Source organism: Coenobita brevimanus, chromosome 42 (assembly GCF_032717465.1).
Source record: "Coenobita brevimanus isolate Jiangsu-jjx chromosome 42, ASM3271746v2, whole genome shotgun sequence".
Taxonomy (NCBI): Eukaryota; Metazoa; Arthropoda; class Malacostraca; order Decapoda; family Coenobitidae; genus Coenobita; species Coenobita brevimanus.
Window position 1 is genome coordinate 956,981 of NC_136995.1, and position 70,520 is coordinate 1,027,500.

At 41.3% G+C, this 70,520-nt stretch overlaps 2 protein-coding genes across 3 annotated transcripts in view; one reads left to right on the plus strand and one right to left on the minus strand.

Annotated features, from left to right (window-relative positions):
* Window positions 1-7,857: 7,857 nt before the first annotated feature.
* Window positions 7,858-60,609, minus strand: LOC145397653 (uncharacterized). Its single transcript, XM_080270692.1, has 16 exons — window positions 60,498-60,609; window positions 56,034-56,140; window positions 55,022-55,171; window positions 51,019-51,204; window positions 50,170-50,367; window positions 47,758-47,962; window positions 46,883-47,034; window positions 46,224-46,348; window positions 37,325-37,467; window positions 35,699-36,564; window positions 34,127-34,174; window positions 32,619-32,996; window positions 23,359-23,469; window positions 22,094-22,146; window positions 21,865-22,030; window positions 7,858-7,963 (listed from the first exon to the last, which is right to left on the minus strand). Exons 1-16 carry the CDS (start codon window positions 60,607-60,609, stop codon window positions 7,916-7,918), a joined length of 3,048 nt encoding a protein of 1,015 aa, XP_080126818.1. The 3' UTR covers window positions 7,858-7,915.
* Window positions 60,610-69,443: 8,834 nt separating this feature from the next.
* The window catches only part of LOC145397683 (CYFIP-related Rac1 interactor B), a 55,100-nt gene continuing 54,023 nt past the window's right edge, over window positions 69,444-70,520 (plus strand). For both annotated transcript variants that reach the window (XM_080270722.1, XM_080270723.1), the window contains exon 1: window positions 69,444-69,574. The gene's annotated coding sequence lies outside the window, so the exon portion shown is untranslated. The remainder of the gene's footprint in view (window positions 69,575-70,520) is intronic.

Genomic DNA, 70,520 nt, shown 5'->3' on the forward strand with positions numbered 1-70,520 from the left:
TACTCAACCGTTGTCTTGTATGTTATTTAGAGGCCAGCCGTTTTAAAATCGATACAATCTACTTCAGTAACAGTCAAGATAATGAGGCGTAAGCCGCGTAGCGTGCAGGATAAAACTGCTAACGAAGTGGTGCTACGGTATCCATTATCACTTAAACACGATTGACAGCTGTAAACTGATGCATATCGTTATATTCCCTGACGCAAGACTGTGGTATCTGAAATGTATTACTTTAGCCCACTGACTCACCTGATAAAGATCCCTAACCACTTGTTGGCTTAGTTAATGGATGTCGGACTGAAGGCTTGATTTGTCTAGTAACCAAAGGGAATAGTCCTAGCTCATAACTACGGTTCGTTGAATATCACAGAATCATAAAGTAGTGGTAAAGTTGCGCAAGTGATCAAATTCCCTCAAATGAAAATAAACCAGCTATGGCTGTGTTATAACCACAGACAAACCTACAGTCACGTCACGAAAGGAGCACGTACTTGATTACATTACAGCCCGCGCCAACAATCTTTGATGGCTGAAAAAAAATTCAACCGAAGCCGGGTGTTTCTATACTTGTACAAACTAAAATATATAAATATAAAACCTTCGTTATTATATTTCAAGCCACCAGTATTTAGTGAAGTTCTCCTTAAAGGCTGTTCAGGAGAATTTCACTGAGAACGAATGCATCGCTGGAGAGTAAACAAACAATCGTCAAATCGGTGCCAGAAATCAAATACCCTGAACAGGCGTTGGAGTATATAGTTTTAATTACGCATTATGATGTTTAATCGTAAAGTACTCTATTTCACGACTATGCCACCATGCATTGACGCAGGTGGCAACTCTATCAGCGCACCTTTCATGTCAATGCCTTTGTTTATTGTAGGAAGCTGTGATGTAATTGTTACATCTACCCCTTTTCAGCGTCAGTAAATGCCCATAAGTGGTCAGACTGCTGAGATGATCTAATACCCAACCTCATTCTTACTTTACAATTAAGGCTTATGGAATTCTTGCAACCACAACTATACCCTATCTAAACAAGCGGGGGGGGGGGGGATTGTCAAGTAGAAACAAGCAAATCAGCCATCAAATTACATATAACAATCTGCATCCAGTGACAACAGTGTACAGTCACAATAGTAACCAAAAATTCAGTCAGCCTGTAACGAAAAGGTCTGCCACCAGATTTCATAGGTATTAACTGCAGTTATGGATAGTCACATCCTTTAGTTCAACTATTTAGTTATGTTGCTTAGATTGGGTTTGGATAATTGGGTTAGATCAGTTTGATTAGTTACACTGTTAAGTTGGGAAAAGCCATCAGAAGAAACTTGCTTGTCCAAAACTGCAAATTTACCCCTATTCCTTTTGGATAGGTTAGGTTTGGGAGGGAGAGGGAGGGGTACACCGAGGATGAGGTGGAGGGATGGAGTTGAGAGGTATATGAGGGAGGGGGGGGGTGAGTTGGGGGGAGGGTAGTCAAATGGTGGGTGACAGAGTGACTTGGAGGCGTTTTGTTTGCGGCCACCCTTTGCGGGATTATGGCGTCCGGCTATAGATAGATAGATAGATAGGTTTGGGATGATGTATATGGGGGGGGGTGAGTCTGAGGGAGAGCTGCTTAATGGTGAAGGACAGGGTGATATGGAGTGATTTGTCAAGGGCCACCCCTAACAATATTAAGGCATCTTAAAATAGATACCAACACATGTTTATATTAACAAAAATTGTCCTGTGTACTACCAGAACCAACTCTTCAACCTGTGAGTGGCTTAAGCCTATTGCAACACTAAAATTCAGTAAACATTATTCCCAAGTTTAGTCATTTAACCCCATGTTGTGTACTTGGTTCACATCTCAAGAAATGTTATCTGTTCATCACAGAAAGTATGTAATTCTTGCAGCACCATTCTCTTAACTTTCTCATCCAATATTGATCGAGGAACTAAAATGCTGGTAGCTACCTACGTTCTGTATAGCACAAAGTATAACAATAAATACATGAATAAATCACTGCACAATTTTTTTTTTATTTTTCCAACAGACTTCCCAACCTTAGCACCTCCTGTTTCACAAAAATAAAATATGAATAATGGCACTGCTGTACTGCACTGTAGTATTAATTACCAAACCAGTATGAACCATTCACTGGCATCACAAAATACAGTATCACATCAATGAAATGAAGTACCTGGTAAGTACCGGATCTCTCTCTTCCCATGTATCTACTGATCATAATGTGATTAAATAACTAGTCTGCTCTTCAAAATGGCAAGTTCATCCCCAGGTTGGATCAAGGAACAGTTTATTATCTATATTTTGTTCAAGTACAGAAGGATCTATTGTAATGATGGAGTTAATTACGGCAATATCTAACTGTTCTTACGACAAGCTGACTAAAAGCCTGTGAAAATTGCAAGACTATAATGAGGAATACATACTGATCTGCATGACCCAACGACCAATACCGTTCTTGTACCGGTATCTCTCACAGACAGTAGCACATGGAGGGAGTACGTGGTCACTGCGGCGTGAGGTGCGCATGAGGAGGTACAGACAGCTAATGCTCCTCAACACCCAGCTGCATGACCCCATGGACCCTCTCACTAAGTACTCCCATCATGAGTTCCAACAAATATTCAGGTCAGTCATACTTCTGTATTTAGCTAGACATGCTGTTGATAATTTTCTCTCTCCTCTGTTTAACTGGGCATGCTGTTCATGGCTTTCCCTCTCACTCCTCTGTGTAACTGGGCATGATGTTGATGGCTTCCCTTTCACTCCTGTTCATTGGACATGCTGTTGATGGCTTTCCCTCTCACTCCTGTTCACTGGGCGTCTTACGGTTTTCCTTCCCACTCCTCCATTTAATTGGGCATGTTGTTGATTTGGCTTTCCATCACACTCAAAAGTAATTAAATAAATTCACCTGGTGTAGGCTGTCCAAGGCATCCTTCCGAGAGCTGCTGAGCATGATTCAGGGGGACTTGGAGCGCTCAGACAACCGTGGCCGGCCTCTCCCCGCAGCATTCCAGCTTCTTATCGCCCTACATTTCTACTGCAGTGGCTCCTACCAGGTACTGGCCTACTGTTCATTCACTGTAATCCCTTCATTTTGATGACATTTTTTTGATTCTGTCCATGCTATATTATGATTGTTTTATTCTGCTTGGAAGAGGCTTTTTGACATACATGAGTTAGATAAAACTTTCATCAGTCCCTTCACTACAAGAAGTTACCTCCAAGTTTCGAAAGTCACCAGGGGATATCAAGATAAAACACGGACAAATTTATCAGTTTCATTTAATCCGCTGCACCTAGGGTCCTTTAAAAAGCATGGAATTAGGCATTTTCAAAAGTTGATAAAAGAGGGAACCCCAGAGAATGGATGTATAAGCTTAGTACCTTTCCAGCAAAATCTCCAACACTGGAACCCGGGACAACAATGGGTGAAAATAGAATAATGCATCACTGGACTACAGGGGTTAACTTGCCAGAGATTTTTGTTTGCAGCTTATTCCTCTTAGCTTGACAGCAGAATCAGATAAAACTGTGACTCTACATTCATGCCAAAGCACTTCATTGAGACAGTACTGTGTTCGTGTTTATTTTTTTAATAGCTCGGCAATGAGATGGAGAGATGGTAATTTTAGGCCAAGTTATGGTGAAAATAGTATCACTAGTGTTCAGTGTTTATATTATCACATAGAGCAAGTCTCTTTAAAACATCTGTAGACTTCAGTGCATGAATGTAGTGGAGGATCAGTTGGATTTTATTTCAAGTTCTATAAAATCCTTCTATATAGTCAGATATCCTGTAATACTTATGTAGATTGTCAGTGACTTTCCAAAGTTGTGATTGTGCCAGGAATATAGAATGACAGATATGTAGAATAAAAACATTACACACTGCATACTTTTCACAACTTTTTATACAGATTATCTTTATGTGATATGCTTACAGAAAGTGGTAGGGGCTCACCAGGGTTTACAAGTGAGTCAACCAACGGTTTGCCGCACCATCCATCGGGTGTCGGAGGCGCTGGCTACTCGCTACACTCACTTCATTACCTTCCCCACCCTTACACAAGCTCCTAGCATCCACGCAAAGTGAGGATTTTTTTTTTTTTTTTTTTTTTTTTTTTTTTTGGGGGGGGGGGGGGTTGGGGGGTCGGGGCTTTTGATATGGGGAAATGAATTCCCCAAGCTAGACCTCAATAGATCACATAGTCTCGCTAGGTGATGGGAGAGTGCTACCTTTCTCAGCAGGGCAGCTACCCAGGTGGGGTGCAAACTCTCAACCCTTTGGTCATGATTCAGGTGCTCCACCACTGAGCCATCCTACCCCCTGCCAAGTGAGGAGAAAAGAGTTCACAAAACTTGTAACTGAAATAATTACACAATACCAGCATGTAATTACATAAAGAGAATTTGATGTGCATTTTGTCTTTAACAACAAGAACAGTACAGTCGACCCTCAATTCTATGGACCCCAAATCAATGGATTTCGAGGCTGAAATTGTGGCAGCAGTGGTAAACGAGGAGGAAGCTGAGAGCAGTGAAGAAGAGGAATAACCTGCCCTAAAGTGAAGCTTATCAACACTGCGAATGTATGCGGATGCACTGCCTGCCTACCCACCTACAGCCGGCTGCCTGATGGTGTCCCACCACTATAACAACCTCCTGATGATGCGAGAACTGATAATTAAAGAACAGCATATGGGTAGTCATCAGCTAAAGATTAGCAGCTTTTTTGTCCCCCGGCATCCCACAGCTGCCCCAGCCAACCAAGCCACCTCAGACAGCCCAGACGACCCGGCACCAGGCCCAAGCGGTGTTAAGCCCACACCAATGGAGCTGGACACCACCTCGGACTCTGAATAAATACGATTCTGAGTCCTGTACATAGTGTACATAAATACATCTGTAAATCCTTTAAGGTATATACATAATAAAAGCAACTACTGTACTGTAATTCTGTTGTTCTAATTACAGTCTTTTATTTTGCTGCACGTATACCTTTTTTCATTTCTAACTACATACAGTATTTCTCTCCACAGGTACAAAAATAAATGATACTGTAGTAGAACATAAAAAATTACTGTAACACAGTACCCCATGAAGCAAGTCATAATATAATGGGTCCATATAAAACGGGGTATTGTGAGGTAACCTAGTCCGCGATAGTGTCACTGCACCTCATCTTTGGTACCATCATATTTCTTTCGCTATTTTTCAAGTTTTAGGCTATTTTTCCCTTCATTTTCAAGCAGCGGACTTTTTAAAGAAACAGACACTCGTCCCCCCCTATTAGTCCGTTGAATCGAGGGTCGACTGTAGTTTAACCCCCATCCGCTGGGTAACATCTATACACGTCACAATCAGACTGCTGCGGGGCTGCCGGGTGACATCTATACACACAAGTGTCTTCCCACCACCGTCTGAACTGGCCACCACTTCGTCTCGCCACCTAAGCATAGAGAGGGAGTCCCTCCATACAAACAGGCGAGAGTCAGTCTGTCCCGTGTTTTTGCCAGGTGTACAAAAATGTCCTCAGGCTCCTATTTGTTTGATTCCATCCACACCGCCTGCAGCCAATTGGATCATCCACCCCTGCCAAGCTTCTTTCCAAGTGTACTAGAAGAGGGCTTAGTGATAGTGCCATAAGGCATGCCTTGGATGCAACAGTGTCTAGTTTATCTGGCAGTGGAGAAGTTACCATGTTGAGAGTAAGGCCATAGTCAGTGCTGTGGGCAGACGCACGAACATGTCCTGCTGTCGTGGCGAAAATTTGTTCTCTTTCTCATGTCATTACTCATCAATGCAGTGACCTAGAGACCTGGTGATACTTTCTTTGCAAGAGGAAGAGTTGTTGATTAAAATGGTCATTAATTTGTTTCCCTAAGTGTTATAGTTTCCAAGATTAATAAGGTTTGAAAACAAGCAGTTTTCAGCGGGTTTCTGAGAAACTGCCTGTAGTGAGGTGACGACTGCATTAGAAATAGCCCGGCGTTTAGGGGTTAATTACCTGTACTATAGTGATTTTCACTTGCTTATTTTTCTGCAAATTATTTACCTTATAATGATCTTCAGCTCTGTTAAAGCAAATGCCAGTAAAATGTAACAGAAACTGCTACATTGCAGGTTCTATGAAGTGGCCAGCTTCCCCAATGTGATTGGTGCCATTGACTGCATCCATATGAGGATTTCCAACCCTGGTGGCACGATGGCTGAGCAGTGTCGCAACAGTCGTGGTTGGTACTCAGTAAACTGCCAGGTGGTAGCCGGGCCAGATTTACGCATTCTAACAGCCACAGTACGATGGGGTGGCAGTGTACCTGACTGGCAGATCTACGAGAGCTCTAGAGTGAAAAGGGTGATGGAGCAAGGAGAGTATGGGCATCTGGTAGGGGATGCGGGGTACCAGTGCCAACGGTACCTATTAACACCTGTCACCAACCCCACATCTGAGGCTGAGAGATGCTACAACACTGCCCACTCTGCCACTCACAGGTGCATCAAACAAACCTTTGCCTTGATGAAACGACGCTTCCAGTGCACAGCAAAGGAGCTGAGATCCAACCCAAAAACCTCTTGTGCCATAATCCTCAGCTGCTTAGCACTGCACAATTTTATCCTAGAACGACAAGGCCCTCCCAACAAGTCCGAAACCAACTACACTCTTGACGATGGTCCACAGGATAACTACATGGGGGATTATGACCCTGAGGGGGAGTCGTACCGGCAGCACATCATTTATGAGTGGTTCAGTGATGATGGTTCTGAGGCATCATACCATGGTGGTGTTGGGTTGGGTAGTGGGCAGGGGTGTGACCAGCAACTGAATGAGGGTCAAGAGTATGAGAGACAAGGACGTACTGGACAGATATGGTAAGGTCATGTGTGTTAGAAATGACTGAAGACTATAGTTGTTTTCATCTGATGGAACTGGGCCACTCCCACAATTTAAATACAGTATACAGTTATGGTTCTGTGAGATTCAGTGACTTTATTATGAAGTAGGAATGAGTTTACTTGGTTACCAGTCAAACTGACTCTCCACTCTGACGACACCTGACCATCAAATTGTGTCAGAGTAAATGCGCTATAATTATTTCACCTTCTGTAGGTATATTGTCATTCTGTTCAGACAACAAGGACAGTTTTGTTCTGTCGAGAGGAATCAGTATGTGAACCCATGTGGAATACAGTAGGACTGCTGGGGGAATGACCTAGAGGTGGCCACACAAGAAAACATAAAATAGTAATGACTACTTGTACCAAGATCAAAATCATATTGTACTTTCTGTTACATGATGAAGTCAGTTAAATGAAGCCTTGGCAAGTACTGTCTTATATCTATATCCAGGTGCTTTAATCCCAGAAGGGGCATCCACAAACAAATAGCCTCCATGCCACCCTTTCCATGCCATCACGTCAAGGCATCTGTCTCCAGCACCACACATACACATAACAAGTATCTATCTACACATATCCTGACTCACATCAACCCCTACATCAACACGGTACTGGGTGGTTAGTGTAAAGCACTCCACTCCAACCTCATCTGGTGATATCTTTATGTTGCAGGAGTGGCTTAATCTGTTCAACAGGGTGTGGTTGTGGGAGTAGGAAATTAATAAATGATGCAAGTTAGACACTAATACCACAGTGAGCAGTCCCTACATCATGAGAAATCCCCCAGTGGAGTGTAAGTGGAGCATTATACGGGGACCACCTGTATATGCTACACTTTTTTTCTTTTTTTTTCATTCCCTCTGACAGCAACAAAGCTACAATCTCTTCCTTCCTACCTTTATGCTCTTCCTTGACCTAACCATCTTTGTAACTATAGCTGGTTTTTCTCCTGATGAAACTGGTAGCAGTGAAAGGTAAGACTGAATCTCCTTGGTTACTAATGAAACTCATCCTCCCATCTGACTAAAACTGGCCACCAACTGAACTGAAAGGGGTTTAGGAACTTTTAAAATAACATAAATGCATTTCACACACATATTATCTAATGTTCCATTTCACCATTCATTAAAAAAAGTAATAATAATAATAATACTATCTTGCATCTTGCCAGTCATAAAAAAAATACATACCTCCCATCCTATTAAAAAAAAAAAAAAATGCCATTCATTCACAAACCCATCGCTCTCGGCTTTGTTGGGGAAAACAAACACAACACTGAACTCATTCAATGTTCTTTCTTTATATTACAGCAACTCTAGTAAAGCTAAGCACTTTGGTAACAGGACCACAGTGAAAACAAAGGTCAAAACTTTACAGTAAAGGAGGACCTGTATATTGTTCGGGGAGATTTGTGAGTGGACCTGCCCAGCTATGCGATTAGCAGAAGGCACAAAGTATCCCTTAGTATTAATAAGAGAAAACAGAGTACATGTATTGCTGAATAAAAGTTTAATCCATTCCAAATTATATTATACAGTACTTAGCCATGTCTCACACCCTTCCACACCTTCCCACACTCCCTTGCTCTTACTTTATCACCTTTAACTATAATTCTAATTTTTAATGGACTACACTGACAGATCATTGGTACACTATATTATGATTATGATTATTATTATAGTGACAGGTGTTGGAATTTGTGAAGAAATACAGGTAGGTGTGGAAGGGAGCGAGTTTTGGTCGTGTAATTCTAATCTGAAGTCTGACAAGTAGCAGTTATTCCTTTAACACGATGATCTACCTTAATTCTCTTCCCCAGCAATTTATTTGGACTAGCAGTATTTCTATTGAGTAATTTGTGCACTGTTTTATCAACCAATTTAAAGCTTCTGTAACATAATCAGTACAAAACTTGTAATAAAGTACCTTAGCGGAGTACACTGTATGCTGTTCTAATACTGTACCTTTGAGGGGGTACAAGAGTATTACAGTACAGTACAACTTCCCCAGTCCGAACATCTTAAAACCTCCACTTGCCATCCCCCCCCCCCTTTTTTTTTCATGCAATGGGGAGGGGGGGGGGTTGCTTGCATCATTTTGTCCTCAGTCTCCTCACAGAATCAATGCACATTTGAAGACAAAGTTTATTTGTCGACAAGTATTACAACATATAATATATTACTAATACAAGATACTTCATTGCATTTACTGTTCATTGTGCAACAGACTATTTTTTACTTGATTTTCCTCATAGGAACCATTATAATTCTACTTTCTAAAATACAGGTATTCCACTTTCTGTAATGCCTTTCAACCCAAGCATTTCAGATTTAAGAGTGTGTACTGTACTACACTCATAAAGGGATGTCTTACTATGGTTCGTATTGTGATTGGCATGGGTATCTTCCTATCACTTCTTCCTTGGTGATTTAGTAGGCATAATACACCTTAACATTCTCTTGTATATTGTTTATACAAAATTTACACTGACCTCATGTGCATCAATAACACAGCAGTAGTAGTTATGGCTCCAGGTTCATTATTAACCCAGTGAACTGCAAGCTGAAGCTGCCGTCAGCCTGCAGACACCATCCTCCTTCTGGAGCATGGGGAGGGAGTTACGGAGCATTTATATAACCAGGCAGTGGAGCCACCTAGTTACAGAATATATCGGTCCCACCACGTGAAGGTATCCCTCCCCAGCACCATTTAACTGACGTGATACATCTTAACATTCTCTTATATGCTGTTTAAATAATTTTCACATCAACATCACTTACATCCATAACATACAAAAGGACACTGATGTATAATATGCAGAATAAATTTCAAAGGAAGAGATATTAGGAAACAACCAAAGCCACATCAAATATGAACCTGAGAGAGAGACTAACATGCCAGGTTATGAGTCCAGCACAACACAGTATTAGCACAGCACACAGCGTGATGACACAACCTTCAAAACAACAACTTCACTGAGAACAATATGATTTAAATATATCCTTAACATGAGCACCTGAAAGCAAAAACTTATAAAAAGAAAAGCTCCTTACATTATGAGAGAGAGAGAGAGAGAGAGAGAGAGAGAGGCAAAAATATCAAAAACATATGAGCACCTGAAAGAAAAAACTTATTCTATTGGTGAAAAAAAAAAAAAGCAAATATATTGATAACACAAGAGCTGCCAAAAAGCAAAAAACTTATCCTAGGAAGAAGACAAGCTACTTAAAGCTACAAAATTAAGGGAAATACAAATGACTATAATACTGTACTGAGATAATAACTACCAGCTAAATTAAGTACAAAAACTTCAGTACCATGCAGGGTAAATAACTGAAATGTTAATATTAAATCTCCTTTTCTCTGGTGGTGTATTATTCATAGTATTCTTGCTACCATCATCCAGTTTTACTCTGCAGCAGTGAATTTTTAACAACATGGGTTAGATATATATTTCAATAACCCTATATCTATGCACAGTCTTTCCCAACTTAACGGTCTCACAGTAGCAGGGGTAAGAGTAAAGATGCATCCCCAGGTCCAAGGGGTTAATACAGTACTGTACTCAATGTCAGTCTAGGATGATGCTAATTTGTGTTTTGCAAAAAAAAATAAAATTAAATACAAACAAGCAGATAAGCATTTTTTACTATCCATAATGTAAAGAAAAAATAAAATGAAAAAATTAAATTGCAAAGAATAATGTTCATCTTATATAAGCCCATTCAATTTATGATAAATTTCTATTGAATGCCAACTACAGTACTGCCAAATGATCGTAACTACCCATGGCTCCTATGACCTCTCATAATGAAGGGGATCATTTAATACCAAACCAACAATGTTATTCAGCTCTGTAGAGGCCTATCACGGTGATGGGCTTGATGTCCTGGCCACAAATTTTCCAATATACAGCCAATCAAGAAACAAAAATATCCACAAAAATAACAACTACATTAAAAACATTCGAACACGGGGAAAGAGAGAAACAAAGAGGGAACTACACAGGAAGGAACATTTCATCACCTTGCGACTGGCCAGATGTGATGCTGCTTTCAGCATGCAAAGGAAAATATCTGTATTACTTCAGCTATGAGACAAACATACTCACCGAGGTTTATATATCATCACCTCAGGAAGCATCCAAACACCCATTCTTTACCAGCTCATTACTGCATATGGCACATTAATCCTTCGCTCACAAGGCACTTTTTAATTTTACTAAAAAAGAAAACAAAAAAAAATGAAAGGGTTTATATTGTATGCTAACTATTCCAAACTGCCATCTGGTTAAAATGACACAAATATTAACTACAAAAATATTACTCAATTGTAGGATATTTATGAAACTGATTAATAATAAAATCATACTAACATCCCATAATCTATCAAGTTATCTACTACCTGTTTCTTTAATCCTGAATTCTCACTCTTGAATCCGCAAACATGGGTGAAATGTGGCAACTCTTAAGTTCATAAATGGTCAAAACAAAAATTATGAATACACAAATGTTAACGGTATATTGTACAACATATAATTAATGCACAATATTAACAAGCCATAAGCATAAATCAACTGGTATTGAAGGTAGGATGCCTCCTTAACCAACAAGAGTACAGGCCACTGTCTGGTACAACAAGTGCATCCATACTTACCCTCTTCGCCATGGTGACACCCTTTTTACTTTATTCATGTTCTGGCCACAGCCTCATCTCAATATGAACCTAATAGATAGCAGGCTGAAGCAGTCCTTTTCCAGCAGTTCACCAGCACTCTCTCAGAGGACAGGGAAGGAACAGAGGGATGTTTATCCAGCCAAACATTCAGCCTCTACATGCAAGTGTCCTTCTCCAGCACCAGATTATTCTTGCTATCAGCAAATTATTTCATTCAGCTTAAGGACTCATAATGAAGGGGTTAATGGAGGTTCTCTCTCACCCAGTACTATAATTAGCTGTCCCAGAGCTAAAATAACCTTATCTGGTGACAGCAAGAATCAAATAAGACAACAAGCCATTAAGGTAAAGGGAACAAAATATGGGTTTAAATGAATACAGGTTCCACAAAATAGATAAGAAATTTGAGGAGGCTATTCCTGGCCTAATTTTGAGTAATAAATGCTATATCAACATAGGTCCAATTCTTAAGCGTTACAGAGCCACAATTACTGATGACCTTATGGGTGAATATGGCCTTCCTCAAAATTCATCTTTAAAGTCATCAGAACCCACAGCTGCATAACAGCTGAGCACTGGACCATGTGACAGCCCTCCCCTCCTTCTCTTACTCAAAATCAGCCCAAGAATAATCTCCTTAAGTAGCTTGCATATTTCACTGCAGCTCAGCTATCCTCTAACATTTATAAACTGTACATCCATAATATTTAGCATTATGTATTACAAAAAAAGGCTGCATCTATTCCACCTAAGTTTCATAACACTAACCCTAAGAGATTTGTATTTCAATATCAGTGAAATTTGTGACTGGCAGTAATGTACCTTTATATGTCTTCATCACACCTTTCAGTACCATGGCCTCCTTCTTATATGCAAAATGACAGATTACAATACAGGGTGGTCCATAAATTGTGCTCCACTAGTACAGCCACCCATTTGGAAGTAAAAGTCTGCTGGTGTGGGCATGGGTGTGGCAGTGGGGGTAGGAAATTAATAAATGATGCAGGATAGACAATGATAACACTGAGTGAGCTGATCTTGCAACACACAAGAAATCACCCAACAGACTGAAAGAGGACCATTGTATGAGTACCACCCTGTACACTACATCCAAATGGCAAATCACATAATGTCAATCAGCATATATTTATCAACCAGCAAGCTGTGTTGACTTGCTGCTACACCCACTGCAACACGTCGAGGAGTGGAAATACAACAGGAGATATCATGTCATGTGAGGGTCTCAAATCTTCTAGATCTGTAATGACAAGATGACTTCAATGCTTGTTCCTCAGATGTGTTTAATCAACTTGATGGTATACTGCAGCCTGAGACTTCCTTTGCTTGATGCCTTGGCAAACTGCAGCTTGTGATCTTTGCTTGACACCTTGGCATACTGCAGCCTGAGATTTTCTTGGCTCGAGACCTTGGCATACTGCAGCTCAAGATATCCTTTGCTTGAGACCTAAGCATACTTCAATTTAATATCTTTGCTTGAGACCTTCTTTATAATGTCTGTTGTATCCACAGACAGTTTCATTCAGCTCATGAGACCTCTCAATTCAGGAGGTTAGAAGCAGATTTCATTAGTTCTTTCAGTATTACGATATTTACATTTAGGTTTGCATTTCTGAAGCCCCTGGCTATACATCCATGTATAAAACTTTTTTATCATTTGTTCTGCTGCTCTAAGACATCTTCATTCAGTCAAGGAAAACTGTCTTGTGGTGAAGGGGTTATCTGATGATGTTTCCTTCCCCAACACAGTAATCTTATATAAGTCAGTAACCATCCTGCCATGCCTTAATTCTATGCCTATATACAAACCCTTGAGACTTCTTATTGAGCACCAGCAAATTCCTAAACGGCCTGATCACTAACATTCATCTCACTATCACTGCTGTGCATATAAAACTGGCACTGCATTTGCCACCCTGAGTTGAAATTTACATTTATGTTCCATTTACATTCTTAACAAGTGGAAAGTACAACTGCCCACTCCAGGGGCCTCCCCAGTTTCCAAATTTGAAATGCAGGTATACTTGGCACAGCCTGAACTGTGAACTGCATTCCTCCAGCAACACAACTAGGGCTGTGGCTTGTACTCCACGGGTTAAAGGCTTTGGCCATCATGCACATGTAAGCTTTATTTTCACCCCCTGACAGCAAGTAACAGTGATATTGGCTGCTACAATGCTCTGGAATCCCAGTGTGCCACCTGCACTTTGTTTAAGTATGTTTTTATTTCAATGGCCATATGGCACTGAACAATCTGAATGGACAGACATAAAAACTGACCTGACAAATTCATTACTCAATGATGCAAACAATGCAGTTCTGCTTTATAATATGCTGTGTGGAGTATCTTAAACAATACTCCATGTCAAAACATAGGTTCCTTATATAATTTCTCATTCTGAATACCAGGTCTGTTTTCCAGATGTCCATTCATGCTGCAAAATATCCTCACAAACTGCCTATTTCAGGTGGCAAATGCAGTAATCACCAAAAATCTCTTAATGAACATTCTGCACTAAAGATGACTATTGTAGGTCATCAAATACACTCTTCGGTGAAACAAGTATTTGTACTACATTACATTATATCTGCACAAGTGGTTTCACTTACTCTTAACAGACTGCCTAACAACTTCAGCTGCTCTCGGAAAAAATAACTAAATAATCTTCTTTGTCTCAGTCTCTTTTACCACTCAAGGATGGGGTGATGTACAGTCAACTGCCATCAAAATATATGGAAGGTCCTCAAATCCAACTTCCAAAGATACTCAAAGTTAATTCATAGAAAGAAAACAAAAAAAATCTGAAATACAACAGCATACTGTATACCAATATTGTACAGTATACAGAACTGCCAGAGATTATACCAGCAGCGCTATGTTGTTGCTGCATAACACCTACAGAGTTACAGTCTAGCCTTTTAGTTCAGTTTTAACCTTAACTGCTTCAATTCATCAACTTTCTTCCTATTTTTGGCCTATTTTTTCTCTTTCCTCATGATTTTACTCAGATCAAGGAAGAAAGTTCAACTGAACGAGTAAGCTAAAGCCTCAATAAACACCCTCACTACTATACACCCTCCTTAGAGTGAGGAGGAAAAAAAAAATTGTCAACAGATATGCAAGATAAAAAAATATATATATGGAAAGGATTATAATTTTCTTAAGTACGGTAATGTAGAAGAAAACTTGAACACAAGAACAGGGAGTTGGACATGAGAACCTTTGATGTAGAGCAGCCAAATCTGATAAACTATATCATGCAAATATTTAAGGCCTCAACAGCACCCACAATGGAAAAATATCAGCAAATGCTTCAACAACCATCACTGTCATCGTCACCGTCATCACCATCATCATATCAACTCTGCTTCCCATGCACACAATGGATGGGGATGTCTTTAGCAAAAGGTTCTTTCATTTCTTATTCTGTCTATCAGGAGACTGACTTACCAGGATTATCTGAGGCCTCTGGGACCATTTTCATTAGAAACTCTTGGACTATAAGATCAGCTCATTGATGTGTTTAAAATACTAAATGGTTTGGCAATACTGACTAAAGAAAGTTGTTTAACTTTGACATGAATTCAACCCACAACCATGGCTGAAAGCTAGCCTGCATGTGAAAATTTTTTCATGAACAAGATCTGCTCCACCTGGAACAAACTCTCCACTGAAGTTGTTAATTACACTACAGTACAGCAGTTTAAAAGAAACCTTGATAGGACCTTACTCACACTAGAGTGATGGACATACATTCCCAAGCAAACATATGTACACAGTATCTCCTCAGTATGGACTGCAATGTCTTTGAGATACTAACTTTTTCTTATAACTCCTTACAGTCAGTCTCTCATTCTTCATGTTCTGCACATGGTTAAATTGCATCTACAATTTTTCAGAGAGATCCTACCATACTGGCTTCATGTTCTCAAAATCCCTATGGAATCAGAGCCATCATCTCCCTATCTTATGTGAATGTGGGTGACAGGGTTGGGATAATGATGATAATGATTATATTGATGACCTCCTCTCTATCCACAATTAAAAACCTCATTTCTATCCAAAGTTCATCCTTCTCTTGTCACAATTATTTTCCTCATCTCTCTTCCCACCTAGTTTTCTTCTAAGAACTCCCTAATATTTATGCTTTTAAACTACAGTATTATAAGTCAATATATATCACTCTTTTCCTTCACAATTCTCTGTTCAGTCCCCTTATTTCATTTGACTCTTTTCCTATACTCTGTACAAAATTCTAACTTTTATTTCCTGTAAATTTTTCAAAAGACAAAGCTTGACAAAATAACACGTATATATATCTAGTAGTCAAAATGGTTACGCGACACTATTATCACCAAAAAAGCTACCTTATACTGTATTCAGCCAGAAGATAAAGTTCAATGACAATCCTCTGCCAGCATTGTGCCCTGCCCTCCATACTTCTTATTCCTCCAACAAATGGCAGGGTATTCTTCCTTCTCATGCTCTTTTGTTGTGTAATCCATATTGCTATCACATAATAATAGATCATGTAACACCTATACTTCTCATTCCACTCCTAAACAACAGAGTATCCTTCCTTCTCATACTCTTTTGCTATCACATAAAAATAGATCATGTAACACCTTCCACTGTCACAGCCAGTAGAGAAATGTCAGTGAATTTTCACTTATGGCTTGTAAACAGATAATCGTCTATCACTCACCCTTACACAACAATACTAAATACTTGTAAGAGCTTTAGCTATCAAGTTTGTGTGAGATGTATGCTTAAAACTCATACTGGAAAGGGAAGAGCAAGTCAATAATATTTGATAGACATTACTGAATGGCCTATGGTTACAAACGTTGGTCAGCCGGCATACCACATTAGAGTGCAGTCAGCAAGGACACAAATAAGCCACACACCCTCTATCTTCAAACATGTATCAGAAATTTTTGTGGAACTGGGGTTCATACTCACTTTGTAATTTAAAGTTTAAACACTGGGCCTTCTATTTCATTAAAATAAGAGTAAAAAAATAATAGCCAATAGTTCAGGTATTTAATAATAATAATAATAATAATAATAAAAATAATAATATCTAGTAACGATAATCTTTATGTTTTATCTTTGAACATGCCTCAGAAATTATTGTAAAAAACTGGAGGCCTGTTCCCCCCTTCACAGTGTAAGATTTAATCATACAGCCTTCAGCTTCATCAAAATATATCTATCCAACCTGCTGCCACTGGCCTTTAAACAGGTGTGGCCAAAAGTTGTGTTGGAGTGTCTGTAGTGGATGAAACAGACACGATGAAGAGCGGCATCAGCGAGTCAGTGATGGAAGAAGTACCTCCATTATCAGTGAACCTTATGACTCACCTTAACACTGACTGTACCTTAATCTAATTACTGACCCAAGCTTATCTGTCATTGACACAACTTTTGGTCTTCCCTGTGCATGAATATTGCACTCCCAAAGCCTATGTTCTCATCAGTCAATGAAGCTCCATAATAACTCTTCCTTGGCAATATATTTTTGTATACAGCTGGTTAGTATCTTTTTGTGTTTTTCATGCAGAGTATGGCAATGCTGGAATGACAGTGAGGAGCAATGAGCAAAATCAAACGCTTAGGAAGAGGAGTTTGGGAGCTTCCTTAATTGAAGAGAATACAGGCCCAAAACTACACTGGCATGAACCGTTACAAAATAATAATAATCTACTCTATTCTCCATGCCAACCAACTTGTCTCTAGATTCACACTTTCTCCTAGTCTCTAGATTCACACTTTCTCCTAACATATTCAGTCAAATGATACCTTTTTCAATTCATTCTTTATACAGTACTTACGCATGATTTTACTCAGCTTGAGAGACTTTTCTTACTGGAGAGGTTAAATACAGTATTAATTAATCCCATCAGAGCTGAAGGTTCTCCCTAAGTTAGGTAAATCTCTCTGTATGCAGCTAGAAAATATGAAAAATCATGTCATCAGACTGAAGTAATGAAGCCACCTCTAATTGGCAAAGTTAATTTTCTACCTATTGGTAAAATGGTGATCTGTTGTAATGTATGTTTGTATTTATTTGTAAATTTGCAGGATGAGTTGCAAGAAGCACACCAAGAAAGGACTTGGGCTGTGGTCATAAAAGTGTGATATCAGGGATAACATAATGAACAGAGAGACTGCTACAGAGCAAGCAATGTGGAGAGCAGCCATTAGGTGATGAAGACTGATGCAAACAAGCGTGGTCGAGCCTTTGTAAATAAATGAACAAACACCAACCTTTCGTGAGTCTCCGATGGTGACAGAGAGGGTGCACCTTTATGGACAAGTTAGATGGCATGGAGTATAGTTTGCTTTGGCCACTTGTTATTCGATGTACAGATAACAGAACTGCAAGCCTCACCTACTACAATAATAACTGCCAATTGATGCTGCCACAACCATGCAAAAACAACCTTTTTTTTAACATTCATCTCTGAACTACTTTGGCCATTTGATAATCGATGATAAGTTACTGTATTGCAGTAAAAACACCCAAACAACCTTCAAGTACATCAAACAAAAGGTCAACCAACTGATATGACACAACCGCCAAACAAACCTAAAGGTAAATAATTTTTTTTGTTTTGGTGGTAATTACTGATGGAAAACATTTAATATTTTCCTGCACAGTAGTAAGATACACAGTATATACCCACAAAAACTGAAATAAAAGTGTAAACTTGTATAATTCCATCAGATACCCACCAAACGAAGATTTAGCATAGAGTGAACTTGGGGTCATTACGGTCCCCCTTACCAAACATTGGCTATATCGTCAGCCTTCCCCGGCTGGTTCACTTTATTAAGGGTTTACTGTACTAATTAAAAAAGCAGACATACACATTCAAGAGAAGCTTGTGGAGATTAGGTTCAAATGCTTCATCCATTGTTTATCACTGCTAAGTTAGAAAAGTTCCATTATTCAGATTACTTTTTCAACGGTGTACATCATACAAAGAAAATCTTCACACTCACCTGTGACACAACATATCATAACAGCGGCTATTCTCTCCAACATACACCTAAAGACTAACTACAACAATACCACCAGAATATATATATATATATATATGTTAACAACCAACTGGCAGTCTAGTTTTCATCCCCCTACAGGGTACAATATCAGGGATTCAACATCAAGTTTAGCAAATGACATACGGCTGTACTATAGGTGGCATAGGAACTCTCGGCACCTCATCCTCAGTTATTCATCCTATGCATTACACTTAATATCCTCATTTGTTACTTACAGACAGGGATGCCTTCATGTGGTGGCACTGATATAACTACAGTAAAAGCTCGGTTAAGCGGAATGCATGGGGATTCTTCCATTCCGGATATGGAATTTTCTGGATAATTGAATGTTACTCCTAGAAATTTTCTGGGAGGACAAACAAATGAAATAGTACCAAACTTGGGACTTTATTTAATAAAGTACATTATTCAGTATTAGATACAGTACTGTACAGGTAAGATACAGTACAGGTACACTCACACCCACTAATATCTGCCCAGGGGTGCCCTCTTCCTACCTCAGAATACCCAAGGAAGAGGGGAGGGGGGAACGAAACGAGCTCCACCGGCCACTACCCCAACTCCCGACCATCCCCCATACCCCTACCCAACCCCCCACCCCACCCTACATTCTTAACTAGCAGTTACATCTCAAGCTGATTTTATGCTTAACACTCTTGGTCCCACTACTAATACAAACAAAGAACATTAGGATATGTTAAAAGAATATAACTATCAACATGTTGCAGCAAGAAATTAATGGATTATGACATTGACAATAAAAGAAAAATGTTAACAACAGCCACCTCAGGCCTCCTGTGTTGGGTGCACTGCTTTTCAAACACACACACACACACACACACACACACATGCACGCACACACACACACACACACACACACACACACACACACACACACACACAGACATACTGTAAACACACCCAAACACACAGGCACAGAAACGGACACATGCAAAAACCCAATGCATGAGGCCTGGGATGGCGGTTGTTAATGTTTTTGTTTTATTGTCAACGTTATAATGCATTAATATCTTGCTGCAGCATGTTCATAGTCATATTATATACTTTTTACATATCCTAGTGTTTTATATGTGTGTATTAGTAATGTGACTATGAGTGTAAAGTATGAGGTTTGCTTGAGATGTAACTGCCAGTTAAGAATGACGAGTGGGGGGCTGGGAGGCATAGGGGTATGGGGGATGGTTGGGAGCTGGGGTAGAGACGAGTGGAGCTTGTTTCGTCCCCCCCTCCCGTCTTCCCTTGGTATATGGGGGTACGAAGGGGGCACCCCTAAGCAGAAATTATTGATCATGAGTGTACACTACAATACATACAAAAAGACCGGTATCTGGAATATTTTCGACCCCATGCCGGATTGAATTTGCGTTCCGGTTATACGGATGTGCCAACTCATGAGATGTCGGTTAATCGAGCTTTTACTGTATATGGCTCCGATGACTGGTTATACTAATGTCCCTCATCTACCTCCCTATCCTCCAAAAGAAGGAAGGCAGACTGCAAGATGAGGGCAACTTCAGCTTCCTGTTCTTGGGGTTCACGTTCAGATGAACCTGCAGCTACAGTTACTACTATCACTACAAGTCCAATATTTCGGCATCCAATTCCCCGGCAAATCTGACATTTCGGCAGTTTTGAGAAATAGTCCCATTTACGAAAATCTCCGATCGTTCGGCAGATTCTCCGATTTTTTTCGTCAGTCTTGAAATTCTCCATGAGGCTCGCCAGCTAGCTACCCGCCTTAGTGAGTGAGATAGTGAAAGTGATGGAACGAGTCTACCACTGCCATGAAGCTCAGAGGCTAGCTCTTTCTCCTATAGCACAAAGAGAGGACAAACATGTAGTGAGTCTAGCATGGGAAAGAGAATCTGTTTCGCCATTCTTCCGAGTTGTTGCCGTGCTGCTGCCGACTTCTCTTGATTCTTCTGTGTGCTTTGTGAACTTCGTACCGAAATACCTCTGAAATTACTATTCGAGTGTGCTGGGGACTTCTTCCAGCAGTAGCAGACTCCAATCAACCCCTTCTATTGTACATATGTAAATAAGGAACCTACTATAAGTTTACGTAAGTGCATGTGAACTTGTAGGCCTACTGTACCATTATATTTATATACAGTATGTTCACTAATTTCTTTATTTTTCATATTCATGTACAGTATAGTACTGTATTCATTACAGTATTGTACAGTATCAAACAGTATACAGTACTCTCTCCAAACACATTTGTAATGATATGAGTAATGACGATAGTGTTCACCGAAACATATAAGGTACTGAGTGGGTAGGGTTTTCGATAATTCGGCAATTTTGATATTTCGGCACTTGCCTGGTCCCATAGATGCCGAAAAATCGGACTTCTACTGTATTAAAACAACTACTCCTACTACTACTCCTACTCCTACTTACAGAAACTGTATTAAACTGATATAAACAACACAGAAGAGAATGCTATGGTGTAATATCCATAAAATATCACTAAGGATGAGACACTCTGAAGCTTCCTAAGCCACCAACAATACAGCCCTGAAAACACCCTTGCCGCTGAAACACCAATTTCCACTAAACTACACGATAATTTTTGTGGGAAATACGCATGTTATGTCAACAGGGCAGAGTCACAGGGATCTCAGAAATAAAAAAAATCTGAAGTTGTTAAGCGAGCTCCAATTTTGCAGGGAAATAAACACAAATATTAACAAAGGAGAAAAAAGGATCAGAACGAAAAAAGAAAAAATCTAAAAGTCGACCGAACAAGCTTGTCCCTAAATGTACAAAAAATAAAAAAATAAAAAAATAAATAAATAAAATGGTGGGGGGATCTCACTCTTTAGTTTCCTGTAAAGTGGTGTATTTAATGGATCTGAGAAAATATACAAAATATCACTCTAGTTTTCAGTGAAGTGTATACCTTAGGGATCTGTGTGGAGAAAAAATTAAAAAAAATCTCACTCCTTAATTTCAAGTAAACAGGTATGCATTATGGACTTCAGAAAAAAAAAAAATTGCTCCATAGTTTCAAGTGAAGTGATTAACGTTAAGGATCGGAGAAAATAAAATCAGCTCGCTCCTTAGTTCCCAGCAAAGTAGTACCTAAAGAATCTACAATAATAAAATGATGATGATAAAAAATATCTCGCTCCTCATTTTCCAGTGAAGTGATGTACCTTAGTAAGCCTGGCCAAGTGTGCATCCAGCGTGGCCTGCACAGCAGCTGCCGAATGTGCCTCCTCCTCGTCCACGTTGAAGGTCCCCTGCCGAACCAAACTCTGTGATCGCTTGTCCGGCTGACCCAACCCACTCTGCACCGCCTCCTCACCATCTGGGGCCTCCCTCTCCCTCCTCTCCCTCTCACTGCCACCTTCCCCACCCTGCACCCCGCCCGCCCTCATGCGCCTGCTGCTACCCCGCCCTCGAGGCTTGGCTGGGGAAGGAGGGTCACTTAATGCCTGCAGGGAACAAAAAATTAACACATTCAGTATGCTGACATCATCACTATCATCATCATCATCATGCACACCTCTTCTAACATGGAGGAAAAAAAAAAAAATGAAAGGGCCACACTCTCATTCACTCACCATTCAAGACCCAAGAACCCTGACTCCATACCACAGATCAGCTGAAAATCTGTTCATTCTAACCCCTGCAATCCAATAATTTATCTTCCATCATAGAGTACTTGTGCAAGATAAGGGCAATTTCACACAGCTTACGGAGGACATTCTGAGCAGGTTGGGTTAAGTATTCCTCTCATTATTAATTTCACAATCAGTCTGGTGATGTCATACAGTACAGTAATTCCTCACTTACCACAGTTTAACTTTACATGTTTTTTACAATAAGACTTTTCATTATTATAGGAACAAGCTTCATACACAATACTGTCCCATGTTACTGTTCATTATTAAGGGTTAGGATGTGCAGTTAACACTTACTGTATCTCCTTATACAGATATTTTAGTATTTATATACTGTATTTAAATTACATACCAGCATGGACTGTAATATTTAATACACAGATACACTCAAAACAGCACCAGACACGTACTTTTTTTTTTTTTTTAATGCGAGGAAGAAGGAACCAAAGGCCATGAGCCCGCAGTAACAGTTCCCTCCAAGAGAAAAACAAAATACAATAGAGAGCCAAATTCAAGATCCGATCATTTTGAGATGCCTGGACACACTGCGTTTGAAAGACTGGAGATCATAGGCAGCAGAAAATACAGACAGAGGGAGACAGTTCCAGAGTTGACTGCCAATATTTGCAGACTTGAATATGACCTTTTTAATACTGTACTTTAGACAAGGATCCCTATACTGGAACTTATTCACTTAATGCAATTTTAACTTAACATGGTAGTTTTAAGGAAGACAAACACTGTTTTAAGTGAGGAATTATTGTAGTACCAATATTAGTAATTGCCATCCCATCTCATCTGAACATGAAACTCGTGGAGCGCAAGCTACAGTTGTCCTCCTGTAATACACCATCCTCCTTTAGGCGGATGGGGAGGGAGTTAAAGGACGTTTGTAAAGTAGGCCAGCAGTGCCGCCTCACTGTATTGCTGCCACCATTACAAAGTGTCCCTCTCCAACACTGAGGAATTACTGTAAATGGGGTCAACTTTCTACTTCTCTGTCCCAGCCTCACCCCACCTCACCTGTGCCTCTCCAACCAGAAGGGGCTCACGTGTCAGCAGTTCATTAACCTGCCGCTGCCGACTCAAGTGCGACCACAACAGCGACTGAAGCAGCTCCAGGTTCTCGATTATCTGATGACATACAGATGAATGCTTTTGTATTGGCATTTTCTGCATCACATAAAAAGGGAAAAAAATCAAACTCTGCATTATCAGCATTTTGTACATTAAAAAAAATAAGTAAATAAGAACTATCATCTTAACACATTCCCACTAACAAATAAACACATCATGAAAAAAAAAAAAAAAAAAAATACCATCTTCCTAATCCTAATTCCCTCTTACCTCAAAAAGACAATAAGAATAATGTAATAATAATAATAATAATGATAATAATAACAATAATAATAATACCATCATCATCCTAACTGCAATTCCCACTAAAAAATTTTTAAATCATCACTAGCTAACTTACAATAAAAAATAAATAAATAAATAAATAAATAATTGACAAACCCTAAATTACCCACACTACATGGATCATAAAATGACACTAAAAACATTGTAAATTATAAATAAACCATCATTAAATTGAATTAAACACTACATCATTTCATACCCTGAAACAAATAAGAATTATTGGTCTACATAATTTACACTATGCTGATGAAAAACAGTTTCACCAATCATCATCATCATCATCATCATCCTGACCTCAGTTTAAATTTAAAAATATCCAGGACAATGTAATAGTTAAAATATATATCTTGCTTACTCAGAAATGAGAGAGAGAAAAAAAAGCTAAACCAAAATTATGCTATACACATTAAGTAAATTTTTTCTGGGATGGAAAAGGAACTGCATTTAACATAAAACCAGCTATCATTCCATGATAAAGCATCAATATACATTTGAGTGACATATACAAAGTCTCCCACTCATAAACACAGCCACACAACACAGTTTTCACAAGCACCTCTAACCCTTCACTCTGAGGGCTCTCCACACCTCTACCAGTGTGTGATGCATAGAATAGGTGTGGGTCACTTCTCCAGAGATAGAATGTGGTGCTTCTTGGCCATAAGCCTTAGCAGCCTTTCAGGACATATAAAACACAGGTTATTGTTGTTATTGTGACCCCTGACTCATTTAGATGTGAAACTGTGGACTGCAGTCTTAATCTGTCCTTCTGCAGTCCTCCACCCTTCTTTCAAGGTATTGGGAGAGGGCTAAGAGATTGCTGTATAACTGGGAAGCTAAGCCACCAGGTTATATCAGTGCCAACACATGAAGGCATCCCTCTCCAGCATGCATTAGAGGAGTAAGTCGTCTCAACAGACACTACGCCATACAAGTCTCACAGGGATATATTCGGAATGAAAGGCAATATGTGCTTGTGGATGGGTTCACTGATGGAGCAGCAATATTAGTACTATCTATCTATCTATCTATAGCCCGACGCCCTAATCCCGCAAAGGGTGGCCGCAGACAAAACGCCTCCAAGTCACTCTGTCACCCACCATTTGACTCCCCTCCCCCCAACTCACCCCCCCCTCCCTCATATACCTCTCAACTCCATCCCTCCACCTCATCCTCGGTCTACCCCTCCCTCTCCCTCCCTCCACCTCACCTACATACACCCTCTTAGTCAGTCTTTCATTCTCCATCCTCTCCACATGTCCAAACCACCTCAGTGTAATTCTCCTAATCTTTTCAACCACATCCACATCTACCCCACAACGTTCCTTCACTTCTTCATTCGTCAACCTGTCCCTCCATGTCACTCCACATGCTCCTCTCAAGTAACTCATTTCCACTGCTCTCACTCTTGACTTGTTCCCCTCTTGCAAGGTCCACGCCTCGCTTCCATACGTCAGGGTAGGGATCACAATACCATCATGCAGTGACTTCTTAACTTCCATACTCACCTCCCTATTTCTCATCACTGCTTTCAGTGTGCCAACAACCTTCCTTCCCTGCTGTACCCTTTCACGTACTTCATCCCCCAAAGTTCCATCCTTACTCATCACACTACCCAAGTACTTGAATGCACTCACATTCTCCATATCCTCACCATCCAACCTCACTGCACACTCTGTGACTTCATTCCTCTCAAACACCATAACTTTACTTTTGTTTACATTAACTTTCAGCTTCCTCCTCCTACACACTGTCCCAAATTCATTCATTAGTACTGATGTATATAAAAAATGTGTGAATGGGAAGGAGCTGAAGTTCTTTACTCCCTCAGGCTTCATGTACTCCATTTTCAACAAGACTGATCTTATGTTCAGTCTCTCTCAAGATGGGCTCTGTATGCCTCCAAATATCTGAGAAATAAACAGCTTCAGGCTCTGTCTTGTTTTGTTCCCTCCCACCCATTTTTATCCACTTATCAAAATGAACCAGTCATACATAGCATTGGCTTCCCATATCCAGCAGTGTCCAGTCTAACACTGACCCGATCCCTGATCTCTTTTCCCTACTCACACACCGGGTGAGGTAGGGTCAAGAATGCAAGGAAATAGAAAAACACGACTGAGAGAGAACTAGTTAACTGCATGCACAAAAATGTGAACCAAACATTCACACACCATTCAAGCTCCCAGAAAGTGAATAATTTTGTGGTGCATTTTACTGGTCATACCAATGATTAGTTCTCCCCCGTATCATGTTTTTTCAGCAACAATATTAAAGTCAACTAATATCCTGTACCAGTAAAGGAGTTCAAGAATCATACTAAACTTGGCACATTCACTAAACTTGCAACACAGAATCTGTACACTGACAAAACAGAGTGGCTCAGAGGTTTAAACTACTACACTACTGTATATCAACCCACAATTTAAGCACAGCATACAGAAACTACATTTCCACTTCATGTGGTTTTCATGTTTAATTTCCTAAAGTGTGAACTACACTCTCTTCACTTTAACCTGGTTTACAACTGCCCTTTCTCCATCTGAATGCAAAGCTGTAACAACAGATTAGCCCTACAATATGATGACAGTTATGACAAAGTGCCATGGACATTATGCAGAGTATGTAGTGCCACACTATCGCCTTTATGGAGGGTGAAAGACTGACGAAGAGAGTGTATGTGAGTGAGGTGGAGGGGGAAAGAGGGAGGGGGAGGCCGAGGATGAGATGGAGAGATGGGGTGGAGAGGTATATGAGAGAGGGGGGTGTGAGTTGGGAGCAGGGGAGTGAAATGGCGGGGGACAGGGCGACTTGGAGGCGATTTGTTTGTGGCCACCCCAAACGGGATTGAGGCGTCTGGCAATAGATATATAGATAGATAGAGATAAGAGAAATAAGATGCCACAGAATTAAAATTGGCCCAAGTTAAGGTGAAAGAGTATAGTGGCAATAATTACACAAAATCACCCCAGACATCACGCAAATGCTAGTACAGTACTTTAAGTCGGGCAGGTTTATAAGCACTTTAGCAAACATTTCAACCCCATCTGCCTGATGATGCCTTTTTAAATTATTCTTGCATCACCAGACCATTTTATTCAGCCTAAGAGAAACCTTTCAAACAAGAGGGATTCTACACATCCTTCATTTATCCCTTCACCAATCAAGGCCCATCCTACGTTAAAGAAAATCACCACCGGTTAGCAAAAATTAATCTCCAAAATATGTCAGAAGACTGGACGGGTTGATACTTTCATAATAAATACATTAATAGTGAAAGTGACAAGTCAAAAACAAACTACATCATCTACCTAAACAAGGATTACATACCATGGATCCCCTTGGTTTATTTCCTACATAGATTTAGGACTGTATTTTAAGCAGTGTCTGAGATTTTCTAACAATCCTCCACTAGCAATTTATTCCGCATATTTTACCCAGATATCCTCAAGAATGTTTACAGTACAGCAATGATTTAAACTGTCAATATTCAAACTACGATATACTGTATGCAGGAGATCTACAGTACTTGCAACCCCAGGTTCATCTGAACGTGAACCCAGTGGACAGTAGGCTGAAGATGCATTTCTGCAGCCTATCATCCTCCTTTCTGGAGATGGGAAAGAGCTGAGGGACATTTGTATAACCAGGCAGCAAAGCCACCCAATTACATCAGTGACACCACAAGACAGCATCCCTCTCCAGCACCTAATTACAGCATACAATAAACATTCAACATCAGGACCCTCTTTTAACAAATTCAGTTTTAATGACCACCGTGGGCTGACCAAATGTTATGTTCATTTAATGAATATTCATTCAGTAAAAGAATGGAAAGGCAGGAAACACCAACCAACATGGTGTCCCCCCTGCCCCCCCACACACATGCCCCGTATCCCACAGAAAGCCGTATCAGTCTCTGGGTGACCAGCATCATGAGGGGAGCCATTAATAGGGCATTCATTGAGAAAAAGGGCCATTTAGACCAAGCTGTATGTTACTGCGTAAACTGTACAGCCGAACAATGTTCTATATTTAACAATCTTTGTTCAATAAAAGCTACGATGCCTGGGAAATTACTGAATAGCACGGTGTTCGGCCTTAACGAACTATCGGCTTCAATGTCAAAGGTCTGGTACCAATCAGTTCGTTATACTGAGGGTGTACTGTATAAGTATCATAATGAAGAATAATAACCCATTTATTCCAACGATGCTTTCTTCAATACATTCTTGGTACTACACCTCCAAACAACTGCACTGCATTTACCTTAGAAAAGACTTTCCTAAATAGAGGGGTTTGATTTAGTCTTAATCAACCCTTTAATTAATATGTCTTTCTTAACTTAAATAAAACTGTCTAGAGGGAGAAAGAAGAAAATATAATAATACGTCATGTGATTCAAGGGGTTAAGATGTAATGTGCAAAATCAATCACTAAGGAAGAGATGCTAAGAAGCCTTAGGCCACCTAGAATACAGCCCCTGGCACAATGAAAGCAGGTCAATGGCACAGGCTGGGTGGTACATATACGGTCGTCCATTCCAAACTGAAATTACACTCGGCCACAATTCATATCCTTAAGATCTGACGATGAAACCTGCCTATAGCTGGACCAAGGCAAGCTACAGACATGCTTCACCTTATGGCCTATGGTGTGTACATTACTGCGGTTTTCATAATTTCTCCATTGTCTGTACAGGTGTGTCAGCATAATGATGGGGATGATGGACCACAAGTAATCACTGTAATGGCTGAATGAACGAGTCTGAATTACTGCATGTCTGATTATTTCTGAAGCAGTGATGAGGAATGTGATGACGAATCGGAGAGGCAGTTAAAAATTTAAGAGGCAAGTGATGACAGAGGCTAAGACGAGTCAGAGAGAAGCCTGGTAACTTCCAAAGCAGTGAAGAGGGGGGCAAGAACCAGACTGAGAGGCCACTAAAGAATTCTGGTAGTGGTTGACTGAACAATATAAATCAAATATAAAAGAGTTCTAGATACAACAGCTGCTCTAACAACAGTACAAGAACTTTAGAATCTCTACATTATACTGCATGTGTCCCAATCCAACAGTAATGTAACTGATGTGTGACAGATTACGAAGCAGTGATGTGGAAGACAAAGACCTAGAATATATTACACAGTACCAGCACAGGCTCCCCAGCAAGTATGGCCGAGAGCTTGATGGAGCGGCCCAGGTGACTTCCCAGTAGAGAACACAGGGATTCTATGGCATCCCTGCACTGCCATCAACAAGCAGGGTACAGGGTAGAGGAAAGGTTAAGTTAGTGACAGGGTTGATGGATGCTTGGGACAGGTTGAGGGTAAAGAGACAGATTACACTGAGGGTTGAGAGATGGCTGGGTTAGGTAGATTGTAGAGGGAGAAAGCAGTGAGTTAGGTCAGGCAGTGAATAAAAGGATAGGGTAAAGGGAAAGGGTAAAGAGATGCATTAGGTAAAGGGAAGAGAGTGGTGAAACTAGGTGGATGATTGAGGGAGAGGGTTAAGAAACAGTCAGAATAGGTTGGGGGAGAGGGTAGAGATATGGCTGGGTTAGGCAGGTGGTAAAATGTAAAGGACTGAACGTTGGTTAGGTACATTAATTCTTAGGAGACAGTACAGGCTTCCTCACAATACCATCGACAAGCAGGGTAAAGGGAGTATATAGAGGGAAAGATGACGATGGCAGTATCTAACAAAACACCATGAACTGTATTTTCTTGGTGCAGTAAGCTTTCTAGCATCCTTTCTAATTTTTTCCCTGCATGTGGTATGTTAATATATTCCTGCAATTTAACGATATAAATCATTTTTTTTTAATGCAATCTGTGTGTATATCGTGACATTTACAAGAGACTATACAGGTGTTGGATGCAAAAGAAATCCATTAAGGAAGAGAATCTAGCGAACTCTCCAAGTCAGTGAGACTACAGGCCTATGAAGCACATTCTCTTAGTATCAGGGAAATAAGAAACAATGACTACCAATAACTTCTGCCTGGGAGGTACAACAGTTTTATGCCACTGGTTCACTAAAACTACTTTCACCTTAGAATTTAAGAGTTTTTGAACTGCATGCACAATTATCAACTACTATAACAATATAGAGTATTAATAACAATTAAACATTAATTAATACACTGTACACAGTATGACAAAATCATTAGACACAATAAAAATGGACATGAATAATATAGAATACTACCAATAATACAAGCGTCGGGCTATAGATAGATAGAATAGACTACGGTATTTATCAATCTATGCATATTACAGCAAAACCTTGGTATGTCGAAACATATGGGGCTCTGGCCTTACCAACATTAAAATTATCACCATTAAGGGTATTTTTTCACTAGCCGCTTTGCACCACATTATTGGTGATAATATAAGTGTTTAGGTACTGTAACTACTAAGTCTGACAAGGTAACACTTACTGGAAATACAGGTAAGTACTAAATATTCTACTGACTGTGTAACAGGTGACTTAGGCAAGGTATGTGATGCAGGTCAGCTTTAATAATGTAAAAGAATATTCTGAATTATATTTTAAAAATTCAAAAATTGCAACTGCAGTACCCCAAGGTATCTAAAATTACCATTATCAATAGACAACTTATCAAGGTTTTACTGTAGAGTAGTGGAAACAGCCGTCCTCTGCTGTGTTGCCATCGTAAAGCCTATAATACACATAAACAGAGTGGTACCATAGACATCTGCCGCAATGCTGGGAGTGCCTGTGACCTTTCCTTGTGTCCGCTGAGTATCCCACATGTTACCTCCAGTGCAGTGTCGGGTGGCTGCTGCATGCAAAGATCGGGGACCAGATTCTAAGCTTGACGTGTATAAAACTGCTTCTGTATACATTTCTTCCAACTCACACTACTATCAAACACTACACAATCAAATCAGGCAATACACATTATTCCCAGTGCAGTGTTGGAAGGCTGTGTGCAAAAGGTGGGGACTGGATTCTATCCTATGTTGTGCATAAGATTACTTCTGTATACATTTCTTCTAACCCACACAACCATCAAACACTACACAATCAACTCAGAATATACACATTACTCCTGGTGCACTGTTGGAAGGCTAGGTGCAAAAAATGGGGACTGGATTCCATGGTAAATTGTACATAATATTCTCTCCATACACATTTGTCAACACACACACAGCCACAGAACACTTCCATGCTTTAACTGTGTGTCAGACTGATTCTAGATATGTCTGACTTCATTCATACAGGGGCCATATTCTAAGTACAATTAGCATCTAAGAACTAACTCCATGTAGATAATTATACCTTTATTCATACTGGGGTTTTCTTCCATGGTTGTGCATGAGATTGTTTCCATATCCATCCGTAAAGCTACACAGCCCTTCACAATCAAATTAGTGATGATTAAAGTGATAAAATACAGAAAACAAAACAATCTGTTGGTGTTGTGGAGGTGGCCACTGGCTCATTTGAATATGAACTACTTGGACTACAGACTGAAGCTGCCCTTCACATGCACTGTGCCATCCTCTTTTCAAAGGACAGGGAGGGAGCTGAGATGTTTGTGTAACCAGGTGCTGGAGCTGCTCACTTGAATAAGTACCACCATGAGATTGGTATTTTTCTCCGGCATAAAAAAGAAACAGATGAGTTTTATGAAAACTTGGTTGTTGTCAATAGGTTATAATTTTTAATAAATATGACCCCAGGTGTTCCTTGGTTTGATCAACACAAGCCATCCACCTCTCACACACAATTTCTCTATAAAATAAATCCTCATTATATGCAAGGAATGTGCTCCAAGATAATGTATGCAACTTATTCAAACAAATGATAGTACTGGGTACAACTTGGCAAAAGCTGGTAAATACTCTAAGGCAGGGATGGAACTTAGCCCATCTCCGTATGCTTTCACTGCAAAAAAAAAAAAGGGGGCATAAAAAGGCAATATATAACAAGGACTTCCTGTAGACAGAAACAAGCTGAAGCTCATGCATAACTATCACCAGCTGCAGAACCCATGAACAGATAGCAACTAATTTGATAACTGTTTCCATGGGGGTATAAATGATATAAAAAACTAAAGAGACTGCTCTGCAACCTTTGCTACTTTACATCAACACTTGACAAGTGATTTAATACCCCATGTTCAATATCTATCAACTACACAAAACAAAAAGTGAATCCAGTACACTGAAGGATGGTGATCTTTTCTTGCAATCCATTATTCCCCCTTTAGGGACAGGGAGAGAGCTGAGAGATGTTTGTATAATCAGGCAGATCCAACACCACGCTATATTGGTGCCACCACATGAAGGCATCTCTCTCCAGCACCAGGGAAAAGTGATGCAGTGATACAGGAAGAAAAGGAGTTTGTTAACCTTTTCATTCCACCTAGGTACTGTATTTATTTACTTTCATTCATGCCACTGCCCAAAAATTTTACTCAACTTAAGAAAGATATTTAATTGTGAAAGGTTCATGAAGGCTTTACTTAACCACTCCAGTATGAAAAGTCTCCCCACAGGTAAACAATAATATCTGAAGATAGAAACAACATAATGAAAAGTGCACTGTTGGACTGAAAGAAGTAAGATGGTACAGAGGAAGCCAGTAATGGAAAGAACGTGATGTGAGGTTCATACAAAGAAATGGCATGGAGCAAGATGAAAAAGATGCGATGGTGGGACAGAAATTAACATGAAAGCCACAGAGGGGAACAAGATCTCAAGGACCTTACTGAACAAAGCAAATGACAATTATTTAAAATATACACCCTTAACAAACCACACAAATATTAAGAAAAAGATACACCCCTATCAAACCACACATGGGATTAAGAAAAAAACTGTCCATACCTCAGTGTCTTGACTCGAAAGAACTGACTGCTGCCTCTCCCCGCTTCTCGTCATCTCCTTCTCCTCCTCTCCATGGGCCTCGATGGACTCCTCTCCATCCTTGCTCAGGGTGATGGTGTTCTCACGACGGAGTGGGGTGCTCGGCTGACTCAAATCCTGATCCTCCTGGGCCTCCAACAGAGCAGCATCTTCCTCTGCAATTTCCCCAGCATCGGGAGGGGGTCCATCCTCCTCCTCCCCCTTTTCCCGGGTGTCAGAGGTGGCTAAGGTGATGGTTCTCTGCCTGGCTAAGGAAGACAAGTGGTGGTCCGATGCCTCACCACTGCTGTCTGTCTCACGGTGGAATATTATCTCGGCCAGCACCCTCTCGTCCTCCTCCTGCCACAACACAGGAATATCTCAGTCTGCCTGAACTGAGGATTATATTACAATTGGCTATCCATCCATCCATCATCCAATCTTATGTCGCACCACGAGATGCATAAGAACCCACGGCTAGGCAAGTTGGTCCTAACATTTAAGATGAGAATGACCAGCCTCACTCATCCCTGAGTGGCATTACATGAGCAATAAACCCTAACCACCCCTTTGATATAAACTTCCACAGGTTCAATCCGATTGGAGCGCCTTAATTACCCACTAAACCACCAGGTGCCATAATTTGGTTATACGGTTACCACTCCGCGTAGTACATGGTTTCCTGGTGTACAGGAAACCATCTGGCTTGTCATTCAGCGTAATCACCCATAGGCAGAAGGAAGAGGAAAGAATGAAGGAAAGAAAGACATAAGAGGAAGGAAAGAAGAGAGGAAAGGACAAACACCTAAAGCAGCACTACACCGAGTGAGAGGATGGTAAGCTTCCGTACCTACCAGTTGTACAGCTGGCACAAAACAATATTGCTCACTCAGCTCAAAGATACTGGTCAAAGGGTTACACAAGTGGTCTGCTGTTCATTCTCACCACACTGTACAGTATTAGGGATTATTTTAAAGTCAGCCTAGAGGAATATCATGCACTCAGTCCAACCAATAGTGATCTAGTGGTTACAGGAAAGTCCTGCTGTTCTTTTACATCACACTGGTACTCCTCTTTTGATGTTACCTTCAACCTCACTTCGAAAGACTTCCTTAGGCACCTTATCTAACTACGTCCACACCAACACAATGTATTTCTCTTCATCTATTTGGTAACTCCACTTCTCACTCCTATCACTCTGTTTTTCCATTTTCAAGACTAAAATTCTGCATGGTCAGATTCGAGGGACAATGTGAGTAATTATCACAGACACTCATTCCAAATTTTTATCTAAGACCCACAGAATTTCACACAACTATGACTTAGTACTGATGCTGTGATACTGACCCAAATAAACAGACAAACAAATAAATAAATAGATGAGACAAGAACGTGTGCCAGGTGCAAACCGTCTATAATACAGAGTGCCAAAGTCTAACAGGTTAAAAATGAAAGTGTGCTAATACGTAACATCCAGTGCATTTCTCTACCTTGCTGTGGAGTGTGAGGGAGTGGGGGGTGTGGTCGAGAAGGTGGTGGTGGTGGTGGTGGTGGTGAGAGGGGGAGGAGCAGAGGGAGGCTGGATGCTGAGGGGCCTCCTGGGGGCCGTTAGTGCTGCTCAATGAGGCTGTTAGGGAGCATGCTGAACCAATGGCTGCTTCTGCTGGTACTGGTGATGGCACCTGTGGTGGTGGTGGTGGTGGCTGTGACTGTGGTAGTTGTGGTGACTTGCAATGGTCGTGGTGGTTGTGGTGAAGTAGTCGAAGTTAATGTGATGAACTAATTATTGTAATTAGTGCAGACTGGTTGTCGTTGCTGTGGTGAACTAGTCATGGTGATGGTAGCTGTGGTGGTGGTGGTGTAGCCATGATAATGGTGATGATCTGTCTATCTATCTATTGCCAGACGCCTCAATCCCGTTTGGGGTGGCCACAAACAAATCGCCTCCAAGTGATGATGATTAGCTTTAAATGTAGTGATAGTCACTGTGGTGGATGGCTTGGGCAATTTTCATATGCAGGAATACAGTAACAGTGACTGTGGTGATGATGGTAACTATGGCGATAGTGATAATTCAAACCGATGACAAGGTAGCAACAGTTGCAATGCCAATGGTGGCTATAATGCATGAGCAGTTCATGGAGCATTTCAAAGAGTGTGTATTAACATGCAGTACTGTAATTACAGCAGGCAAGTGGACAGTGAAAAACTCACAAGAAAGAGATGAGAAAAATCATTTTAAAACATGTAAAAAATCAGGTGAAATAATTATATCCCAAAAATTATAATACTACACATCGCCAACTTTCTCTTAATGACTTGGTACCATACAATGACAACCTTTATTCTTTAAACTTTATTCAGCTTCAGAGACAGAGCTTAGGTATAACGGGTTAAAAATTCAAAATCCACAAAACACTAACTCCTTCAATAAATAGCCAATTTGAAGCTGACTAATATAATACATCAACAACCAAAACAATATCTATGCTCCTGTCCTAAAGGGATTAAAAAAGAAGACCTAAAGCAAAGCAAGAATATTCTCCAAGCAACCTTCTAGAGAAAATGCTGTACAGTACCCTCTAAAAGCATTTGTGTGAGAAGTGTTCTGCTGTATTGCAGTGGGTGAAGAGGATACCAGCAGACTGGAATGCACAGAAATGAGAATGCTGAGATGGAAGAGTAAAGCATCAGTGAATGACAGAACTGGAAATAGTGTACTGCAAAAGATATACCGGTATGGCAAAAGAAATGCTAAAGAAATTAGGTGCACAGGCAGGTTACGATGGCTTGGATATGTCAAGAGGGAGAAGGTACTGAATGAAGACGGTCACAGCTATGAATGTGGAAGGAAGAATGCCCAGAGGGTGACTAAAAAGGATAAGGGACTGAGCCTTCCATGGAGACTTCCAGGATAGGGAACTGAATAGGGATGTGGCTCAAGATAACAACACATGGAGACCTGCCATCAAGTGAAAAGACCTAGGTACACATATCAGCATGGTCAGTGGTCTCTATGTGTAAATGTTAATGTAAATGTAAACTTCATCTCAGGTACTCACAGCAGAGGAATTTAGGGCTGAGCTGCTCTGTTTGCGTGGTGAGGTGGGGATGTGGGATGGACTCACACTCTCCTCCTGTCTCCTACTTGCCCCTGAGGAGACTCGGGGCTGCGGAACCTTAGAGGGGGAGAGGTTCGAGGTGCTGGCCTTGCGTGGGGAAGCAATGGAAGAAGCAGTGGAAGACTTGGCTGGGGAAGAGGACGTCCCTGAGGGCCTGCGTTGTGGGGAAGCTCTGCCGTACTGATTGTGTTGTGGTGAATGTCTGCTCTGGTCAGATCCTACTGCTCTGTGCTGTGGTGAGGCTCTGTGTTGTGGTGAGGCCCTGTGCTGTGGTGACGACCGGTGTTGTGGTGAGGGAACATGCTGTGGTGATGACTTCTGCTGTGATGAGGCCCTCTGCAGTGGCGAGGCTCTCTGCTGTGATCCCATCCTCTGCTGTGATGAAGCTGTCCTTTGTTGTGATGATGGGGGTCTGTGCTGGGGTGAGGCAGCCTTGGGAGGAACCTTACGGGGTGAGGTAGTCGGCGTGGAGGTTTTCGAGGAAGCCGAGGACGAGGTCATCCCTCGACTTCCAACACTGCCTTGCTTGGGCATCCCTCTCACACTACCTTTTCCTGCCTCTGGTACCTGGTTCACCTTCTTCTGAGACCTGGCACCAGACGTCTGAGCCACTGATCTCCCCGGTGGTTTCTGTGGGGTTGGGGTTCGACGGGACTTACTAGGTGACTGGGGTGGAATTTCACGTGGCTCACTGGAGGACTTCTGGGGTCTCTGTGGCCGGGTGCCAGGGGCGGGGGGACGGGCGCTGGAGGGACGGGTGCGGCGGGTTGGGGTGTTGGCTTCACTGCTTGACCCAGATCGTGATGCTGAAATAATACAAGGTAGTCCACATATTACACCTCTCAAGTGTGTAAATTCCTAAGGGCTTTATGGACAGCTTAGTCAGCATTAACAATATCTACTCTGCTGGACAGAGATATGCCTTTACATGGTATCACCAGAATAAATGGATAACTCCCCCAACCAGTTACGTCTTAAATTCTTTTCACTCTCCCCAAAAGAGGATGATGGACAACAGGAAAAGACCAACTTCAGCCTGCAACTCATCAGATTCACATCCAGATAAGCATAGGGCCACAACAACATCATTACTGCAGTGAACAGTACCAGGATATTATGGAGTAATGCAGAAAATAAATTACAGAGGAAAGGGCATTACATAATCTTCTTTCCTGTTGATAAACAACACAAAACATCCATTACCAATGATGTAAGACACCTTGAAAGCATTCTCTCTCTCTCTCCATTACCACCGGAGTGCGCTTTGCACTGCCTTAAGCGTATGTCTTTCATTCTCTCCCCTCTCCCTCTTTCTTTTTCACTCTCATTCTCTCTCTCTATCTCTCTCTCTCCCCACTACCACCGAATGCACTGCCTTGAGTATGGGTCTTTTTCTCCCCTCTCCCTCTCCTTTTTACTTACTCTCACACACATTTTCTCCCTCTTACTCTCTCTGCATTACAAATGGAGTGCACTGCCTCGAGTGTGGGTCTTTTTTTCCCCTCTCCCTCTCCTTTTTTCCCTCTCACATACATTCTCTCTCTCTCTCTCTCTCTCTTGCATTACCACTGGAGTGCGTGGGCTTGGGTGTGGGTCGTGTGGTGGAGCGTGGCGAGGGGTGGTGAAGGGAACGGCGGGTTGTTTGATGCAGCCCAGTCACCTCCTGCTGCAGGGCCTGCACCTCATGACGCAGGCTGTCCAACTCCGAGCTGTGGGGTGAAGAATATCACCACAGTCATTATTAATATCATTATCATCATTAGTAGTAGTAGTAGTATGGTATTATTTCTGTATTATTCTTAATATTACTACTATTATTATTACAGTACTTATTATTACTACTACTATTATTTCTTACTATTATTACATTATTATTATTATTATTACTATTATCATCATCATTAGTACTACTATTACTCATTATTAGTGATACTATTACCCAGTCTTATTATCATTATCCCAGCCCAATTTCTATCAACATCACCACCATCATCATCATAACCCCTCTGGCACCAACACATCATCTTCACCATCATCATCACCTAACCCTACCTTACCAACTTATTTTGAACAGTACATCATGATAGTCTTCTATATAGTTTGCACTGATAACATGTGCAAGGAAAATAAGGTGTAAAGTGCAGGAAATCAACCCAGCAGGAGGGTGGTATGCATTGTAACTCTTAGGGTAATATTCTAAATGACTGCGGGAGATTTGCTGAACCTCTTCCTTAGCTATTTATTTTGCACATTACACCTCAATTTCCTCTTGTATTGTATGGTACTGATACAAACTATTTCAATATCAAAGCAAAATAACTACAGTAACTTATAAGAGGGTGTTAAGAAGCAATATTCAATATCAGTCTGTGAGGAACAGGTGCCACAAATCCTCGCTGGCCACCCACAACACAGACCTTATGCCACAGAGAACAAAGAACTAGTCTTATAAGCAGTGGCGTCCATGTATCACACATCCTAATTTTTGTGTGATAGCATTACCAATGTCTACCTTGCCTAGCTTTCTACTTCCTATAATCTGCTTTATACTCTGCTGTGTCTACCTTTTACATCCACTGATTACATGGCTCAGTAATGATTCACATTCACCAAAATGTCTGCACTCCTCACACCAACAAAGCCATCTCTACAGAAAACAAGAAATGACAGCACAATATATGGAATACCTAGTTATGTCTAAGCAACTCTCACAGGTGGGGTTATTTCCATTACCAGGCTGAGGTGCCACTCTGTTATACTGATGCCACCACATGAAGGTGTCCCTCCCAACCACAACAGGAAAAGTAAAAAGGTCAAAAGATAATACTGTACATGGACTTATCACAAGGCAATAAACATCTGTATTGCCTGCCTGATTATGTACAGTATTTTACATTTCATTCTTGCTGCCTCCAGTCTACTTCACTTAACTTGGGGGAGACTTTCTGAACTGGAGGGGTTAGACACAGCCTTTACTAACCTTTTCACTGCCAGGGCACTCTCATAATCTGGATAAACTCACACAGTGGCAGCAAGAATAAACTACAAACACAAATCATCATGGTGAAGTGCTTAAATAATAGAGAGAGAGAGAGAAATACATGGACTACCCCTTACTTCAGTCAAGGTCATCTGAAAGTTCTGCTTACACTGCTATTACTGGAAAATAACAGCCACCTAAATGCTTTATCCATAAGCAGTTGCCATGGGACATTTTTTATAGTGTAAGCTGCCAAACACAGACAGCAGTGGCAATGGCCCTGAGGATACTGGCACTTCTGTACAGCATCAATTATACTCTTTTTTCACCTTAACTTGGGCTAAAACTGCATCTATCAATACTTTACACTAAGATGTAGCTAACCATAAATTAATACTGTACTTAAACTTAGTGATAATCATGGGGAAGTGCTTATCATGAGGATGTGCTATGGAATGGATGTAGTGATTCAGCACTGTCTTTTTCCACCACTGAGCTTCATGAAACAAGCTACAGAAGCATGAAAATCTGGGCCAAGTTAAGGCATCTGGTAATAAAAGAGTTAAACCTCTCAGTCCAATGATATGTTCATTTTAATCAGGCTATCTCCAGACTATATTATTTGGCTATGGGAAATTTTTCAAACTGGGTGTGTTGCATAAAGCTCAAATGATTCTTTCACAAGAGGTCTCCCCAAGCTGATTAAAGCAGTCTGGAGGAAGTATGAACACTGTAAACAAAAAAAATTGCTAATACTGTTGCTGTTGTTGCTACTTAACCCTGGTCTGTCTGGCCAAGCAGACCTACTGACTACAGGTAAGCAACTGCTTCTGTAGCTCCGATCCTACAGGTACAGTACAGTACATACACCGTGTACGGATCTGGCATCCCCTCATGGTAGACAGAGCCACACCTGGGTCCATCCCATGTCAAGGTGCAAGGATATGTGAGAAGGCCTGGCTCCAGGTGGATGCAACAAATGTTCCAATCATGGTACAGAACACCAACATGTGTAGGCTCCTTGTCGGCTCCACTTATACTACTAACAAATGACTTACACAACCAGACTCATGAGTTAAGAGTAGACAGGCATGATCAAAATCTTGTACTTGCAGTAACACCAATGTTTACTGATACAAGGCTGAGGATGTCCTAAGTCCATTAGACGTGTCAACAAAAATACACCAAAAATACAGAACTTGTGCGTTGACATAAGCACATACGAAGCACAAAGGGGAAGGGGAGGAGGGGGATATAAGCTTGTAAGTTACGTAAAACTCGTATGTACAACTTAACCAAACACTTTCAAATGATGATACAAATGACTACTCCATCACCATATCATCATCATCATCATCGCAATCTCTTTCTCCAACTGAATGGAGGGGTGAGGTTGGGCTCAGAAAGCAAGAGAAACATAACAGAGGGAGGACTATCAACAGCAAGCCCAGCAGAATGGGCCACACACTCAATCACTCATCATTCCATTTCCTGGAATCATGACTTCATTTCACATCATCATTCACAAATATTCCATCCACCAGTTAAATGTTCAATTCTGCCTCCTCTCAGCCTCCATCCCTATCTAACCTCTTCCTCTCAGAAAGTTAAGGAAATGTAACTGAAAAAGGATATCTTACAAACTGTTGTCAATTCTGTACTTTCTCAGTCTCCCCTTCTATTTAACCTCTTATGCTCAGGAACTAGGAAATGTTTAGCACAGAAGAATAACCTCCAAACTATTGTCAGTGTTATTGCATACTTAAAATCTTCAGTATGACTATGTATTTTGTAATTTATTCTTGCTTCTCCCAAACAATTTTAACTAAATTAAGGATGACCTCTTTTCACTCATTAATCTCAATTTTGCACTGGGATTTTAGATTTTTTCCGCTACAATGTTACAATACCTGGAACTGTATAGCTATCATCATCTTCATCATCATCATCTGCACCTCCTTTCCTACCACAGGGCAGGGTGAGGAGTAGCAACATCCTGACAGCTAAAGTTTGCCCAGTTCAATGAGCCATGCTTCCATTCACTCACCATTCAAGCTCACAGAATCCTGGATCCACCAGACAGGCCACAAAAAATTTCATCACATTCTGTAGCTTCACATATATCTTTCCAATAATGTCAATCCAAATGCTGCCATGTTAAAAAAGGGTGCCTAACCCCTGATCATGCACTTCGCTGCACAAAATTCATCCAGTCAGCTCAATCTCTTGTCAGTCCCTTAGCCTTACCAACTTCCATACCCCTCTTCCTCATTCACTCATCCACCATATCCTTCCACCTTCTTCTTGGCCTACCTCAGCGTCTCCCTCCTTCAAATTTGCTCAGATATATCTTTTTCACCATTCTACTGTTATCCATTCTCTCCACATGACCATAACATCTCAGCACACTCTCTTCGATTCTGGTGTCCACTGACTTCCTCATTCCTCATCTTTCATGAATCACATTATTCTGTATCCTATCCACTCTCTGTACTCCACATATATTCCTCAGCAGTCCCATCTCCACAGCTCTTACTCTTGACTTTTCATTTTCATGCCACACCATAGTTTCACATTCGCATGTTAAAGTTGGCACTAACACTCTTCCATGTAAGCCTAGCGCAGTTGCAACACTCAAGCCTCTGTTTCTTATCAAGGCCTTCATAGCACCAGCTACTTTCCTTCCTTGTGTCACTCTACTTTCCACTTCTTTTGTAAATTTTCCTCTATTTTCTATCACTGTGCCCAAGTATTTAAACTCTCTCACCAATTCCTGTCTCTGTTCACTGTAACATCACACTGGAAGTCACCTTCTATCTCAATAAATACTCTCAAGGCACGACACTCACAGACATCTACAAAACTCTGCACTAGCCTACCAAGCTCTTGTCCAGTATCTGCAGGTAGCACTGCATTATCAGCATACAACAAATTTGAGATATTCTATCCATCACCATTCATTACCAGTGCCACACCTCTCTCCATTACTCATGTTTTTACTACTCTCATCACCCCAGCCATACTGTATATATACTAAACAACCATGGGGGACATCACACAACCTTGTCACACGCCCACACTGAACGTGAACCATTCACATAGATACCCATTTACCCTTACACATGACTCACTACCAACATAAAAACTCCCGATGGCACCTAGCAGCTTACCATCTACACAATACATGTGCAATACCTTCCACAATCCTTCTCAATCTACTTTGTTGTATGCTTTTTCCAGATCCATAAATACCATAAACACCTTATAGTCCTTCTCACAAGCCTTCGCCACTATCTGTCTCACTGCAAATATTTGATCCACACATCCTCTACCACTCCTAAAGCCACCTCCACTCGCTAGGCCTTTTGATATCGTTCTTACTTTATGATAATTCTTGCATATATCTTCCCTACAACACTCAATAGACTCATGCCACAATAATTCTAGCAGTCACTTCACTCACCATTATTTTTGTACATGAGTACAGTCACAGCCTTTTTCCACACTACCGGCACAAGGCCACTCATCCATCCCTTCTTACTTATCTCCAACATGCACTTCATTCCACTCTCTCCACTACACTTAATCATCTCTGCATACACCTCATCAATCCCAGCTGCTTTCCCATTTTTCAACCGCTTCACAGCGTTCTTCATCTCTGCGAGCGTTAAATTTCCTGGCACTGCATTCCTTCTCTGTACACCCCCAAAACCAATCATGTTAACAGTCGCTTTGCTCTCTCCATTCCAAATCATTAGACTTTCAATATATTCTTTCCATATGGTCCTTACTTCATCCCCATGAGATAAAAATCTACCACTTACATCCTTCATACTTTCACACTTCTTTCCACTGTTGCTTCTACATTTCTCCATCTCTTTCCAGAATAGCTTCGTATTTTCAAGGAAATTTGCATTCATTTTTCTTCCAAGATCATCATTTACCTCCTCCTTTTTCCACTTCATTAGTCTCTTTATGTGTTTCTTGCTCTCAACATGTTCAGTTCTTATTTCAACTGAACCCCTGTCCTGTATCCACTCTAGCCACTTCTTCCTCGTTTTCTCCATTGCTCTCTTAACCTCTTCATCCCACGATGCCATACCTTTCTTCTTTGTTGCTACTTTTGCCACACCACACACCACTAAATCATTCCAAATTAAGCAATCCCTATATGCATTCCACAAGCTGTCCAGATAGATTTCCTTCCAATTCAATGACTCTAACTCCTCCCCTATGTTGGCTCTGTATCCATCTGTCATTACTTTGATCATCAGCTTCTTGACTTTCAGTCTCTCTCCCTGACTGCTCCTCCCTCTCTTGGTCCACCTCAATCCTCTCAGCTTGATCTTGCATACCACAATCATATGATCTGACAAACCTCCACATTGTCCTCTCACTGCCCTCGTATCAGCGACACTTCTCAGCATCGATTTCTCTACAAAGACGTAGCCTAATCAATCAGGCTCTTTTCAACATTATCTCCATTCCCTGTGTACCATGTATATTTATGTACATCTTTCAGTTTGAAATAAGAATTATAAATGCACAACCTCCTTTCCTGACATGTCCTTCAGTCACTTCCCATTATCATTCTCCCCTGGTACTCCATTATCACCTATTATATCATTCACAGGACCAGTGCCTACTCTCCCATTCATGCTGCCCATTACAAAAACTTTACAACTCCTGGGCGTTTCTCTACTACTTCATCCAGCTCATCCCCAAACCTGTCTTTCTCTGTCTCACTCTTGTCATCACACAGTGGATACGCTTCTATCACTGCCACTTTCGTCTTCTTACACTTGAACCTGACATACATCTCAAGATGACACATTTGTAGTCTTTCATTCCACTCTGCCAAACTAAATTCACTAATAAAGCAACTCCTTCCTTGCATCTTCCTCGCCTATTCATGCCCAACCTTACACATTTCACGCCCTCCCACTCCTCCACTTCACACCCTTTCACCTCTGTTTCACACAATGCCATTACGGCATATCTCACACTCTCGAACACATTCACTACTTCCAATCTCTTGCTCTCCTCATTCACACCTCTCACATTCCACATGGCCATGTAAATCTGCCCTTTTGGCTGAAGCCCTGCGCAGGAAATGTCTCCCATGATTTAGTGATTCTAGATTGGGGAATTTGGGGGACACTTAACCCAGCCAAAAACCCTGGTTATATGGTTACCATCCTGCGTAGTAAATGGTTTCCCAGGTAGAGGAAATAATTTGGCTTGTCACTCAGTGTAGGACTATAATGCAACAATACACTTGAGTGGATGATGGGCACCCCTACCTACCACAAGCAGGTGGTATGGAAAAACTTTCCATGGAGAAGATGCAAACAGATCAGCAGCGGCACTCTCCGAGAGACTAAGCACAAACTCTCCATGTAAATTGCTTAGCTGTCTCCAATGCCCCGTATTCTATTCCAGAACACGCAACACTTCATCACAACAAAGCACACCTTTACAAATACTTCTCCAGGACTGTACAAATATACAAAACCATCGCTTCGTAGAGTCAGAAACAATGTGCTGTCCTTCAACAACAGGGTCTCAAGCCCAGAGAAGCTGAAGTGCGTGCTGCTGGGAGTCAACTGAGGCGGTATTCTCATCAGTTTTCAAGGCTTCCGTAACATCTCTTCCTTCATTATTTAATTTACTTATTACACCTTCTTATTCTCTTCTATGTATCTTATGCCTTTGTAATACGGATGGCAGTAAGTGCTGAGCACATATCGCCATTGTAAAAACATGCCCAAGTTACTTGTTGGTAGCACACCAGTGATGTTGGAACTGCATCACTCAGTAACATTGTTACAGCAGACCATCAGTTTGTATGGCTAATGTATCTGGAAATTTTATTAAGAAAATCAAAATGCACAAACCGTGCAACTGAAACTCATATCATATGAGAAACTAGATGGTGAAATCCCCCAAATTTTCTAATGTCCCCCCTTTGGCCCCAGTGTAAAGTTTTTATCCCCTCCCGATCATACCTAACATTCACTGTAATACACATACAACCCCCAGCAAAATCACCCTACATAATAAAGGGCTACTTAGAGTGTACAAAATGGTAAAATCCCTTGTCCCAGCAGCAAAAGAAAACTGCATCATTCTCCTATCCATCATCAACAGGTGGGTTTGAGAGTTAATGAAAGTGTTTTTTACTTAGAAAGACACTAAATTTTGAGCACATAATGTGACATGCAAGTATTTATTTTTCTGCATTCAATGGGGTGGGTCAGGGTTTACATTTCTTTGCAAAACGTATTTACTGCATATCAGTCCCGTACAAACTGAAAGTCTACTGTAACTGCCACTATGTAAAAGAGGTTTACATAAACATGCATGGCCAAAGCCTCCAAAACTGTAAACATAGACTAATGTGACATCATGGATAAGGGGCTGAATGGAGAGACCACTAGAGACTGAGAAGTGTGGACAGCTGCCAATAGGTAACCAAGACCAACACATGCATGCATGTTGGAGTCGTCAAATAAAGTGAAATGAAATGCTGAAATCAATTGATTGGGAAGAGGTGCTATGGAGCTTCCTTAACTGACAAGAATATGAGAGGCACTGCAAGGAAGGGGAGTGTGTCCAAAGCCTTATGAGTAACAGGCACTGGCAATGGCAGTACGGAACAGGTGTTGGGGAGCCTCTGTAGCTAATCAGAATACAGTACAATACAAGCCTTGGCCACAGCACAGTCACAAAAGGCATTAGGGGGCACAGGAGGGGAAGGGGGAGATGGCAGGAAGACCAAAACCTTATAAGTAACAGGTGTTGGCGGTGGAGGTCCGAGATCTGTGAGGCTTGTAGTGCTGTGGCCTCCCTGCGCACATCACCACATCACACCACACCACACCACACGCCAGGTTAAATATAAACACAGTGTCAAGTAAATATGGTGGAGAAAATCTGCTTGTGTCCTGCAACTTTCAACACATTCCTGACTACATTACAAGGTACTCAAACAGAAAAATGGTACATATCCTGCAGTTTCATACTCCCACTGCCATCTACATTATACCTGTGATACTCATGAGGAGTAAATGTAAACACAGCATCAGAAAAATGCAGTAGAGAAAATCTGCCTGTTTCCTGCAAATTTTAGCTACCCACTTCTGACTACAAGATATGAAAGATATTACTTGACATTACTTAAAGATACTATATTTACTGATGCATTTTACCTGCATATATCCCTACAAGTAAAATTTAAAGTACATATTTATACCCTGAAAGTAAATCTGTTTTAATTTGACAAAGATCTGTAATCCCTTCAGCTCAGTTGATGGCCATGTGTAGTCAGGATGGACGATAAATTTGACAAGAAACCAAGAAGAGTTACTGCGACAAAATAAGAGACTTGCAATCTATTCCAGTTATCATAAGACACTTTATGCATGTCAGAAAAGCCCAATGAAGAAAAGAGAATAAAATTAGTAGACACAACATAATACTCACTCTTTCTTTTGAGCTGTTTCTTTGTAGAAAATCCGGTCGTCCTTAAGAGTGTTGATGAGTTCTCTGAGGCTGGCTCTCTCACGCTCCCACTCCACTTCACGTGCCTGCAACTCTGCTACTTTTGCCTGAGTGGAAGCACCATCATCATCATCATCATTATTAATATCTGCTACTTCTGCCTGAGTGGAAGCACCATCATCATCATCATTATTAATATCATCATAAACACCACCACTACCTATCATAATCATTATCACATTCATCCATTACTATTATCACCATCACCACCACCACCCATCATCATCATCATCAATCCCAATCACACTGAACATAAGTACACCAAGCCCTTGTTACCCACCTAATCTACCTCTAGCTACGTACATTAATTCCAGAGTGGGTGGCCAATAAACAACATGCCTCACTGTGAACCTATTTTCCACCACCAGGTTGCCCTCCATCCAATTCACACCATCCTCATTCATACACCACTCCATTCCATCCCTCCACCTCATCCTTGGTCTCACTCTACCCTTCTCCCCCTCCATCTCATTTAGGTTTACTATCTATTTATTAATGAATGCCTTATTTCTGAAAGGGATGGCCAAAACTAATCACCTTCACATCACATAAAATGCTTGCCTGTACAAATGTCAACCTACCTGTAGTATTGAAGTGCCATCGTCCTGGTGGTGCGTGGCGGAGGCGAGGGCCTCAGTCAGCTGGCGGTGCTGGGCCTCCCACCGCACCACATCCTCCTGACGACGCTCCACCTCGCGGATCAACTCAGCTCGGCTTACTCCCTCATAGTTGTCTGGTGAGTGCGGACAATGCAGTAAACCTTTTAGAGTTAGGTTAGGTTAGGTGGAATAGGTTGGTTTAGTTCAGTTTAGTTTGGTTTGGTTCAATTTGGTTTGGTTCAGTTCGGTTAGGTTAGGTTAGGCAAGGATAAGTTAGGTTAGATTAGAATGTCACTTTTTTTTTTTCTTTTTAATTTTGTTTCCTCATAGTTGTCTGTCTGGTGTGTACAATAATATAAAGTGGTAACTTACTGTCTTACTCCCTAACAGGTGTCTAGCATGAAAGGACAATAACTCTGGGTGATATCTTGACTGTTACCTTGACTTATTCATGTAATTTAGGTTTACAGGGGCCTGGGGCAACAACACCAGAATCACAGTTTTTAACATCATTAAGGCCCAGTATTTCCTTCCATCATGGTTAAATTATCAGATATTAGCCATAACAAAAGGTAAATTAGGTAATCTACAGCCAAAGGGTTAACCCACAACATCCTCGACAAGAAAATATCATACTCTGTTCAACTGGACTTAGTCTAAAACTGTCACCTCTCCATCTTGAATATTAAGCTATAACAACTGAGCAAAACATGGTACTGTTTAATAGGAAGTGCTCTGATACAGGTATAGAGATGCAGTATTGCTTTATTCTGCCTCCGAGCTATAGAAACAGGATGGAAAAGACTGAAATCTTTGCTAAGAAATTGGTGAAGAAACTAAAGATAGATTAAACTCACTCATGACATCTTCAGACAATCCAAGAACTCTCTCCAGGTCTGAGGAAAGTTTATCTTTCTCCGACGTCAGCGTGGTGACCCGCTGGCCTAAGATGGCGTTCTCCTCTTCCAGCTGGGCCAGGGCTATGCGGAGATTGGCTGAGGGAGACTCCTGGCCATCTCCTACATCTCTCAAAATCCCAGACATCCCGCCTCGTTCCCCACGCTGAGACAGAGGCCCTTTGGAATCGGACTGGGGTGGATGGAGGTGTTGTTAATGATAATAATAATAATCATCATCATCATCCAGACCTCCTTCCCCACCCTAGGGCAGGGTGAGGAGTAGCAATGTCAAGACAGCCAAGTCTGCCCAATCCAATGGGCCATGCTTCCATTCACTCATCATTCAAGCCCACAAAATCCTGGCTCTATCTGATATGCCAAAAACTTTCACTACATTCTGTACCTTCACATAAATGTATCCGATACAGTCAATCCGAATGCTGTCAAATTAAAAGGGGGTGCCAAATCCCTGATCATCAGTTTTCATTACATTCATCCAGCCAGCTCAACCTCTTGTCAGTCCCCTGACCTCACCAACTTCCATACCTCTCTTCCTCACACATTCATCCACCATACTTCCTCACCATCTCCTTGGCCTACCTCGCCTCCTCCCTCCTTCAAATTTGCTCAGATATCCCTTTTTCACCACCCAATCGTTATCCATTCTCTCCACATGACCATAACATCTCAGCACACTCTCTTCAATTCTGGTGTCCACAGACTTCCTCACTCCGTATCATTCACAAATCGCATTATCGTGTATCCTATCCACCCTCTGTACTCCACACACATTTTTCTCTGCAGTCCCATCTCCACTGCTCTCACTCTTGACTTTCATTTTCATGCCATGCCATGGTCTCACATCCATATGTTAATGATGGCAATAACACTCCTTCATGCAAAACCTTGCACAACTGCAACACTCAAGCCTCTCTTTCTTATCAAGGCCTTCATAGCACCAGTTACTTTCCTTTCTTGTGTCATTCTACTTTCCACTTCTTTTACACATTTTCCTCTCTTTTCTATCACTGTACCCAGGTATTTGAACTCTCTCACCAATTCCAGTCTCTCTCCATTCACTGTAGCATCACACTGGGAGTCACCTTCTCTCTCAATTACCATCACTTTACTCTTTCCTACATTTACTCTCAAGGCACGACACTCACAGACATCAGCAAAACTCTACCCAGTTCTTGTCTGGTATTTGCAAGTAGCACTGCATCATAAGGATACAACAAATTTGAGATGTTTCATCCATCACCATTCATTACCAGCGCCATCCCTCTCTCCATTACTCATGTTTTTACTTCTCTCATCACCCCATCCATTTATATACTGAACAACCATGGGGACATCACACAACCTCGTCACATGCCCACATTAATCATGAACCATTCACTTAGATGCCCATTTACCCTTACACAAGCCTCACTACGAACATAAAACCTCGTGATAATAAAAGTAATAATACGGTAATAACATGTCTATCTATCTATCTCTATCTACAGCCAGACAAATAATTATAATCTGTTTCTGAAAAGCACCATTTTTCTATAATCTTCAAAACCTCAGTTTTCTATAATCTTCAAAACCTCAACCTAAAAGCATAACACTCAACTCATAATTCCTAAAATACCAGATAGCATCTGAAGACAGGCACCAGTAGACCCTGTATTACTCCATAATAACAGTATCATCAAGATCACATGTTTCAAGGGGGGAAGGGAGGGGGAATCAGTTTACTTCTCCAATGACTCCACACACATATACAGCTTTACTAACAAGGGGAACAACCTAAATACTGTTAATTTGGGAGCTGTACAAGAAGAGGATTGTGAATGAAAAGGATATTCCCTTGCTGCTCTAGGTTCCTCCGTACACAGTGGGTCATCATTACTATGCAAAATACTTCCAGAAAGAGAGAGTTGTTTCTTAAATGACTCCAAAGAAGCAGATTGCTTTACAGATATGAGTAACTAAATCATTCTGGACCTGTATAAGGAATGGACTGTGATGCAAAATGACCCTTATTGCTCTAGGTTCCTCGAGATGTGGAGTCATTTTTACTACTTAAAGTATTTCCAGAAAGAGAGTTGTTCTTTAAATGTCTAAACAGACTATTTTATAGATATGGGTACCTGCATAAGAAAAGAAACATGACACAAAATGACCCTCACTGCTCTAGGCTCCTCATGATGTACAGGATCATCAGTACTGCACAAAGTATTTCCAGAGGTGGTAGCAGAAGGAGATAACATACTTAGGTTCACTAAATTCAAGAGGGTAATGCAAAAAGAGATAACACTTCAGCTCCATACTTAGAGTCACTAAATTTAAGAGGAGGGTGATGCAAAAAGGACATTCCCTTACTGCTCTAGGCTCTGGTTGCAGTGGTTGTACTTGTGGTTGGAGGTGAAGATGGTGAGGCATGTGCGGTGGTGGAGGGGGTGGTGGAGGGCGTTGTGATGAGTGTGGAGAAGGTGGGTTATGATGGTAATGATGCTGTTGTTGCTGCTGCTGCTGTTGTTGTTGCTGCAGAATGTTAAGTTGGTTCCTCAATCTCACCACCTGTTGGGAAAGATACATCATCGTCATCATCATCATCACTGTCACTGCCAGTCATCATCATTAACACTGTCATCATCATCATCGTCGTTGTCATTGTCATCATCACTGTCGTCATCCCTTTCCCACCCACAGATGAACGGGACAAGGGTAGATTCAGAAAGTAAAAAAAGTGAAAACTTACCAGGGGAACAATGATACAACAGTCAACTATAAGCTAATTAATTACTGAGCAAATCTCCCAGTATTCAACCTTATACAGCATATAAAGAGGTGAACAGGATCCAGAAACAATACAAAAGTAGAAGAAGCATCCACCGAACTGTTCTAGACATCCTTCTGTTCATCTTTCAGGTCTACAGTACTCTCCGGTCAATCATTCTCAGTATGATTAATCTCACTATGTCACTCTATTAAACAGTATGTATTTGAGACACTGTGCTGATGGTCACAAAAAAAGAAATTTCTCATTGGTCTTTCATGTATCTGCCCCACCTCACCTCTTCTGTCAGTCTTTCCTTCCACCTGGTATATCTCACCTCTACCTTACCACTATCATAAATCTATCTACTTATCTATCTTCAATTTATACCTTATACATAAAATTTCACCTCCAATTAGCTTAATTTCTATTTTTTGACCTGTCTGCCTTACCTCCTGATAATATGTCTCCGCCTCTACACGCATTTCATGAAGCGTGGTGGCTCTGGTGGAGGCACGGAGCTTGGCCACCTCCGCCTCCTTGTCCCTCAGCGTGGCCTCCAGTCTGGACACCCGCAGCTTCAGACTGGACACAAGTGAGGCGCCCTTGTCCGTCAACTGCCTCCGCGCCTCGTCATTCTAGGCATCCAGGGCAGTGGGGTTTGGTTAGTTGGATTAGTCAAGCATTCACAGCACACAAAAACTCCTTTAAGGTACACTCTTGTAAGATGGACTTATGTAAGGCAGCAAATATAGTGAAGATGATCAGGAAGCTGTTGCCTCTCCTGACACTGAGAGGGCTCTCCCTCCGTGCTAAGGGATCTTTGTATGCAGCATGTGTTATGAGTGCAATGCTGTATGATAGTGAGACCTAAGAATTAAACGAAGGGGATATTCATAGGCTGAAACACACAGAAATGACAATGGTTAGGTGGATGTGCAGTACATCCTTGAATGAGAGGCTTGGGGGGGGGGAGCTAGATTTATGACAGAAGAGTTACGAGGAAAGATGGGATTAGAATGTATTGGTGCTGTGGTGAGAGGAGGGAGAATGAGATGGTTCGGGCATGTGGAGAGGATGGGGGATGACTATTGGGTGCAGAAAGTGAGAAGTGTTAACGCTGGGGGTACGGTTGTGATAGGCAGACCGAAAAAGGCTTGGGACGAGGTCACTAGGTGTGACCTCAAGGATAAGGGATTGAACAGGGAGGCTGACAGAGATCGACCAGCATGGAGAACCGCCACTGAGTGACCAAAGCTGACGCATGCAAGTATGTTGGAGCCTTTATAAACAAAACAAAATCAGACATTTCCAAAGTCAGTAAACACAGCCCAAGTAGGATACCAAACATGGATCCCAGAACTTTACCACTCATTTATTTATATGCCCTTTTTTTGCAGCTGATTAAATAAAACACTGTGTAAGTTTCTTCATTCATTCATCATCTAAATGGTTAAGTTAACTGGTATGCAGATAAACTGCTAAACTCTGATATCATATAAACTGGCTATATAATAGTCCTGACAAACACCCTTCCCCCATCAGTCCACCTTAAAGGGGCTTTACTGTACACACCACAAAGAAATTACTCAGTCTGACATTCATTAGGTCACAGAAACAACACACACCAAACCTAAAAATTAAACACAAGTTAATCAAGTCTAAAACCCAAAATTTATTCAGTCTGAATTCCGCCCCAGTAAATACTGGCAAGTTACATCAAGCCTGACCCACTGAGTATGCAACTTCTTGCCTTAGGTACTCCCCACGTGTACAAAAATATGACCAACACTGAACCTTTCTTGATTCAAGTTCTGTGTCACTGCAGTGACAGATATACACTCAGGGCATAAGACAGTGAAGACAACAACATTTTATCAGTTTTCATTTGGAGCTACCAGCATGCATATGGCTGCATCCACACCAAATGCCTACTTACACAGGCATGGGGTTCTATATCACTCTAACCCATGAAAGTTCACCTAACTGCATCCAACGAGGCCACTTGTATGGAATACAGTGATGGAAAACTCACATCCTCAACCGCCTGTACCAGTAAGCATTTGGTGTCAATGTGCCCAACAGTTGCCTGAACGTATCGTTGTGACATCATCAGGTAAAAATGTGTCACCACCCTCCATGGCATCACAAGCAAAACTGGGACAGTGCAGGGAGATGCTGTGATAAGATACTAACATGTGTTTTTTCTCAGTTGTGGTAGTGAAAAATAAAGTGCAGCTGTCACCTGCCACAACATGGGTTATGGAATGGATTCCACCATACCTTCACAGATTAACTCTGTACTCAAAGTTACTATCAAGCTTAACTTCACATCACAATTACTATTAAGCTTAAACTCCCACAAAATTACAATCATAAACAAAATTAGTATCATGCCTGAACCCGTAACTAAAAATTACTACTGCAATACTATTAACTCCTTCAATCAGATGATGCACACTTGACATGGAAAAGGTTCTGACACATTATCTACATCCATTCTACTCGACCTTGCCATCTAAGCACACTCTCTTCTACCCTGTCAACAACAGAATGCCCTAGTCTTTCATAAATCACTACATTTTCTCAGTCTATCCACACTATGCTTATCACATGCAGTCTTAGGCAGTCCCACTTCAACTGGTCTTACTCTTGACTTTTCACACACACATGCCATATCAAAGTTAATTTATATTCTATTATTCTAGCTTTTTTTATCCCATTAACAGAACAGGGGCTCGGGGCTAGGCTACTCAGTCCAGACATTTCACCTCCGTGGCGGCTTGTGTAATATTACGAGCGTATATGGCAGGGAGGCTCACGTAATATTATGTTTTCGTGTTTTCCATGGTTTTGTACAATGGTGCAGAAACTATAGGCTGTCTAGCAATGCTGGGATGCTCCCAGCCACGCTCCTGCCTGCTGTGACTGATCAGCCAGCCTTGATGGGCATCTGTCATTGTCAAACTGTTGTTATTGATAGTCTACAGCCTACAGCCACTTGTGCCCACTCCCTTCCACCACCCACTGTGACTGGTAGACGCTCTGACTGTGCCAAGTGTCCCAGGCTGCCCATAGCCTCAACTCCAATAAAAGAAAAACCACTAAGGATATAGGATACATCGCTGAAATAAATCAGGAGTTAACAAATTTGAGTAATGCTGACTTTAAATACTCACAGGACAAACGCTGTGAACACTGTGAATATGTGCCAAGTAATCCCAATGATGAAATTCTATTCATTTCTTTCTTTTTATACCATACCCTAATACCTGTATATTTACAAGGTTAAAATAATTTCTGATACTTTATTTTCCTCAAAAAATGCCCGCCTGTGAGTTACGCTACGTAATTTTTTGCCATCGCGGAGAGGTTAAGGTAAGGGTGACCAGCTGCTTGCTTCTGAGTGGAACTGTGTACACAATTAGCTCCCACCATGTCTCGTAGCAAAATCATTATGGGTCACATCCGGTTAAAGTGCCTCAACCCACCAGACCACCAAGTATCCATGTACACCAAAGTCTCACAGCTAAAAATACTTGTTCATGAAAATACCTGAGGATGCTGTCTGACTGTAAAGGGGATGTAGTGATGGGGCGCTGCAACCCAAGCCATTAGCCATTCTCCCCGTCTGGCTCTGAAGTGCTAACCCCTTCAATCCAATAACTTCATTATGTATTTACCATGTTTACTTATTTACATATTCATAGTCCACTACCCAAAAATATTAACAACTATGGAGAAACCCCTGGTACTGATGTAGTTAGAAGTTCTTCATTAAACCCTTCACAACCTGATTTCTCTCCCTAAACTCAATACACTGGTACTTGTTTGATGGAAGCAAAATAAACAGATGTCCTTGGACTGAAATGGTTACAAATGGGAGGAGAAGAATGTGGGAGATCAAGACTGGACAGATAAAACAGAATGATATATGCAGGAGGGTGTATGTCATATGAGAAAGAGTCATTACTGAATATGGACAAATGCCTGGTTAAGGCTACACTTCCCTCCACACATCTTAGACTGTAAGGAAAGTCTGAACTGAATCACACAAAACACAGATAAAACATATGCTATGCATTTCAAAATGTTTACCAACCCCCTCCCTAGGCTTTAAGTAATGACTGCCTCTACTACATTACACGGACAGAACAAAGTTAAGAACATATAGTTCACACCGTGATTCATATAAACTCTTCATCCCCTGCATTCCTCTAAATCTTGGTTGGATCCATGAGCTGGTGTAGTACTGCCTGAACTAAATCACAAGGACAAACATACAACACACAGAGAAACATGGACAAACACACAAAAACAAATATCAACCCTGCCCCTCTGACTTACAAACCTTTGCTGGATCCAAGAGCCGATCAATTTGTCAACTGGGGTGCAAGAAAGAATAAGCACTTCACACCAAAATGCATATTAACCTTCGCTCCCTACTAAACGGACCTTTGCTGGATCCATGAGCTGGTGTATTTGTTTATCGCGGCGCAGGAGGTCCTCTTCAAGACGACGGCCACGGGTGCGCAGGGCTGAGTTCTCCTCACGAAGTTCACCAATGTTTCGTCGCAACTCCTGAATCTCCTGGTACTGCTCCTCCTACATTGATAACATCAATTTTGTTACATGATTTCTTGTATTTATTAGGCCCGTTAATACTCCCCTGAAGATATTTAATGAAAACTGTAGTAATTCAACATTTAATACTTTAGGTGGGGGCGCTCACCATCCACTCACTCGATGTAGTGTTGCTCTTGAGTGCCTGCCCTTTCCTCTCTTCCTTCCTTCTTTCCTTCCTTCCTCTTCTGTCTTTCTTTCCTTCATTCTTTCCACTTCCTTCAGTCTACAGGTGACTCTACACTAAGTGACAAGGCAAATGGTTTCCTGTACACCATGAAACCATTTACTATGGTAACCATATAACCACATTATGGCGCCTTGTGGTTTAGTGGGCAATTAAGGCGCTCCAATCGGATTGAGCCAATGCAGGTTTATGTCCAAGGGCTGGTTGTGGTTTACTGCTTATATAATGCCACTCAGGGATGAGCGAGGATGGTCACTCTCATCTTAAAAGTCAGGACCAACTTCCCTAGCCTTGGGCTCCTATGCCCCTCATGAGACAACACTGGATTAAATAATGATGATGATGACATGTTCCAACAAACTACTATGGTAGGTCAAAATTGCTTTAAAGACTGCAGTTACATATAAAAATTTATCTCATGACTGGATATATGTGCATGTAGTAAAGTCCATAAACCACCGACAAAAATGAATTATATACTGAGATACATGCTTGTGAGAACTGTTTTAACCCTGAACCTTCACTGTACATCCTGACCACTTAGCAGATAAATTAACATAAAAGGTAAAACATGCAAAAGCAACTATTTAAAAAGAGACGTGGTATGGAGCCTGGTAACCTGATAATAATACAGTATATAGGTGGCTGTGGCCTTACCTGTGACTTATAGGAGGGCTTGCCGGCATTGGAGCGGAAGTTGCCGGGCCTGGCACAGTGTATCTCACGCTGGTTCACCAATGGCTTCACCCCGCCCACATCAATGTCTGAAACAACAACATCTATGTGCATTCACTCTGACAAATCCTGTCCTCTCCAGGAATCCAGTGAATTTTTTCCCTAATGAATTAAAAGCAGGAAGTAGGGACTTATTTCTCTGTTGGCAATCCATTCCCTTATCCACAACTTACTGAATAAATTAATGAATCCCTATCTCTTCCATCCAATTCACATTGAAGGAAATTCAAAGGATTAATAAAGAGGATATGAGCTTTCGAGAGAGGCTGTACATGCTGCCAAACTGAGGGGGCAAAGGGAATATGCAACTGAAAGCTCAAACAGGGCAGAACGAAGGCAGGGGATGATCCAGACACTGAGGGAGGGGCAGTGGAGGGGGTGGGAGAGCAGTGGAGAGGGAGGAGGGGAGGAAAAGCAGTGGAGAGGAGAGGAGAGGAGAGGAGAGGAGAGGAGAGGAGAGGGGAGGGGAGGGGAGGGGAGGGGAGGGAAGAGCAGTGGAAGGAGGGCTGGAGGTGCAGAAGGCAGGGGAAGGGTGGGATGACTCAAGCAATGTATGACCAAAGCTTGGGACTTAAACAAAAGCTTCTGTTATCATGCACTTAATTCTACTTACCTAAAGAAATTATGCTACTACCATTACTAATCTACTAATGAGATGAACGAATCTTTCTTCTCAGTATAAAAAAATACATTCATATGATATCCATTATACTGCACACAACTGTACCGGTATACATAAAAAAGGACATTGGTGTAAATATAGGTTCAAATAGGGTACATACGCAGCACAATACCTGCCTCTAGAATTCTCATCAGTACAACCTAGTGTGAGACAAGATAAATCAACAGGTGTATAGTATACAGAACAATTATTACTGTAAAAATATGTACACACATCATCAGGGAGCCTTAAAATCATGCAGGTTCTATGTCACAATGCAGACCTACTGAAAACCTAAACTACCTTATGAGTATTACCCCTTGAAACTGGTGATGTATAAATTCCTTAATTAATTCTTGCTATAAAGTATCCACATAATGTTATTTTGCACTGGGGAGACTTTTTCATTTGGAGGGGATACAATATGATAGATATAGCCATGATAAACCCCATCACTACTACAAATCCTTCTCTAATTCAATAAAACTGTCTAGAGAGTGCAAGAATGAAACAAACAAATGTGTCATCCGAGTCATGGGGTTACTAATTATTTAATACTGTACATGTTGCCAAATAATGAGCCTGATCATAACAGTAACTGCACAGTGAATAGCTACGTGCCAATAATACGAAGCCTTTCATCTGTCTGAAAATGCAAAAATGTATCCAAATATCAGCTGGAATACAGCATTCAGATACAAGAAATGGCAAGAAATTATGAAAACTTTCAAGTGTCTCTGAGTGCTTCACACAGCTATCATAGTAAAACACTTCTGTAAAGACTACCACTGCCACAACCAGTGAGGAAGCATTGGCAAACTTTTCACTGAAATAGTACAACAGAACATGAGATGTGTTCACAACTGAGACAAAACATTCAGTGCAGGAGAGAAAAAGTTTGGTGCAAAAACATTCTAGTGTCAGTGCCTAACCGTAAACCTTGGTGACAAAATACCATAGGCCAAGGCAATACTAGCAGGGCAATACTATAATCATACAGTACTACATTACAATACCCATCCTAACAATGTACAGGGTTGTATCATAAGAGCCCAGGAGAGACACCCTGAGGCCCTAAAACTAAGACTCCCCCCCCCCCAAGTTACTGGGGGGGGGTGGAGGGGAAGTCCCCTATATGTGACAATATTATCAAACTTTCTATACATACACTAAGCAATATTACAGAACTTTTACTACATATTAATAAACTATGGGATTACTTTGTGCCCCCCTTACCCCCAGTCTGGCCTGTGGTGTTATGGTAACATTGAGACCCCCCCCCCTCTCCTTGGTCCTGATCAGGATTAAACCATACTGACAGTTACCATACAACACAGTTACAATGATGTCAAGTAAATAATTCCTATGGTGCCAGTTGAATTTACATGTGACCGATATATATATATATTTTTTTTTAGGGCAGTGTCAGGTATGGGTCACCAACAAATGTTTTCCTCACTCATACCTAGATAAAATCACTGAGGTACAATCAAAGACATCTGGATAAATCCTGACAACATCAAAATCTCAGCTTTGTTCTGAGTAGTGACAGGCAAAAAATATGAAGCAATCCAAAGCTAAATTCTTGAAGCCCAGTATGAGAGGGAAGACACTTGTATTTCTGAATATACTTACAACATAGAGTGCATATTTGATTCACAGGGTGCTTAAAAAATTATAGTGTAATTACGGTGGTAAAAATGGCAGACAGTAGCCTATAGTTGGTGCATACTGAAATTACAGGGTGTAAAAAAACATATTACAGTACAGTATCAAATATGGTACAATACTTACAGTGACATCAAACAGATTTGACAGTGTATGTTGCACACTAAATTTACAGGATGATGTAAAAAAAAAAAAATTCACAGTACTGATACGTGACAGTGATATCAGGCAAGCAGTTTATGTGGTGCATAGTGGAATTAACAAGGTGCAACAGAATAATTATAGTTACACTGATATCAAATACATACAGTACAAATTCCCAAATCCAAACATCCACTGTCCAAAAGCATCCGCTTACCAAAGTATATTTCATGCTAAAAAGGGGTACTGATATCACATGCTCTCAATCAATGTATAAACAAAGTTCTTTTGTAGACACATATAGAGCAGATAATAAATTACTGACGCAAAGGATGTGCTTCACTGTATTTACTGTTCACAGAGTCCTAGATATGTATTACTGTACATGATTTTCTCAGTTATCATAATGAATCCACTTTCCATAGTAATCCCTCTATTACCCAGACGACCATTACCCAGACAATCCATTAACTGGGCATTGTGACCTGGCTGTTCAAAACCATTATTCATACATCGTTTCATTTTATCTGGACAAAATGCATCCGGGCTGAAATTATGGTCAAGAGAAAATTTCCACCTTGATGGGCAAGATGCAGTCCAGTGGCGCCGCCAAGTCCAGCTGGGTAGTTTACCCAGCGTCCACTAAAGACCCCCTACGGTGGTCTCATTTCCCACGCAGGTTGTAAACAGTTCCTCCTGGTGGTGCACGTGGTGGCTTTTGTGGTGGTTCTCCACTTTCTCTACCTGCTTTAGGCCTTGCTAATCTTTGCATGCCTCTTCCTAGGGTGTGTGATGATGGCCCCTCCACCAGGGAAAAGGAAGAGGGTGGTGCTGACTCTTTAGAAGTGGGAGATCCTGGGTACGACTGATGCAGGATGGTCGAATCCTGAGTGTTGATGTTGATTTCACTCTAGCTTATTGTACTGTACCATGATTTTATTCTATTTTACCATGATTTTATTCTACTTTACCATTATGTTTTGTGTACCCACTGGATTTTTGTGTGTGTAGCCGTTTTTCTCATATTTTCATGTCACTGCAGTGTATGGCCCTGCAGTGGCGACTGCTTGTCTGTGGTTGATGGGTCTGCTTGACCATGGTAATTGCTTGGCTGTGGTTTATAGGCCTGCCTGACCAGACAAAGTAGTGTTAAACACGTGTTGCACGATATACTGCAGTGGCCTTTTACACTGGCTTTCAAAGCTAGGTTATGTACGAATGGGGACCAGGGAAGTTCGTCATCCTGACAAAGCCATTACCCGGACATGCCGTTGGCTCCATTACATTGAATAATCGAGGGATTACTGTACAGTATTATGATTTTCCCTACAGCCTTTGGAACCAAGCATTTTGGAATGAAAGTTTGTACTGCATCATAGTGAATAAGGTGCACATCAGAACTTACAAGGTGCAATAAAATAAAACAGCAATTATGAAAAAGTAAGGTAACCATAGATCATTTGTGTACCACTTACGACAATTGGGGGCGGAAGGTGGGAAGTGTAAACATCGCTGGTAGGGCTGTGAGAGTCAGACCAAAAAAGACCTGGGACAAGGTCATAGAGAGTGACCTCAGGGATAAGAGACTGAATAGGGAAGCTGCAAGAGATCGAGCAGCATGGACAGCCGCCATCGGGTGACCAAGGCCGATGCATGCAAGCATGGTGGAGCCTTTATAAACAATACGATATTAAGGTCCAAGATTTATACTGCACAGAACTTTGTGATATGAAACAAAAATATTGCCAAATTCTATAAGGTGCATCTTGCTGGATTTACAAAGTGCAAAAAAGAATTACAGAATGCAGTAGTCACAGCAATGACAAACAGTTTATTATGGTGTATATTACCATAACAGGGTGTATCAAAGCCATTACACAAGCTGTACCCAATCCCAAGGCAGCACCCCATCTTACTCTTTCCGTTGTGCATCATTTTCCCGCTGAGACTACCCCGTTTGGCAAGGATGGAAGAGGAGGTAGTGGGAGGGGGAAGGCGAGGAGGAAGTGAGCGAGTCTGAGGCGTCATTTTGGCCAACGATGCTGCTGTTGTCGTTGTTCCATCCTGGTCGAGCGCAGGCAAAGGAAGGCACCACTCCAGTCACCTCAACCACACACACAGAGGCAGTATAAGGTTAGGGAAAGGATTCACAAATACATGCCTTACAGCCTCTTCAATCTGATGACAAATTACCTAATTTGCCTTTTTGTCTACAGGCATTTACGCTGCTCCCCTATGATTTTCTCCATCTTAGGAAAGACATCTTGTACTGAAGGTTTTATTAAAGATACATCCTACCCCTTCAGTTCTTAAAGTCTATCCTAAGCTGAGCAAAATCTCCAATTAATAAAAAATAAAATTTAAAAACAAATAAAACTGGCAGTGTGGCTCCTTACAACCTGAATGCAAACATCTGACATCATGGCTGACAAACATGTGGGTTAGACAGGATTAAAAGTGAAGAAACATAGCATGCAGGAAAACATCAGTACTGTAATCAGAGAAATTACCAATATGCCGGGAATCGAACCCGGGACTCTCAGGTGAGAGCCAGGCAGCATACCACTACACCACGACCAGGTAAAAGTTAACTCACGTTGTCACAATCTTGTAACCAACGTCCCTCCGCCCCCACTGTGGGCATCAAGAGGATGAGTTAACCCCCTGGCACTCGGGCAAGTAGATGCTTTTAATCTATCCCAAACACTTACGGCAATTCAGTACTGTAATGTTAAGTACCTAAACATCAATATCAAACCAGGGGAAATAACAACACAAAAATGTGACACCATCTACACAAGACATCTTTACATGTTAACACCTTTATTTATTTTTTTGCTTATTCTTGCTACCTCCTGATGATTTTATTCAGCTTTGAGGACAGGCTTTTGAACTGGAGGGATTAAACTCAGCCTTAATTAACCCCTACAATACAAAAGTTGTTTCCTACGCTCAATAAAATAGCAAGGTAGCAGAGAGATCATCACCATCAGCAGCAGCATCCAGACCTCCTTTCCCAACTTAGGGCCTGGGTGAGGTAGGATCCAGACCCAGAAAAAAATTGAGAGAACGAGACTCTATCCAAAGTTTGCAAAACTGAATAGGCTACAGTCACATTCGTTCACTGTTCACACCCCTAGAATCCTGGTGCCTCCAACTGAGAGATATAAACTTATCCCACACGTAGCTTCATGTTCATATATCTGACAGGAAGACAACTGCCAAAATTATAATTCATACATTCCTCAGCACAAAATTCATCTAACCAATTTCAGTTTGTCAGTACCCTAACCTCATCAGCTTCCACACCTCTCTTTCTCACACACTCAGCAAACAGCAACATAAAGGATGTCACCCAGGTTCAAAAGGTAAATGAGACACTATCCACAATAATGTTTAACGACAGTACTGAACTTATTACACTATATTCATTGTATCTACTGACCAACATAGGAAAACTCATGAAGTGGCCCTTGATATTTCTAAAGCTTCTGACAGTGTGGCTCCATTCCCTGCTATCCAAACTCCCTTGCTATGTACTAACATCTTTTGTTCCTCTGATTTCCTCATATCTCAGTGACAAAGATAAGAGTAAAAGTAGATGATGTATATTCCAATTTCCACTCATTTAACACTGGTGTGCCACAAGGATCAGTTCTGGCTTCAACCCTATTCCTAATTCATATTAATGATGTCTCATCTGTCGCCCATAATCCCATCCATTCATATACAGATGACTCAACACTTCACAGCTTAATCACACTTAAACACCCATTCATAAAGTTTAATATCTCTAACTCACAACTCAGTACAGCCATCTCCATAAATCAAGATTTATCTAGGATCACTGAATGGGGACTAAACAACCTTGTCTCATTGAATGCTAGGAAAACCAAATATATACATTTTATTACCAGACAGATGTTGCCAGATTCCTATGTTACCTTCAATGCTACTAATATTCTCATCTCCAAAAGTATTTAAATTCTCGGTGTTTCCCTTAACAATGCCCTCAGCTTGACCTCTCATGTCAGATCACTTGCTAAAACTGCCTAAAAGAAATCTGGATTACTGTACAGAGTTCATAGCTTCTTCACTGCCGAGCAGTTGGCTATAGTTTAAAAGAATCATGTTCACTCTCAGCTGGAATACTTTTCCCCTTTTGTGGAGTGGAAGTGGGGAGGTTGAACTAAACCAACTAGACAAAATTCAGAACAAAGCTGTTAGAACTATTAGTAACCCTGCTATTACAAATAAACTACCTCTCCTTCAGGTAAGAAGGAATGTTGCCTCTCTTGCATTATTTCACAGATACTTTTATGACAAATGTTCAGTTCCACTGTGCCACCTCTCCATGCCTTCCTCTTTGCTATGCAGGCATCTGGTAGTGCTCATGATCAGCATGTCAGATTGCCAAACTGCAGAACTTCTGCCTATCAGAAATCTTTTACTCTTTGGAACTCGCTTCCCCAGAGTTGTTTGCCCCTAGACTTCAACCTACAGCTGTTCAAGTCCAACTGTTACAGATTTTTTATGAATGGAGGACACCAGTAATCTGGTGTATGGACTGTTTTTTATTATTCATTTGTTTTTCTTTCCTCTGTTCTGTTATTTAAAAATAAAACATATACATATAATAAGTGCTATTGTACCCCTTTATCGTGATGATTCAGAATAAATTTAACCGTGACATATAATTCTTATCTGTTAGCCTGAGATATTAATTCTTATCTGGATGGCTTGAGATATTATTTCTTATCTTATCAGAGGATGAATTATCTTCTGAATCTGTGGGCAAGGTGACAGGAAAAACAGCCTCCACAGATATACAATATACCTGTCTTCTATGATGTCAGGCCCTTTAATACAATGAAATATTCTCTTAGATTATATATTTCTGCTAGCTCCTGACATTTTTTCTGTTCAGGTTAATATAGACTTTACTTTATGGGATCCTTTTTTGGCAGTTTTCTCCTTTTCACCAGGCTGTTTTATCCTGTATGGGTTGATTTGATGCTGCAGGCTGTCAGAAACAAGCTTTTCGATATTTAACTACCCTCATCTAACCACACTAAACAGACCCTCATCTAACCACACTAAACAGATTATAGCACAAACATTAAATTAATTTCATATGACCAAACTAAAGAGATTGCAGACATTAATTTCATACGACCAAACTAAAGAGACTGCAGTATACGGTAGCATATTCAGATGGCACTACTTCACCATGTGTAACAACAAAACATCTCATTCTCTTCATTACATACGGTATCCCAAGCAGAGTTAGATGAAGTTTGTTTCATTTCTAAAACATTTTACAAATCACCTACGGCATTATATCAACCCTCTGAAGACACACACACACACACACACACACACAAAATAGCCAGTGAAGAAGAAAGACCCTTGGACACAGAACAGCCCCTAAAGTAAGTACTGTATTGTTCTGAATTTTTGGAACCAAAGGAGTGCATTGTAACCTTCATCAACCCTTACACAGCCGGAGGTCCTCCCACAGCTAAATATAATTGGTGATAGCAAGACTGAAATGAAAAATGTCACCAGACTAAAAGGATTAAACCTGTTTTGTATAACAACAGAATATGACAGTAAAGTACTATGAGACTGGAGAGGGATACATTTACGTGGTGGCACCAATACTCGTACAGTACAGTGGTGGTGGTGGTGGTGGTAGTACTCACAGAATCAGGTTCATCTGACTGTGAACTCACTAGCATGTAGGCTCAAGCTGCCCCTCTCGTACAGTCCACCCATCCTCCTTCTGGAGGGAAGGCGGATGCTAACAGATGTTCATATAACCATGCAGTTCTGTCTCTCTGTTATATCAGTGCCATCACATCAAGACATCCCTCTCCAGCACCAATCTCAGTAAGAGAATTAATAACCTAAACACTGCAACTACAGTACACAAGGTTGCTCAATTACTGAAAATATCATCATCATCATCCGGACCTCCTTTCCCACCCTAGGGCAGGGTGTGGAGTAGCAATGTCCAGACAGCTCAAATTTGCCCAATCAAATGGACCATACTTACATTCACTCATCATGGAAGCCCTCGGAATCCTGGCTCTATCGGATATGCCAAAGACATCCACCACGAACTATAGGTTCACATAAACATACCCAATTGAGTCGTTACGGACGCTGCCACGTTAATAAGGGGTGCCAAATCCCTGATCATGCACTTCTCCTCACAACAATCATCCAGCCAGCACAACAATCATCCATCCAGCTCAATCTCTTGTCAGTTTAACCTCACAGACTTCCAAACCTCTCTTCCTCACACACTCATCCACCATATCTCTCCACCTTCTTCTTGGCCTACCTCGCCTCCTCCTTCCTTCAGATTCGCTCAGATGTACCTTTTTCACCACTCTATTGTTATCCATTCTCTCCACATGACCGTACCACCTCAGTACACTCTCTTCGATTCAGGTGTCCACAGACTTCCTCACTCTGCATCTTTCACGAATCACATTATTTCACATCCTATCCACCCTCTGTACTCCACATACATGCTTCAGCAGTCCCATCTCCACTGTTCTTACTCTTGACTTTTCATTTTCATGCCACATCATAGTCTCATCCATATGTTAAAGCTGGCACTAACACTCCTTCACGTAAGCGTCGTGCAGCTGCAACACTCAAGCCTCTGTTTCTTATCAAGGCCTTCATTGCACCAGCCACTTTCCTTCCTTATGTCACTCTACTTTCCACTTCTTTTGCACATTTTCCTCTCTTTTCTATCACTGTACCCGGGTAAATAAACTGAAAATAAACTTGGTAATAACAATGCTCAAAAAGTAACACTAAACAAATCTGAAAAAGTTCCAAATTATTAATGCACAACAGAAGTAGTATTATCACTTGGGCTATCTAGTAAATGTTTGACAATATTCTTAAAAGATATCAGTCTGCCCTCTTAACTATTATCTACATGAGAGAGAAAGAGAGAGAGAGAGACAGAGAGAGAGGAGAGAGAGAGAGGAGAGAGAGAGAGAGAGAGAGAGAGGAGAGAGAGAGAGAGAGAAATGAGTCACAGGAAAATGTCTCAAGGGGAAGAAGCAAGAGGGAAGTCCATAATAAAACCATGCACGGGAAAGACAAAGGTGTCTGAAAAATAAATTGTGTGAACTGGTAAATACACAGGATGAATAATTGGTCCACCCAAAATGGGATGAGGAGGAGGAAGATAAGGAGAGGAAGAGATACAAACTGAAGACGAAACATGAGAGGTAGTGGAGATACAATATTTCCCTAATGAAATATGTGGAGGCAGTGGGAAGGATGAAGGAACTGAGGTAAAGAGGTGAACATGACAATAGGCCTAACATGTTTAATGGAAATACGGAAGTTAAGGGAGATACAAAATGGGGTGATAGTATCTTGAAAGGAAGGAGGGCAGGAAAGACAGAAGGATGGACGGACGGAGGGAGGGAGGATGAATTTGGCGAAAGCATGGGAGATAAGGATGCAAGGATGAGGGAATGGAGGTAGCTAGGTCAAAAATCCAGTACCATGAGGAAGGAGCAGAACAGTGACAAACACCAAGAAGACAGCGATGTTATTCCTTAACTCATAATTGCCCTGCCGCCAGAGAGGAAGACGACAGGGAAGACAAGACAGATAAGGCTGTAAATAAGGTAATAAAGACAATACCGGGAGTGGCCAGGAGGGGGCGACGTCACCACAACACAACTACTGACTGGAGAAATCGCTCGCTAAGACCGTTCAACGATAGTTCTCATCTCAAAAGTCCTTTTCCTTTTGTTCCCTTTTTAACGGCAAAAACTAGGGCTATGATAAGAGTATACATTATTTTATCTTTGTCTTCGCCGAAAACAGAATTCTAAAGTACGACAAGAAACCGATCCCTGAAAAATTCCGAGCCCAAACGTTCTTAAAAGGCGTTCGATAAAACACTTCATCCCTTTAAATATGTTCATGTCCTTTTAAATGTCCTCACCGCCCTTGGAGACACCTCTTATGGTTCAGTGGTTGCAGTGTTAATGAATCTAAATTACCTAACAATATCGCCAAATATTAAAACTGGGAGGTTGCTAAACACAAAAAAAAAAAAAAAAAAAAATCGCAGGAAAACTATTAAAATCACCAAAATATTACCGAAATTAAACAACATCGTGAAAATCTCTAACTTCATCAGTAGCTATTATAAAAAATACATAATCAATCACTATAGTCAAAGGTATGTATACTAACTGATCCAACAGCAAAGCTTTAACATGGTGCAAAAGCCCTACACAAAATCGCGTCACCCCTCTTACGGCATAGGAGCGCTGAATAATACTATAGTTTTCGTGCGTGTGGACCTGTGGAGAAGAGTCAGGATTCCGAGGGTTTAAATGGTGAGAATGACCGACTGAATATTCTAGAGAGGCAACAAAGTGTATGGCTCTAAGGCAAAGAAAGGTAATGGTAGAAAGGGAAAAATGTAATGTCTTGACGCTGTAGTGGCGGTGACGTTGAAGTGGCAGTGAAGCTGAAGTGGTAGTGACGTTGAAGTGGTAGTGACGTTGAAGTGCTAGTGACGTTGAAGTGGTAGTGACGTTGATGTGGTAGTGACGTTGAAATGGTAGTGACGGTGAAGTGGTAGTGACGGTGAAGCAGTTTTGACGTCAAAGTGGTGTGGCGCTGAATTGGTATGGAAGGTTCTTAAACTGTCCATGCCATGAAACCAAATGTAAAAGCCCGGAAGAAACACGGTAATGTCAAGAAGAGAGTGTGAGTAGAAGAGGGCACGAAGGACAGATTGATTGGCGACACAATTGCCTTTTTTTTCAGCCTCTTACGACAAGCAGGGATACTGGGGAAGTATTCTCCCTCCCCCCCTCCTCCCCAGGGGAAAATGGTGGACATGGCAGTGTGGTTCATTCAGCTGGTCAGGATTTTGGCAAGTACCTCCTATTAGGCTTTTTCTTGCTCTCTACCCTACTGTAACTCACTCCACCCTTACAGCTAACTTAAAAGAAAAAAAAAAATCGATAAGCATCACTGGTTTGTCCCTTTGACCAATCTTTCTGGTAAACACTCGACACATTTAAGAAATCCGAAATTTCAAATGGCGGATCAGTGGGGGTCCATGGGTCTGACTTGCCCCCCCTCCCCCCGGCAAAAATTTTCATCCGTTTACAGCTTACATTAAGCAGTTCATTGGCAAGATAACAACTACGGCTCTAAATCTTTTCTATGGCACAGCACTTCGTAATTTACAACGTAGTCGAGTGTGAGTCAGTGTTGATGCGATTTCAACCAAACTTGGTGGAAGGGCTGAGGATGACAAAACCTATTTTTTTAGAATATAGGTCAAAGGTCAAGGTCACAAGAAAAGGTCAACCAGTTTAATCAGATTTGGACCAACTTTGTGGAACTGGTGAGGATACGACAAGAATACAAGAATTCGGTTTTACGAACAATCAGTCAAAGGTAAGATCACACAAGGTCAACTCAAACTTATTTTAATCTGACATGAACCCAACCTGGCAGAAGGGTTAAGCCTCAGGCACGACCAAGGGATTCAGCTTTGACAACAATCAGCCAAGGGTCAAGGCCACAGGACAATGTCAAAGCTCGGTGTGTGTGTGTGTGTGTGTGTGTGTGTGTGTGTGTGTGTGTAATTCACCGGGTCGGTCAGGATCACTTGATGGTCGTGATCGTCAGCTTTTACCCTCCCGGAAGGGAGCTGAGAGCTCATATAGTCCGATCTAAGGGCAAGGCTGTGACCTTCACACACGCACACACCCGTCCCCTTGCTCAAGGGGGACAGTAACCACCCACTTCGTCAGTGAAACTTTTCGCAACCTGAGCGAGGCGCGAACTCCCGTCTACCAGATGGCAAGCGAGAACGCTACCACTGAGCCAGCACACACACACACACACACACACACACACACACACACACACACACACACACACACACAGCGAGTGTGTGTGTGTGTGTGTGTGTGTGTGTGTGTGTGTGTGAACAAAATAATTAAACTGCTGGATGAGTTGCTTATCACTCAAGAAGCTGACCTACTGACATCGAGAACAGTAGGTCCGAGGTCAAAGTAACGTGGCTAGGTCAACTTAAGTTTTTCTCTGATGTAGACCAAACACTGTGGAAGATTCAGGTCAAAACAAAGATAGATTCGGGTCTGAGAACAATCAGTCAAAGGATAAGGTCACAGGGAGGTCAAAGTTCAAGGGCACTGGGTAAGTCAGCTCAACCAGTTCTGACATGACATGAGCTAGCCTTGGTGGTTAAGGGTTGGGTAAGGATGAAGTAGTTCGATTGTGAGTAATATGTCAATGGTCAAGGTCACAAGATAAAGTCAACCATATGGCCCTTTGACCAGCTGATGGGAGCCAACGTTGCACTTTCTGAAGGATCCCTCTTGTGTGACATATTACAGCCTAAGACTCTCTTGTATAATACTCATAGTGTTTTAATATCAACAGTGTGTATCTGTAACATACGTGAGGGTACTGAAGTTTTATGTGCAGACTAAATCAAAGAGGAAAAGGTGCTAGGAAGCCTCCTGTGCCACTTTAATAATCCTGTGGTCCAGGGTAAAGAGAATTTATAAATACAAGCTCTGGTCCACCAGCCAATCACGGCGCTGAGGTTCGCTGAGGTCATGGATTTCCGGACAAATCAGACGTCAGGGGACGGGAGCGCTGACGTCACAGGATGCTGGGCCAATCGGGCCTCGGTTCGTCCTCGGATGACGCAACACCAGCCAGCGACCAATCCCGGACGAGCAGACGCACGAACAGACGCACCCACCTCCCTCGCCACAGCACAAGCTCATCAGTTGAAGCTTAACCGTGGTCGAGTGGTATACCCGTGGATTTTCCGGGGCCTCCGGTATCATAGGCGCCTCCCTTTTCATCTCCCCTCACACCCACACCATCTCCTCCTCGCCGACTAGAATTCTATCACTGCCAACTGCGGGTAACTCTCCTGTAGGTGAGTCTGGCGTGATCTATTTTTCCATGCTGTGGAAAGTATTACAGAAGCATTCCTTCAATCTACTCCGACATCCATCTGGCACGATCCATCAAACACTTAACAGAGGAGATTTGCATGGAAAAATATTCAGACAAAAAAATACTCATATATTTTTTTTTTACTTATATATATATATTTTTTTTTCGTGTAAACTCGAACGTGATGGTAATTTATTTTTTCGCGTATTCAATTAAAAAGTCGATGAATTTAATTTGTATGCATGGGCTTCAGATACTAACGCACGAAAACATCTCTACGCGATTTTTTGTTAGAATGGTTGTAATGGTAGTGTGGTGGTGGTGTGGTAATTGTGGTAGGCAAAATAATGGTGGTACCGGGTATTAATAGTGGGGTTGTATGTAAGGAGAGTGGTAGTTGTGGTAGGTTTATTACAGTGTTGGTAGACGTGAAGTGTGGTAGTTGGTACGAAGGTACTGGTAGATAATACGAAAACTGTGGTAGGCGTGGTAGAAGCGATGGTTCTTAAAGTGACAGTAGACGTGCGGTGATGGTGGTGGTAGTAGTGGTTATTAAAGGACTGTGGTAGGGGTGTGGTTAGGAGAATAGTGGTTGTAAGTAGTGGTTGTAGTTGACTGCAGTAGTAAGGATAGTGATAGCTGATAGTGGTAGGAGGAAAGGATGAGTGGTAGTAAGGGATGGATGGTGGTAGTAAGGGATGGATGGTGGTAGTAAGGGATGGATGGTGGTAGTAAGGGGTGGATAGTGGTAGTAAGGGATGGATGGTGGTAGTAAGGGATGGATGGTGGTAGTAAGGGATGGATAGTGGTAGTAGGGGATGGATGGTGGTAGTAAGGGATGGATGGTGGTAGTAAGGGATGGATGGTGGTAGTAGGGGATGGATGGTGGTAGTAAGGGATGGATGGTGGTAGTAAGGGATGGATGG

Coding starts and splice junctions, on each gene's coding strand:
- LOC145397653 (XM_080270692.1), bottom strand. CDS start 60,609: ATGACGCCTCAGACTCGCTCACTTCCTCCTCGCCTTCCCCCTCCCACT. Junction 46,349..46,882: donor ATGGCACTTCAATACTACAG/GTAGGTTGACAT, acceptor GCTTCCACTCAG/GCAAAAGTAGCAGAGTTGCA. Junction 22,031..22,093: donor CGAGGGCGGGGTAGCAGCAG/GCGCATGAGGGC, acceptor GAGGAGGGAGAG/GGAGGCCCCAGATGGTGAGG.